Here is a 72,089-nt window from a genome sequence, read left to right on the forward strand (position 1 = left end):
CCTTGCACTGTTAAACTGTTTCCTGGGACTGGAGTCGTTGCCATTGTCACTAAGGGCAGGACTGCAGCCTCTTACCTTCCACACCCACAAGTCAAACAGCTTAGGTTATCTCTGAAGAGACAAAGAGCCTCCCACCCATAGCCCACATCAAGCTGTCATATTGTAAGAGGAGGGTAGCAGGAGGCAGGGACCCCTGACTTGGGGCTAAAGACTACTAAAAGCCTCTGCCTGGGTGGCATTTACCAAAAACATTTACAGGTAAGTGTGTTGACAACCCAGTTACCTGAGATAATGGATTACAGTTGAGGCAAACAATAGACTAAAAAACTTAAAAGAAAAGCTGAACTTAAGTTTATTTATTTCTTCCAGATTCAATACCTTCCAGACCAAAGTATTAGTTTATACAGTCACACAGGATTGCACATAGTTCCAGTGGTGCCAGACCCATCTTCCCTCAACCTCAACAGAATAGCCACAGAGTTTCACATTCTGTCTGGAAGGGAGTACTACCCCTCATCAGCAGGAAGCAGCTATACAAGAGTGACCACTGCCCTTTAGCTCGTCCTTAAGAATAAGTATGCAGACTTTCTAAGAGGGGAGTTGAAGCAGGTTAGCATCGGGAAAGAAGGAAGACTGAGTCTTTTGCTGGGACCCTGCCTGGAGACTCCCTGAGGGAATGCCACTACTAACTAAGAGCCTCTTCCAGTCTCTGTGCTCAAGACGAAGCCCTGGATAATTTCAAACATGCCTCCTCATTGATACCGGATACCTCCAAAAAAAATAAAGCCTCCTCACTGGTCCCATGAGAGCTAACAGGTGGGGGTCATAATGCAGCTAATCAGAACAGCCAACAGCTGGGGCCCCTCCCCAACATTAGGAAAGGGGGGAGGAAAGCTCTTAAAAAGGTCTAACCCGGGGCCCCACACACGTCTCACCCTGTAGCATATCTGCATCCATGCCTGGAGTATGTACTTTTTTTTCTTTTCCCTCATTTCTCAATAAACTCTTTACACCCTTGCCTATTCTTTAAAAAAAAAAAAGCTGAAAGTCAAGCAATGAGATACGTATAGGGGCTTAGAAAAGCTCTAATATAATACTTCTGGCAATCTAAATACTCTTTACACCCTTGCCTATTCTTTAAAAAAAAAAAAGCTGAAAGTCAAGCAATGAGATACGTATAGGGGCTTAGAAAAGCTCTAATATAATACTTCTGGCAATCTAAATAATCTTGCAAATGCATAGAACTTTGAGCATGCTAAGGGAAGACCTAAGTCCCTAAACTCTAAAATCTGGCTGACCTGGAGGCTCTACACAAGAAGGAAAAGAAAGCAAGGTTGAGTAAATAGCCTAGCTGACTATTGGAGGCATAAACCAGCGAAAAAACACAGAATCCCTCGGTAAAGACTGAAATTTTTTGGTTCCAAGCATCTAAAGACATTTCCATCTAATCATTAGCTTGTGATTATGCTACCCAAGTAGGGACTCCAGTGGCCACAGGAAACAAGGAATACAGAAAATATAAAACTGTCCAGATAAAACATTAAACAAAATAACAAACACAACATGCAATAAAAACAACAAACTCAGGAGGGGGAAAATATGACTTTCAGAGTTATCACATTACTTATTTAAAATGTCCAGTTTTCAACAAAAAAAAATAAGGCATGCAAATCAACAAAGAAAGTACAGCCCAAACATGGAGGGAAAATGCAGTCAATGAAAACTGCATCTGAGGAAGACTAGACATAAGACTTACTAAACATGTTCAAAGTGCTAAGGAAGCCATACTGAAAGAAGTGAAAAAAAAAAAATACAAGTATGAGAATGATAATTACCAAACAGAGAATATCAGCAAATAGAAATTTTAGAATTGAAAAATGAAGTAACTGGAATGAAAAATACACTAGAGGACTCAATAGCAGATTTGAGCAGCAGATACAAAATGTCAACAAAACTGAGATAGGTCTTGAAATTATCCAGTCTGAGGAATGCAAAGAAAAAGAACAAAGAAAAATGAACAGAACTTCAAAGACTTGTGGGATAGCATCAAGCATACCAACATACGATAATGGAAGTATGAGAGGGAGAGAAGGGAAAGAGGCAGAAAGTATATCTGAGAAATAATGAGACAATTTTTTATATACTCTAACTTGAACCTGATTTTTTAAACCACAAATTTCAAATGGTTTCTCCAACATAGAACAAAGTCCTATTAATATATATTTGCTAATTTTTTTCATTCTTTTTCTAATTCTCTAAGATAAGTTTCACACTTTCCTGTTTCAGTTTAAACCCACATTGTTCCTAGGTGATGACAGGGACTCATATTTCATTCAAAAACTAGTGCTGTCTTCTGATGACAACATACACAATTCTCTGCATCTGCACTCAAGCAGTCTGCTTTTCCATTTGCTTCAATTCCCCAGCTGCAAAAAGAAATACCATGCAATGGTTGGCTTAAACAATGAGAATTTACGGGCCCAAAGTTTAGAGCCTAGGAGAGGTCCAAAACTGAAGTATCAGCAAGATAATGCTCTCTCTCCAAAGGCCATGCATGGCATTCTGGGACTGGCTGCCGGCAGTCCTTGGTCCTTGGCTGTTCTGTCACATATCACTGCACAAGGCAGTGTCCTCTCCTTTCTCCTCAGGTTCCACAGACCGTCAGCTTCTGGCTGCTCCCTGTGGCTTCTTCCCTGTGGCCTTCTCTACAAGAGATCCACTAACAGGATTAAGATGCATACTCATTCCGATGTCCACTTACCTAGAAATATCTTTAAAAAGCCCTAATTTACAATGGGTTTGCAACCACAGGAAAGGACTAAGAGTATATTTTTTCTGGAGTACATAACTCCAAGTCACCATGGTCCACCCTCAAATCCCCAAGAAGGCACATTCATTCCATTCATTATATTATTATACAACACCCAAAAAGCTTTAAGTCTTTTTAGAACAATATCGTGTCCAAAGTCTCATCAAAATCATTTATGGGTGTGGTCCATGATGGGGTAAAATTCCTTTCTGATGAACCTATGAAACTTAGAAAGCAAGTTATCTGCTTCCAAAATACAGTGGTGGGATAGGCAAAGGATAAACATTCCCATTCCAAAAGTAGAAACTGGGAGGAAAAGAGGGCCCATGGTTCCCAAATAAGTCTGAAACTCAGCAGCGCAGACTATTAGATTTCAAGATCGGAGAGTCGTTGTGGCTCCTTTGTCTTGCAGGAGCTCCATCCCTTCTAAGAGCTTTCAGAGCAGCCATGCTCTCCCTCAATACTCCAAGCTTTGGGATGGGGTCAGGCTCTCTGTGAACCCCAGGGCACAGGTCTACCGTCTCTGAGCACTGGAATAGCAGACGGGCTCTCCACAAACACCAGAGCACAGACAACACCATCTCTGAGCTTTGAAGTGCCAGCACTATCCCTGAACAACAGGGCACAAGCCCTCTCCCTCCAAGAGCAGGGGGAGATCTGCCCTATCCACACATGGGGGTGGGTATGCACTCACAGCTCAAGAAAAAGCAGTCCAGACCTCACCTTCCATGGTTCTCGTCTTGGAGACATTCTTCCTTCAATGCATCCCTTCTCTGCCCTTTCAAGAATTGCTTCTGTTCATACTAATTTCACACAAAAAATTTGTTGGCTTTGCATGCAGTCCCAAGGGAGTCCAAATCATCAGACAACAGAACCTTCTGCAGCTCCTTCCAGCATTTCCAATCCTGACTTCCACTGAAATGGCTGATTTGATACATGTTCAAGCACACCGTCTTTAGCAAAGGGTTGTTTAGGTAAACACTCACATGGAGACGTGTCCTCTGGGGACTCACTTCCCAAAAACTGAGAGAAGTCCGTGACAGAACTACTTCTGACCCCAAGCTCAGATCACACTATTTGGATAGGCTCAGAATTTTCCAAAACATAAATTTGTTTTCCTTGTGCTTAAGAGTTCAGTTCCCAGCTTATCCCTTTCCTCTCACATTCTACAATAAACTGCAAGAAGCCAGGATGCACCTTCCACACTTCAGTTGAAAATCAACCTCAGCTAAATATCCATGTTCATCACATACGAGTTCCACTTTTAACCTGACGTGAGAAAACAATTTTATAAAGTTCTCTGCCGCTTTACAGAAAGGGCCATCCTTCTTCCAGTAACACATTCATCATACCTTTAACATCCAAATAGTCTCCTCAAAGCAATATAATCCTTTTTTTGTCAAGCATTTCATAATTCTTCCAGCCTCTGCCCATTTTACCATTCCAAAGCTGCTTCCACAATCTTTAGGTATTTGTCATAGCAGGATCCCTATTTCCAGTACAAAAACTATTTTTCGTTCCCATCTTCTAAATCAAATACCATGCAGTGGGTTAGCCTAACAAAAGGGATTTACTGGCTCGGGGTTCCAGGGGTAGGCCGGTTCCTCCCAGGGTAGGTGTCTTCTGGCTGGCAGGAAAGCTCTGGGGTCTCTTGGCTTTTCCATCAATGGCAGTGCACATGGAGGCATCTTCTCCCTTCTCTTCTGGGTTCCATTGACTTTCAGGTTCCAGCTTTTCCCCAAGTCTCCTTCCCTGTGGTCTTCTCTGCAAGGACTCCAATGAACAAGATTAACATCCTATCATGGAGTAATATCCAGACTTAGATGTCCACATGACTACTACATATATCATCTTCAGAAGGTCCTAATTAAAGTGGGTTCAGATTCACAGGAATGGACTAAGAGATCATTTTCTGGAGCACAAAACTCCAAGCCACCACACCATTCATCACAACCCAAGGCTTATTCCTGATCCTATCTCAGGCCAAATCTTTCGCTTCTGATTTGGACCATATCCCCTCTCACATGCACTAGTATCCTTAAGGACTGATTTTAACATTCGTAATATTAGGGTATGTGAGTATAATACTGATGATGAGCTCAAAATGAGAAAGATCTCCTAAGAGCTGTTTACACAGGTCTCTACTTCTTCCCTTCCATCTCCTTCTAGCCCATCCAAGAAGTCAGCTTTATCCACACATCTCCTTAAATACACTTAAAGGCACTGAGCCAGTTTGAAGCTCATATGGACCCCAGAAAATCTTGCTCTTAAGGCTAATCCATTCCTATGTTTGTAAACTTATTATTGGAAAGTACGGCCTGGATTCTCCTTGCAGCTTATAGTAAAAGGTGAGAGGAAGGAGATCAGCTGAGAATTGAACTTGAAGGCACAGAGAAACCAGATAGTGCTGGTTTGGGAAATTCTGAGCGCCTAGAAAACTAGTCCCCAGAAAATAGGGCCCGACATGAGGATTTAACTGCACATGGAACCAGCCAGTCTTTTCAGTGTAAGTCGGGATTGGAAATGCAGCTATGTGGAAAGGATCTGTGGAAAAACTTACTGCATAACAGCCTGGAACCCTATTTCCTCCATGCAGAACCAACAAGTTTTTTAGTGAAATATCTGTGTGAACAGAATGACTGCCAGTTTGGGCTAAATGGAATAGAAAAAGGAGAGACTGGAGGAAATATTACTTTAAATGCAGAACCACAGAAGCCAAGATCAGGATTAAAAACATGTGCGGCAAAGAGTGGGCCTGGCCTGCACCCATGTTTGGGGAAAGGGCGTTTGCCCCTGCACTTGAAATGGGCTGGCATTCCCGGTTTAGGGAAGAGTGCTGCTATCCAGGCTTCAGAGTGTGAAGCTCAATCCCCAGGGATCGGTCCCGAAAAGTTTGGCCACCACCCCATTTTGCTAAGAGGGTTGAGCCTGTGCCCCAGAGACTAGAGTCTCGCCCTAACCCTCATTTTCAGGGGGTGAGGCCTTGAGTTTGGTCACCCAGATGCTTATTAAGGGTGGAGCCAAGAACATGGCCTCTGGACATATTCCTGGCAAGGATGGGACTGCTGCTCCATCAGGCTCTGAGAAGAAACCATGGTTCTGAAGATGACTCTCAGGCTTTGAAATCTAATGGAGTATGCCCTATGGGTTTTTGGAACTGTTTGGGAACCTTGACCACTATTTTCCTTCCAATTTCTCCCTATGGCAATGTGAATGTTTACCCTGTGACTGTTCTTCCTTTTATACTGAAAGCAACTTATTTTATAAATTTCACAGATCCACAGCCCAAGGGAAAGGTTGGCCCAGGACAGACTACATGCCTATAACTGATTTTGATGCTTGAAATATTGTGATAAAGTATTTTGCACATGGAAAAAACACATATTTTAGGGGGGTTCAGAGGGAGAAGTATGGCAGTCTGAAACTTTTGTGGACCCTGGACAATCCTCTTATTAAAATTACCTTTTGATTAGATTCAGGGACTAGTTAAGGGAACTTCCTTTCGAAGATCACTTCCATCAGGCATGACTGTCTTAATCCTCTTATTGGAGTCCTTTATAAACAGATGAGTAAACAGCTGCAGACTCAGATAAAGCCACACAGAAAGGAACCCAGAAGTTGAGAGAGAAGGCCCTGCAAACCAGAAGCTGAGAGGAAACCAAATTAGGAAGAAGCTCAAAGCAACAAGGCCTGAAGAGAGGGGAGAAATGAGTCGGGAGAGATGAGCTGCCGCCGCCCTGTGCCTGATCGCCCAGAGCTGCAGCTCAGGGTACAGCATCTCTCCTGCCTTGATTTGGATACATTCACAGCCTCAGGACTGTAAGCTTTTAACCTAAAAACCTGCCATAATAAAAGCCAGCCAATTTCTGGCATTTTGCTCCCAGCAGCTTTCAGCAAACTAAAACAGGCACCAATGAAATCCTTTGTCAAGCACAATCCCTAATTCTCTATTCCTTTTTACATGGTCTTTCAGCACTATTTGCAGTGGCTGGATACTTCCTACTTGAGAGAGACTTTCTGATTTCTAGGCAGCACACACTCCTGATCATCCCCCAACCCCCAAAGACAATAGCAGCTTCTTTTCCACTTCCTTTGCTGGTTCCCTCTCTCCTGCTGTCTTACATATCATTGCATCCCAGTGTTAGATTCTTGGTTCCTCTTCTCATTCTCTTCCTATTGTCTACCGACCAGTGAATGCCACTGTTGAACCCTTGGTTCCTTACCTCTTCTCATTCTCTTCCTACCTGAACTCATCTGTGGTATGGATTTCATCTCAGCTGATCACACTGAGATTACCATTACTAAATTTGATAGCGCCATTTTATTCAGACTCACATCCAACTGCTTATTACATCTAACTGGCACATTCAAAATATTTATCTTGGGAGCTGGTAGCTCAGTGTTTAAGTGCTGGCTTCCCACATATGAGGTCCTGGGTTCAATCCCCAGGCCCATCATCCCTTCAGTGGAAACCCCAAATTTAGCTGTCCTCTTAATGCCTCTCCTTTCATCCTAACCCTTGTAACATCTAAATAAAAGCAATTCCCTTTGGATATATTTATAAAATATAAACAAAATCTAAACACTCCCCACAGAAGCTCCACTGTGTCACCCCAGTCCAAGCAACTGCTATCCTGTCAAAGTAAGTGTTCCTGACTGTTCACTCTATGTCCTTTCCTGCTCCCTATACTATACTCATGGTACCAGACGGATATTTCTAAAATTCTGGTTAAGACTCAGAAAGCTGCAAAAATCATTTTTTTTCCCTCTAACAATGAGGATTGGCTTGATAAACTAGTTAAAACCTAGAAAAATATTTTTTCCTATTTGCTTACTCCTAAATTCCAGGAAATAACCATGAATGAAAATATTTTATTAAAAGCATTTTATAAATTACATAAATTGACTTACATACAGCTACATAAATCAGCATGGGTCAATGTTCTGTACATAACATGGGATAAAAAACCATGAGGATTTTTGAAGATTCTAACCTCAAAACAGCAGAACCAAACAACTGTTTTTTACAGACTCATATTTCATAAAACTCTTTCAAAAAATCAAAGAAGTGATAAAATAGTTGCTACTAATAGGAGAGGTGAGATGGGCTCGATCAGGAAAGAACATGGGCTGATGTCCTTTTATGGCTAATATTCTAATTCTTAGGTTGGTTAATGGAGTGATTTTAAAAACCCCTTTTATTATTATGCTTTAAAACCTGAGTATGCTTAACACATTCTTTTTATATGTTAGTATTTCAGCCTGATAAGAGATGAAAGTCTTGACTATTGCTTTGGTGATGGGAATAGAAAGGATGAAGCTATGTATGAAAGAATGTATCCTTCTCCTTCAAAACTTGAGTTGTCCTCATTTGAATTCACAGCATGTTAAAGAAACCCAAGCAAACTTTCCCTATCTGAATCCCTACAACCAAATATGACCATGTTTTTCTCAAGTAAGGATCTTTTTGAAATGGTTCAGAGACCATATCATAAACAAACCAATTATCCTAAAGTCCACCTCTACCATCTGAAAATAATTTGCTTGATATCAAAGTTAAGTGATCTGCAGGAATTCCTTTGGCTGGGATCATCCCCATAAGCTTGAAATGGGACACTTAAAAGATCTTTTAATGTTTTGTACTTCAACCACAACTGGCTTGAACTACATCATTCACTCTTCCGTATCTTCTCCTCCCACATCACAGTATTAACAAGGGGCATCCCAGTCTTTCAAAGTTAAAGACCACTGAGACAAAAGCCAGAAAACAGGGTCCTTTCTAAAGATAAGAGTTCAAGACCTCCTGCAAATGCTATTCAAGGATGAAATTTTGTAAAGTAAGTCATTTACTTGTAGTATTAAATTTTTAATTCTTGTTTTGTTTTTATAAATATTTATTCACCTATGTTCTATACATGGCAAATGATAGCCTGGTTTCACTTGATGGCATTAATATGAAATTTACTTTAAAAAAGAAAGGTTTATGTAAGTAAAATGTGAATTGCTTTAGGTGAAAATAGAAATATTATGCAACTGGTCTTCAGAGATTTTTAAAATTGTGAATGCTGTTCAGAAAGGCTGAGCATTAAGAAAACTATTTCACCCAAAACTGTAGCACACCCACCCAAAGTTGATGTGGCATCAGAACTCCAATTTTGGGCAAGTTTCAACTCACATATACTTTTGAGACAGATGCAGAGATAGGCCCTGAAATTGAATGTGAAAACTAGAGAAGCAGATCTCTGACAATGTACTGGGATAGATCCAGTTCTCATGGTGGCTGCTCATCAAGATCACATGACAAGGGAGTAAAGCCTGGGGCCTGCCCTGGGCACACACCAAGGAATGAAGCCATGGCCCCTCCACTGCACTGCAGATTTTTCTCTTGCTTTGATTTCTACCTCTCCTTCAGGTCTTTCTCATTTTCCCCTCTATGCCCTCTATCTCCATATCCCAGTCTCCCCTTGGTTTTCTTAACATTCTCTAAAAGGCTCCCCTTAGGAGAAAAGAGAGTGACTAACAAGGTTCAGATTTCACCATGTTAATGCTGGGATCCTTGTGAACTTTACCCTTACCACAACCCTACCAGGTGGGCATTCCTGTTGTGACATCACCAATGAGTAAACTTAGGGTCAGAGAGGTGAGGTCACTGGCCTAGAAAACAGCTGGTCAGGATCATCCCTTTATAGGCTCACATCAATTATTCATCTCCAGTTCTCCAGGGGCCCTGTCTGAACCAGGAAAGGCCAATGTTTACACATCCTCTCTGGAAGGTCAGTCTCCTTCATTAACTCAAAAAGCACTCTTGTATTAGCTACAAGGTGCTGGGGCCAGCTATATAGATATTTGGGCAGGTCCAGGCCTGCTGGAGGGTGAGAGTGACCAACTTAGGCAAAGATTCAGGTAAATGATGCCCTGGAACACATTCAGGAACAGTTTGCAGCTTGCAATAGAAAAGACCTGTAGATGTATCTGATTTACAATGAAACTTCTCCTTCAGTCTACACATTCATAAAGTTATCACTTGTGTGTCTCTGGGTTTGACTTCTAGGTCTCAGTTTGCCCACATCCATTACATTACAGGGTTTCTCCTCTGTGATTCCTTGATGTTTCCTTAGATCTGACTTTTGAATGAAAGCTTTCCCACATTCATCACATTTATAGGGTTTCTCACCTTTATGAGCTCCCTGCTGTCCTCTGAAGATTGATTTGTAGGTGAAAGCGCTGCCACATTCATTACATTCATAGGGCTTCTCCTGTGTGAGTTCTCTGATGTGACCTTAGACCAGACTTCTCTATGAAAGCCTTCCCACATTCGCTACAGTTATATGGTTTCTCCCCAGTGTGAGTTCTCTGATGTACTAGTAGGCCTGACTTTGCAGTGAAAGCTTTCCCACATTTGTTACACTCGTAAGGCTTCTCGCCTGTGTGAGTTCTCTGATGTTTCCTCAGGCCTGACTTCTGACTGAAAGCTTTCCCACATTCATCACATCTATAGGGTTTCTCCCCAGTATGAGTTCTCTCGTGTATTGCCAGGCTTGACTTCTGGTTGAAAGCTTTCCCACATTCCTTACATTCATGGGGCTTCAGACCACTGTGAATTGTCTCATGTATTCTGAGGGTTGAATTCTGCGCAAAGCTTTTACCACATTTGTTACATTCATAAGGTTTCTCCCCTTTGTGAATTGTCTGATGTGTTCTGAGGGTTGAATTCTGGACAAATGTTTTCCCACATTCATTACATTTATATGGTTTCTCCCCTGTATGAGTTCTCAGATGAACTCTTAGGCCTGACTTCCAGCTGAAAGCTTTCCCACATTCAATGCACAAGTAAGGTTTCTCCCCTGTGTGACTTCTCTTATGTTTTCGTAGGCCAGACTTGAGGCTGAAAACTTTCCCACACTCGATACACTGATAAGGTTTCTCCCCTGTGTGAACTCTCTGATGCAGAGTGAGCTGTGACTTCTTACAGAAGGATTTTCCACATTCACTACATTCATAGGATTTTACTCTTAAATCACTCTTCTGATGTACACAGAAGGTTGAATGATAGCTGAAGGTTTCACTACACATGTTAAAACAAGAGGATTTCTCAGTTTTGTGAGTTGAATTAGAGCTGAAGTTTCTTCCACATTCAACATGTTTCACCTGTATGTGGCTTCTCTGGTTTTCTCTGAAGTGTGCCTTCTGGCTGACAATTCTCCCTCCTATGTCACTTTGCTGAAGATGAGTGAATAAAACTTTCCACAAATGTTTGTCTTGAATTTCCTGGTTCTTCCTTAGATTACCATGCTGGCAGTTTTCTAAAAATAAGAAAATTAAAAATACCTTATGAATCAAACACATTTTTTCATGGAATGGAGCCTAAATATATACAACCTATTATGTATTTGATTCTTTGGTTTCTACACCATACTCCAAAGAATAAAGTAATTGCTTTCGTTTGGGGAAAAAAATGTTGGTGAGAACAAAATGAAAGCAAACTGGCAATGTATATCCATATTTGGCATTTTAAAAATATGATTTTTAAAATAACAAAGATAAAGGGAAAAAAAAGGAACAGTTAACAACCAAGTGGGTGATTCTGGGAAATTATACAATTTAATAGGATGAATCCAATAAACGCTATAATGAACAGTAAGTAGAATGACAAGGAAAATCAGTGCGTAAGGGCTTTCAAGGAATATATAAGAAACACTGTTTGACTTGAAGGAAGATCAGGGTCCAGGTTCTTACACTGTCAAATGTTAGAGTCCAACAGTAGATTACTTATTAGTCTATATGTTTCTAGTTGGAGTTCCCTCTTTTCCATTTTACATGTCAATACCAAAATAAATTTATAATGGCACCATCCTTCTAAGTAAAGGAACTTTCTTATAGTCTACACTCAAATTCTTCTGGGTGCTATGCACAGGGATACAAATGTACAAAATGAAGTAAAAAACTGATGACAGGAAAAGTGATCTTCCAGTCTGGAATGAACTCACTGCTTTATGCTGGCTGTGGTGCCTTGGTTTATTATTCAATAGCAAACTACTCCTGACCATCAAATTTTATGGTTTCCTCTTTTAATCTATTTACTCATCATCCTGAAAGCAATCTTATCCCTAGTCAATCCTTGAGCCATCACTTCATCTACTTTCCAACATATATACTGCATGTTAGAACATTAAGGATCATATTTCAAAGCGTTTCCAGAAGTCTTTATGGATATCCTTTATGTTTATCACAAAAATTTTGAGATATGCTTTGGGTGCTATTACCACCCTGCTGCTACTCACATTCCATTCAACAATTTCAGGCATACACTAAAAATTTAAGATACTTCTGAACCCTATGTGCCAGTTCACAAAGAGTTGACAGTCCAGAAAACATTAGGTATTTAAGCTAATATTAAACAAGTCTATAATAATTTCTGGTGTAGGTTGTTCAGACTGTATGTCTCCCATTTTGCTCCACATTATTTCCCTAAGTTACCCTGCATTCTAGATTTTGCTCAGATCCTAGATATCCTGCAGGGCAAGGTTATTTTCCCAACTTAAAAAAAAAAGAGAGAAAGAAAAAGCCTTTAAATATCTACCAGAAAATTTAAGCATGGCTTACATTAAATCTGGCAGCCTATGCCATTCATTTTAACAAAGGTTACATGGACAGCATGCGTGTTTACTAACACACAGGATTTTTTTTTTAAAACAAATCACTACCACTAAGCAGTACCTAAAATAATGGTCTTTTCAATTAATGGCACCTCTGAGGCTATAAAATATATTTTATATAGCTTTGCTCTTTTTTATCCAAAACAGAATACTTACTATCATATTCTTTCCATCCTTCTGTGATACAGACTAAATCAGTGGTCCTAAAAAGTATTGTGTTCAGGGCTACTCAGACCTCTAACAGACACACTGGCTCAGACTCACTGCCAATGTATATCTGACAATTCACAAGTCACAGAAATTTGACGGAAAAATTTGTTTTCAATATGACATACCTTTCCCCTAACTAGCATTAGCATTAATCCACAAGTAATTACAAGATATTTGTTATAAATTACAATGGAGTAAAGAAGAGAGGGAAAAAATATATTCTTTTTGGTGGATTATGATACATTCATATGCACACATGCATACCCACACATGTGTATATATTTATATAAAATTTTTATTTTGTCTGAGAATTATTAATATGGCATTCTATATATAGGCTTTTACAATGAGCTTCTTCATTCAAGATTTTGTTTCTTAGATTCATCCACGTGGTGCACTGCAGATAGACCAATGTAAAAGTCCTTTGTATCCTGGCTTCTTTTTAAGTTCATCTGTAAATAAATATTCAGGTTAGTTCCACAATCGTGTTTTTACAAATCTCGATGCCATGGAAAGTCTTATTCATGTCTTCTCGTGAACACGTGCAGTCTTTCTAGAGTATAAACTTGCAAGTGGAAATGGTGAGCTATAGGGAATATGTGTATTGAACTTTATGGAGAAGGTCAAATTGTTTTTCCAGTAATTGCTCCAATTTACACTTCTGACTGCCTTGTAGACCTTTCCCTCATAATGTATCTTCAGTCTTGGTATTATTCGACTTCTCTATATTTGACAATACAGTAAGTCTAAAACATACTGTGCTGTTTTCTGAATTTGCATTTCCAAGATAACCAATAAGGGTAAAAAAGTTTTCATACGCTTATTAGCCATTTTTATTCTTTTTTTTTTTTTTTTTTAAAGATTTATTTATTTATTTAATTTCCCCCCCTCCCCTGGTTGTCTGTTCTTGGTGTCTATTTGCTGCGTCTTGTTTCTTTGTCCGCTTCTGTTGTCGTCAGCGGCACGGGAAGTGTGGGCGGCGCCATTCCTGGGCAGGCTGCTCTTTCTTTTCACGCTGGGTGGCTTTCCTCACGGGCGCACTCCTTGCGCGTGGGGCTCCCCCACGCGGGGGACACCCTTGCGTGGCATGGCACTCCTTGCGCGCATCAGCACTGCGCATGGCCAGCTCCACACGGGTCAAGGAGGCCCGGGGTTTGAACCGCGGACCTCCCATATGGTAGACGGACGCCCTAACCACTGGGCCAAAGTCCGTTTCCCCGTTTTTATTCTTTTTGCCCTTTCTTTCTAATGAATTGTTATTGTTTACCTTGATATTCAGAAATCTTAAAAGTTCAATATTCTAAGCCTATCTGATTATCAAACTATAAGCCAGGAGATGAGTCAGTGAATAAAAAATAAAAAACACCTGTTCTCAGAGAACATACAGGCCATTAGAAACAAACAATAAACAAAATAAAATATATAATTGATTCACAGTGTATTAAGTGATGAGTGCTTTGGAGAAAATAAAACAAAGGGTGTGGAGAGATGGACTGCCTGAGAGCAGCAGGGTCATGGACAACCAACAGAGGGCACTAAAGATCATTATTCTTTATCTACTATAGAATCAAACCCTTTTTGGAGTATATTTGCAGTAAATATAATCTCCCACTGATTGTCCATTTCTAGCTTCCAAAAACACAAAATTCTGTGATTTTAACAGCAGAAGTAAGTATCTTTGGCATCACTGCCCATGTCAATAAACAGCACATGACTGCATTAGAAAAACCCCAGGTAGTCTTTCTTGAGCAAAACTTTCCGCATGCTTACAAAAGATCCTGCGGCTTGTGAACCTCACAGCAATAGTTTTTTCACGTTTCATAAGAGTGTGAGACAAACTGCATGCATCCCTAGAAGTATTATATAGCTTGCTATAATCAGTTGTCTTACCTCTTTTGCTCTATACTGTTTTATAAGATTCACCCATTTTCACTTGTAGTTGTGAGCATTCTCTGTTGCATAACATTCCATTTTAAAAAATGCCAGAATTTGTTTCTACTTTCATCTGTTGACAGGCATATGGTTCGTTTACATTTATTATGCAATGCCACCATTTTCAGAGGAAATGGCACCAGTCTATAAGCAGTGGATGAATGTAGTGTCTCTGATGGTCCACAACACTCGATGTGGCCAGACTTCTTCACTTCTGTCCATGTCAGACATGCTTACTAATAGCAGGGTATGACTGTACTGTATTGGATCCTCTCCTAACTGGGAAAGTTAAATACTTCTTCCCAAGTTTATTGGGTAATTGGACTTACTTTTTGGGGAACATGCCGATGAAATCTTTTACCCAATTTTTTTATTGGGCTACCTGCCGTTTTCTTCATAGATTTGCAGATGTTTTTTATACTATCTTGATTCTAGTCTTATCTTGGTTCTAAGCATTGTAAATAGTTTCTATAACTCTGCAGCTTCTTCGTACTTTTTTTACAATCTTCTATTATACATTCTGAATTTTGATGTAGTCAAGGTTATCAAATTTTTCCTGTATGATTAGGTTTTGATCTTAAGTCTTTGCGTAGGTAATAAAATAATAAAACTAATATTATTTTCTAAACTCTTTTGTTGTGTCTTATAAAAGTGGCTTTAGACCACACCATACTGATTTTTGATGTAGGGAAACAATTAAATTTCCCTAGCTTTGTGCAGAAGTTAAATGTCGTTAAGGCATATATATCTGTTGCTAGGCTCTCTAGTGCATTTTACAGGTCCACTTAATTATTCCTACACATGTACAATATTGTATTGATTACAGAGCATCATAATATCTTTATACAAAGTAGTGAAAATCTCCCACCTTTTTACCTCTTAAAATGTATCTTAAGAGACTTCTGGGAAGATTGAGGATTGGAGACACAGGGCTCATTTCTCTCTCAGAAACATAGCTAAAGGACAGGCAGAAACTGACCAGAAAACTGATCTTGGGCTTAGGACAACAGGGGAAAACTGTCCAGAAGAGAGAGGGGCAAAGAAAAGGAGACTCAGCTGGGAAGATCTTAGAGTAAAGCTACAGGTGCAGTTGCCAGTACCCAATCCTCCATCCATGAAGCAGAAAGCAGTAAGACCTCCCGGCCCTGGCTGGCTATGGACTGGGAGGGTTGCATGGGTCCACATCCCCAGGAAAAGGCTGAGATTAAGCCTACAGCTGATCCAGCTTTGGACAGTGAGTTCGGAATGCTGTGTCCCATAGATGGTGTCCTTCCAGGCCAGGTGTTTCCCCACATTGTTTGTTGGGAGCCAGTGGTGAACTGACAATAACTTGTCTTTTCAAATACCCTCCCAACTGACCTGGACTGATGGCAGAGGGGAGTGGAGAGGAAATTAATTTCCTCCCTGAGAAAAGGGAGGATGCAGCATCTGAGCAACTTTGATTTGCAAGGCTTGGCTCTGAATAGCCTGCCAGAGTGGGGTTCCAGTAAGCATATTCCTCCCCAAGGTTTGAGCAGGAAGGTGTGAAAAGTGCCATCTGCTGGTGTACCAGGAAAATGGAAACACGTGGGGAAAAGGTAAATAAGTAAAACAGGATTTTCAGTACCTTTACTGTCCCCCTCCCTCAAGCCTCTGGAAACAGATCTGCACACCATCACTGGTCCATGGTCCTGATTTGAGCTTTAAACAGTGCAATTCTAAAGACACAGAACAAGTTGAACCAAGAATCAAAGAAAAGAGGTTAACACAAAGCCACACAACACTAAATCTCTAGGCAAGAGAAACTGACCATCAGAATAAATTCACCTCAAAATCAGATGCCTAGATATCAGTAAAAAATTACAAGCCACACTAAGAAAAAGGAAGATATGATGGTTCAGGCAAAGGAACAAATCCAAGCTCCAAATTAAGATACAGGATTTGAAACAACTAATCAATGATATTCATATAAATCTTCAAAATCAAATCAAGGAGTTGAAAGACAGTACAGCTAAAGAAAGAAAAAAAGAAAACACATTAAAAAGACAGGGTAGGCAAAAAGAATAATTTTAAAAAGTGAATAGAAAAAATCAGAGCTTATGTGAATGAAAAACACAATAGGTGAGATTAAAAATACAACAGAGGCATAAAACAGCAGATGTGAAATCATGGAAGAAAGGACCAGTGATGCAGAAGTCAGAACAGGTGGATTTGAAAAGAGGGAAGAACACAGAGAGGAAAGAATAGAAAAACTTGAGTAGGAGCTCAGGGAGTTGAATGATAGCACAATACACAACAATATATGTTTTATGGGAGTTCTAGAAGTAGAAGAGAAGGGAAAAGGGACATAAAAAGGACTTGAGGAAAGAATGGCCCCAAATTTCCAAACTCTCATTAAAGACATGAATATGTGTCCAAGAAGTATAGTGTATTCCAATCAGAATTAATCCAAATAGACCTATTCTAAGACAAATTATTCAGAATGTCAAATGTCAAAAATAAAGTTCTGAAAGCAGCAAGGAAGAAGCAAACCATCACATATAAGGGATACCCAGTAAGACTTAGTGTGGATTTCTCATCAGAAACCAGGGAAGCAAGAAGGCAATGGTTTGCTATAATTAAGATACTGAAAACTACCAACCAAGAATCTTTACCAGGTAAAATTGTCCTTCAAATATGAAGGTGTATTTAAAATACTCAAAGATAAACAGAAGCTAAGACAGTTTGTAAACAATAAGGATCTGCAGTAATCATGAAAGGGAGTTCTGCAACTCCAAAGGAAAAGACAGGAGAGAAAGTTTGGAAGAGAGTGCAGAAGTGAAGACTATCAGAAAAGGCAACAAAAAGGGTAAAATGACAGACAAAAATAAGATATGACATATGAAAAACAAAGGATAAAATGGCAAAGTAAAGCCTTTACAGTAATAACATCGAATCAAAAGATTTGATCAAATCTTCCCCAATCAAAAGATTTAGGCTGACAAAATGGATAAAAAAAAGAAGAAGAACAACCATCCATATGATGCCTGCAAGAAACTCACCTTAGACCCAAATATACAAACAGGCTGAAAATAAAAGATTGGAAAAAGGTAGTTCATGCAAACAGTAACCAAAAAGAGGGCAGGGATAGCTATACTGGTGTCAGTCAAAATAGACTTTAAATGCAAAACAGTGATGAGATGAAGAAGGCCAGTATATTTTAATAAAAAGCACAATCCACCAGGAAGGAGTAACAGTCATAAAAATCTATTCACCTAACTAGGATGCTCCAAAATACATGAGGCAAACTCTGGCAAAACTGAAAGGAGAAACAGACACCTCAACAATAAGAGCTGGAGACTTCAACATGCCATTCATATCAGTAGGTAGAACTAGACAGTGGATCAACAGGAAAATAGACAACTTGAACAATATGATAAACAAGCTGGACTTGACAAATCCAGAACACTGCATCCCAAATCAAAAGGGCATACATTCTCAAGTGCTCAAGGATCTTTCTTCAGGATAGAACAGATGTTATGTCACAAGGCAGGTGGGTCTCAAGAAACATAAAATGATTGAAGTTATATAAAGCACCTTCTGTGATCATAATGCAATGAAACTGGAAATCAATAATAGGAAGGAAAGGAGAAAACTTGCAAATATACGAAGGGTAAACAACACTTGCCGAAACAATCAATAGGTCAAAGAAGAAATTGCAAGAGAAATTAGCAAATATTTCAAGATGAAAATGAAAACAAAACATTGCAAACTTACAGTATACAGTGAAGGCAGTGCTGAGAGGGAAATTTATAGCCCTAAATGCCTATATTAAAAGAGAAGAAAGTGTTAAAATCAAAGACCTAACTAGATGTAGCAGTTTGGCATTATTTATGAATACCAGAAATAGATATTAGATTATGTTTGTGAACTGGTCTTTTCTTCTAGGCATTGGATTCAGAGGTTTCACTTTTACTTGATTAAATAATGATTAAGGCTTTGATTGGGCCTCATCAGTAGTGGTGGGCAGGGACTCACAGAGACTCACAGAGAAAACTACACTGCAGGGAAGGGAGTTGGAGTTTTTTGAGCTGCAGCCCAGGAAGTAAGCACACAGAGGAGCTAAGCAGGTGAGCCCAGAGATAAATGAGCCCTGGGGAGGGAGACAGAGCCAGCTGCCTGATAGTCTACAACTGGCCTTGTGGAACAAGCAGGGCAGCTGAGTGTGGAGAGAAACAAGCCCTGGGAGGAGAGGAACCCAGGAAGCAAGAACCCTGGCAGAGGGCAGCAGCCATCCTGCTCCAACATGTGGCAACAGACTTCAGAGAGGGAAGTAACTTATGCTTTATGACCTGGTAAGTGTAAGCTTCTACCCCAAATAAATACCCTTTATAAAATCCAACATATTTCTGGTATTTTGTATCCCTTTGTCTGACTAAGACATTAGGGAAAAAAAAGAAAAAAAGAACCAATCCCAAAATCCCAAAGCAAGCAGAAAGAAAGAAATAACAAAGACTAGACCAATAATAAGTGAAATTGAGAACAAAAAATAAAAGAAAATCAACAAAAAAAGCTCTTTCTTGAAGATCAATAAAGCAGACAAGCCTTTAGCGAGACAAAGAAAAAAAAAAAGAGAAGATGCAAATAAATAAAATCAGGAATGAAGGGGACATTACAAATGACCCCACAGAAATAAAAAAGGATAATAGAAGGACATTATGAGAAACCGTATGCCAGTAAACTAGAAAACCTAGATTAAATGGACAAATTCATAGAAATACCAAAAAATGCAGTGATTCTACATAAAATATAAGAACTCAACAAACCAATAATCGTAAGTGAAGAGAGAGAATTAGTCATCAAAAATCTCCCAATGTCCAGGAACAGAGGACTTCACAAGTGCATTCTATCATGCACATGAACAACTGATACCAATCCTACTTAAATTCTTCTGAAAAATAAAAGCAGGGAAAATTACCCAACTCATTTTATGAAGCCAACATCATCCTAATACCAAAGCCAGGTAAAGATACCACAAGAAAAGAAAATTACAGTTCTCTAATGAACATAGATGCAAAAATTCTCAAAATACTTTCAAATCTAACCCAACTGCATATTAAAAGAATTACAGGGGAGTGGATATAGCTCAGTGGTTAAGCACCTGCTTTCCATGTACAAAGTCCTGGGTTAAACCCCAGTACCTCCTAAAAAAATAAAATAGAGAAAAAAATTACACACCACACCATGATCAAGTCAGTTTTATTCCTGTTATGCAAAGGTGGTTCAACACAAGAAAATCCATTAAACACCACATTAACAAATCAAAGGGGGAAAAAACACATGATCATCTCAACTGACATAGAAAGGGCATTTTTTTATTACTATTTTTTTATTTTATTTTATTTTCTTTATTTTCTTTTAAATGTTACATTCAAAAAATCTGAGGTCCCCCATTCCACCCACGCCACCCCTCCCACATCAACAAACTCTTCCATCATTGTGGCACATCCACTGCACCCGGTGAATACATTCTGGAGCACCGCTGCAGCACATGGACAGTGGTCCCACATTTTAGTCCACACTCTACCCCAGTACAGCCAGTGGGCCACGACAGGACACACAACGTCCACATCGGTCCCTGCAGGACAACTCCAAATCCTGAAAATATCCCCATACCCTATCTCTTCTTCCCTCTCCCGACCATCAGCAGCCACCGTGGCCACCCTTTCCACATCACTACTACAATTTCTTCCCTTACTAATCACAATATTTCCCCAGCAGAACACCAGTATGTCCACTCTAACTCATACGCTACTCCTCCATCTTGTGGACCTGGGGTGGCGATGTCCAGTCCCCCTCTATATCAAGAGGGGGTTTAGATTCCACATAAATGCAGTATCTTTTCTTAATAAAAACACTTCAAAAGATAAGATTAGAAGGAAATTTCCTCAACATGATAAAAGGCATATATGAAAAACCCACAGTTAACATCATCCTCAATGGTGAAAGATGGAAAGCTTTCCCTCTAAGATCTGGAACAAGACGAGGATGCCCAATGTCACCACTGTTATTCGACATCGTGCTAGAAGGTATAGCTAGAGCAATTAAGCAAGAAAAAGAAATAAAAGGCATCCAAATTAGAAAACAGGAAGTAAACTCTCAGTATTCACAAATGATATTATCTAATACTAGAAAACCTTAAAATATCTATGACAAAAGTACTAGAGCTAATAAATGAGTTCAGCAGAGTGGGAGGATATAAGAGCAACACACAAAAATCAGTAATGTTTCTATACACTAGTAATGAACAATCTGAGGGGGCAATCTAGAAAAAAATCCAATTATAACAGAACAAAAAGATTATCTGGGAATTAATTTAACAAAGGATGAAAAGGGCCTTTATTCTACAAAACACTGCTAAAGGAATCAAAGACCTAATCAAATGGAAGGACATTCTGTGTGTATGGATTAGAAGACTACGTATCATGAAGATGTCAATTCTACCCAAATTGATTTATAGATTCAACACAGTTAGAATCAAAATTCTAACAGCTTATTTTACAGAAATAGAAAAGTCAATTACCAAATTTATTGGGAAGGGAAAGAGGCCCCATATAGCAAAAATATCCTAAAAAAGAAGAGTCAAGTCAGAGGACTCATGCTTCCTGACCTTGAAGTATATTACAAAGTTACAGTGGTCATTACAGCATGGTTTTGGCATTAGATAGACACATCAATCAATGGAATCAAATTGAGAATTCAGAAATAGACCCACATTTCTATGGTCAACAGATTTTGACAAGCCTATCTTCCTGGGACAGAACAGTCTCTTCAATGTCTACAATCAAAAGAATGAAAGAAGACCCCTATTTCCCATCCAGTACAAGAATCAACTCAAAATGGATCAGAGACCTAAACATAAAAACAAGGACCATAAAACTCCTAGAAGATAATGCAGGGAAACATTTTCAAGATCTTGTAGTAGGTGGGGGTCTCTTAAAACTTACACCCAAAGCATGAGCAACAAAAGAAAAAATAGATAAATGGGATGTTTTCAATATTAAACACTTTTGTTCCTCAAAGGATTTTGTCTAGAGGGTGAAAAATCAGCCTCATCAATGAGAGAAAATATTTGGAAATCATGTATCTGACAAAGGCTTAATATTCATAAGATAAAAAAGATCAACAACGCAACAATAAAAAGACAAATGACCATATTAAAAAATGGGCAAAAGACTTGAATAGATATTTGTCCAAAGAAGAAAAACAAATGGAAGAAACACGTGAAAAAATTTTCAACATCACTAGCTATAAAGGAAATGCAAATCAAAACTACAATATCATTTCATACCTATTAGAATGGTCACTATTAAACAGAAAACTACAAGTGCTGGAGTGGATGTGGAGAGAAAGGAATGCTTAGTCACTGTTGGTGGGAACTCAGAATGGTACAGCCACTGTGGGAAGTTTGTTTTGAGGTTCCTAAGGAAATGAAATATTGATCTTCCATAACACTACTAGGCATATACCCAGAAGAATTGAGAGCAGTGACATGAACAGACATCTGCACACTGATGTTCACAGTGGCATAATTCACAATTGCCAAAAGATGGAAAAAACCCAGGTGTCCAACAACTGATGAATGGGTAAATAGTAGCATATGTACATAATGGACTATAATTCAGCTATGAGAAGAAATGAAGTTGTGGAGCATGTGACAACACAGATGAACATGAAGGACATTATGTTACATGAAGCAAGTCATATAAAAAGACAAATATTATATGACTTTGCTATTACGAACTAAATATAATAAGAAAACCCATGGAGTAATAGCTAGAATATAGGTAGTCAGAAAAAGGAGACTAAAGAATAGAAAGCTGAGATTTAATCTGTGCAGAATTGGTAAAAAGATGGTTTTTAAATGTGTAGAAATGAACAGAAATGGTGAAAGCATATCACTGTATGTGTAATTAGCAGCACTAATATTTGGATATGATTGTGAGTGAAAGGGAAAGTTTAAGGTTGTGTATATCACATAAGGAAAACTAAACAATGAAACATAGAACTGTATGGCATAGTGAACCCTCTTGTAAAAAATGAGTATGGTTACAACTGCCTATGTAAGAATGCTTTTCCCTGAAACAGAACAAGTGTACATTAACGTTACAAGATGTAAATATCAGCGTGATATTTGGGCAAAAATACAACTGAAAAAGGAAGTGTGCCAAGTGAAAGCATCTAGACAAAAATACTACATATTATTTGACTCTATCTACACAAAATTTAAATACAAATAAAGTATAGAGATGGAAATAGATTAGCAGTTATATATGGCAAGAGAAGGATACACAGATTGAGAAGTGACTACTAAGGGTTAAAAGTTTTGTTCTTTTGTACATGTATGTAATGAAAATGCTTTAATATTGATTAAAGTAATGAACGCACAACTCTGATTATACCAAATGCCTTTGACTGTATACTCTAGATCGGTGGTTCTGAACAAGGAGTCCATGAGCTTGAATTGAAATTCAAAAACACATTATTCTTGTGGGGTGTGTTGGGGTGGGTGTGATATATTTATTAAATAATACACAGTATAGTGTGGAATTAATAAGAGGTATGTGGTTTTCACCTGACTTGCAAAGGGGTCCATGGAACAAAAAAAGTTTAGAACGACTATATGGTTTATCAATACTTTTCACAACAATTGGTTAGAAAAAATTTTTAAGTTATCATTGAGCCTTTTCATTGCTATGCAAACTGTCAAATCAGCTTGCCAAGCTTCACATATACACACACAAAAATAGGATTTTTGTTTGGTATTATACTCCGTTTATAAGTACCCTATCTAAATACATGGTATATCCCTCTAATGTTTATTTAAAGCCTCTCATAGTTTTTATACATTTCTATTTAGATATCTTGCATGTTTTTCATTAATTTCCAAGTGTTTATCCTACTCTATCATTATATATATCTGCAGTTATTTCTTAGTAGTGTCTCTCATTTTTCTAGTTTAGATTAGCTACAGCTTATTTATTTTAGTATAGTATCCCATTTATTTAGATCTTTTAAATTGCTAATATATTTTTTATTCTGAGAAAGTGGCTAATGATTATTTATACCACTGTAGTTTTCCAACTCATTAATTTCTACTTTCATCTTATTTTTTCTGCTTTCCTTAGTTGTCTTTTTAAACTTTTATTTTTAAGTAAGTGTACGAGAATACAAATTTTCCTCTAAGCACTGCTTTGCCTAAAGCACTAAGTAATAGTTTTTCATTTTCATAGTTTCCTTGATTTCTGCAAACTAGGATCCTCATGCCAATAGATTTTTAAAAATAGGTATTTATTTTTCATACCCTGATAGAGAAGTTTTCATTTTCTTTTATTGTTTGCAATTTCAAGGTTTACTGAAATCTGATATTTCTGTTTTTTTTAGAATTTAAAGATTTTTTTTAGCTGAAACTTCACATTTAGTAAATTGTGAATTTTAGTAAATTAAAAGTTTTACTCTTTGATTGTAGAGTCTGAAAGACATGTATAGTTATGTATAAATATGACTTTATAAAATGTGCTCTTTATACCTGCTAGACTACCAGTAATTTTCGAATGGTTCTGGTTTGATATCAGAGAGACATATCAAGGTGTACTACATTTTATGCGTCTCCATGTCTCTTGTATACAGGTCTTGTTTTATGAAAATTTACTTGGAGCAAATATTTAAAACTTTTATATCTCCTTTTTATATGGTCTCCTTTAACATTATTAAAATGGCATCTTCCTCATTTAACGTTTTATAACCTGAATTCAACCTTGACGAATATTTAAATAAATGATCCATGCAGAGTTTTTGTTATTCTTTACCAATTTACTATTTTTTTACTTCAAACATCCCAAATTATTATTTAGGTCTCTATCTATATCAGACAGTTTCTTCTCCCTCCCTTCCAATTCTTAATCCACAATGCCCTGACCCCAATAAAAATCTCAAAAGCAAGTCTGCAAGGCTCAAACTAATTTGAAGTAATTTATTAAATCCCAGAAAAATGTCCCCAAATATAAAGGAATACAACAAAATCTAGCACACAAAATTTAATAATGAATTCCTGAAACAATTTAAAAAAAGATAAATGCACACTTATACTTGGATGCAACACTTCTTTTTCAATATTTGTAAGTAAAAGCATAACAATACAGAATAACTTGAGGAATACTAACTGTTCATTTAAATTAACTTGCATCTTTAGAACACTAGATCCAAAAAACAAAATAAAATAGTCTTTTCATACATGTACTGAACATTCACCAGGATTTTACACTGGGCCCAACAAAAGTTTCAATAAATTATAAAGGACCGATCATGCAGGGTATGTTTTCCAAATAACCAATTACATAAAAAATCTGTTACAGTAAGAAATTGGGAAACACAATAGCATGTAAAAATTAATGAGGTAAGCCTAAGGATCAAAGAAGAAATCACAAAAGAAATAAGAAAATACCTTGAACTAAATGAAAATGAAAACACAACATAATAAAATCTGTGTGATGCAAATAAATCAGAGGTTATAGTCAAATATATAGATTTAAATAATGACCTAAGCTTCCACCAATAAAAAAAAAAAGTTGGAAGAAAAGGGCAAGTGAAACCGAAATTGAGTGGAAAGGAAAAAATAAATAAATTTAAAAGCCAGAAAAATAGAGAAATCAATACCCACATAACAACATATTTAACAGGTCTCTAGATAAACTAAGTAAAAAGACACAAATTAGTAATATCAAGAATAAAAGAGGGAGTATCACTATAAATACTCCATATAAGTAGGGAATATCATGAACATCTTCATACCAGCATCTTCAATCTCTTTGATAAAATATACACAGTGTTTTAAAGATATAAACTACCAAAGCTCATTCAAGGCAGCAGACTTGGCCCAGTGGTTAGGGCGTCCGTCTACCAAATGGGGGGTCCGCTGTTCAAACCCCAGGCCTCCTTGACCCATGTGGAGCTGACCCACGTGCAGTGCTGATGCACGCAAGGAGTGCCGTGTCACGCAGGGGTGTCCCTGCATAGGGGAGCCCCACGCGCAAGGAGTGCGCCCGTAAGGAGAGTTGCCCATAGCAAAAGAAAGTGCAGCCTGCCCAGGAATGGTGCCACACACACGGAGAGCTGACACAACAAGATGATGCAACAAAAAGAAACACAGATTCCCATGCCACTGACAACAGAAGGGGACAAAGAAGACACAGCAAACAGACACAGAGGACAGACAACTGGAGGGGTGGGGTGTGGAAGGGGAGAGAAAGAAAGAAAGAAATCTTAAAAAAAAAAATTAAACAGCTAACCTCTACAGCATTATATCTATTAAAAATAATTGAAGCTGTACTTTAAATCCTTCCCACACTGCCTGGGAATTGCCTCCTGGGAGCCTCCATGTTGGTTAAATGTGGCCTCCCTCTAAGCCAAATTTAGCATATAGGTGCACTGCCTCCCCCCCAGCAGGGGCATGGCTCCTGGGGGTGAGCCTCCCAGGCACTGAGGGATTACTACCAAGCACTAGCTGGTGATGCAACTGGAAAAAGACCTTGAATAAAAGGCGGAAAGGGTAAAGAAAAATGAGTTGGTACAGCTGGGAGACTTCAAAGTGAGTTAGGAAGTCATCAGAGAGGTAACGCTTCTGCAAGTCTCACCAGGATCTCATAGATAGCCAAAGTAGATTCTACCACAAATACTGGGGCTCCTGATGGCTCTGGAGACACCCAGGTCCTACGGTCATGGCAGATGGCTCTGGAGTTTGGTGCCTTGCCAGTGGATCCTACTTTAGAGTTTGTGCTCCTGTGTGTGAAAGTTGGACTCGGATGTGACTTCTCTGCACATGCCTCTTCTGTCCCTTTATTTGAACCTATGGTTGGTACTGGAGTTAGTAGGTGTACGTCCAAGAAACTTAAATCTCTGGGCTGTCCATGTGCCTGATGTGCCCTGAGCCTTGGCAGAGTTGGGGCAACTACTTTCCAGTTCGTTGGACTCTCTCAGGACAGCTGGCAAGGAGGTGAGGATGGACAACCACAACACCAAGAAACCAAGAGAGTCTACAACTGCAAACAAGAGAGTCCCAACCATCAGCCAAATGGGATCAAACTCCTCTCAATTAGAGGTAGAGTGGGCCTCACCATCCCAGAATCCTCAGGATTGGGGAATAAAATATGGACTAGAGTGGACTTATTGGTATTCTACTATAGACATACTGTGATTCTAGCAATGAAGAAATTGTATCATTGATGTGCAGACAGTGGCTACCGGAGGTGCTGAAGTAAAGGAAAGGGGAAAAAGAGGTGTAATATGGGGGTATTTTCAGGAGTTCGTGTTTCCCCAGTGTCACTGCAATGACAGATACAGGCCATTGTATATCCTGCCTTGGCCTACAGAACTGGGCAGGAGAGAGTGTAGACTACAATGTAAACTATGATCCATGCTTGGTAGCAGTGCTCCAGGATATGTTCACCAAGTACAATAAATGTGTCACAATAATGAAGGAGGTTGTTGATGTGGGGAAAAGCAGGAGGTGTGGGGAGTGGGGCATATGGGAATCCCTTATATTTTTTTATATAACATTTTATGTAATCTAAGTATCTTTTAGAAATAAATAAAAAATATATTTAAGAAAATAAAAATAAATCCTTCCCACAAGGAAAGACTGCTCCCAGATGAAACCTATCACACACCTAAGGAAGAAATAGTACTAAATCTATATAAACTCTTTTAGAATATTGTGAAAGAGATAACACCTTTTGATACATTTTAGGAAGCAAGCTTTACCATGCCAAAAGAACCAGGAAAAGATATAAGAAAATAAACAAACAAAAAGTCCTTCACAAACATAGGTGCAAAGTCCTTAAGAAAATGTTGACAAACCATATCCAACAATATATAAAAAGGAAACTATATGACCAAATTGTGCTAATCTGAGGAATGGAAGATAAGCATTCCTAAAGCAATGTTAATTCACATCTGAAAAAGAAAAATCATAAGATGGCAATAAGACAGAAAAAAAAAAAGTTTAAACTCCAACATCTATAAAAAAAGAATTTTAAAGGAATTTCCTTAACCTGATAAAGGTCACCTATTAAAAACCTACACTATATCATATTTAGTGGCAAATGATTAAGTATTTTCACTCTCAGGTCAAGAAGACAAAGACATCCCTTCTAACCACTTATATTCAATAAATATAACACTGGAACTTCTAAAAAGTTCGATAAAGAAAAAGAAAGACTGGAAAGGAAAAAGAAAAAGAAAAAATTTCTTTACTCACATATGACCTCGCTATCCATATAAAACTCATTAAGGTATCTATAAAACACCTACTACAAGTAGTAGGTGAGGTTAGCAAGGTCACAAGACACAGCTTTACTATTTACCATAAATAAATAACTGTATTCCAATATTCTTCCAACAATTAAAAAATGAATTTAAAGCAAACACCATTTAAAATAATATTGAGTTCAGGAAATGTAACTAACAAAGTAGGGCTTAAGACAAAAACTACAGAACACTGTAGAAGAAAATGTAAAGAGCTATATGAAAGGAATACACATTTTTCATAAATCACAAGGGCGCAATGTTGCTAGATTGTAAATTCTTGCCGAATTATCTACTGTGTAAGGGCAATACTGATCTCAATCTCAGCAGGATATTAAGGGAAAATGCCAAATGCTTCTAAGATTTATACGGAAAGGCAAAGAATGAGTAAGTGCCAAGATAATTTTATAGAAAGCAAAAGGGTTGGAATACTTATCCTTCCTGATTTCAAAGTTCCTACTCAGGTGTATTAACCAAAAGCACCAAGATTGGCAGACTAGAGTCCAGAAACAGTTCTTTATATAAATTTTCAACAAAGGTGCCAAAGCAAGTTAATGGAGAAAGAACAGTCTGTGCAGCAAGCTTGGCGTTATACACCATACATAGAATTAACTAGATCTCATCACAAAACCTAAACAAATAAAACTTCTAGGAAAAAGATAGGGAGAAAAATGTTAGTAACCTTGGGGTTAGGCAAAGATTTCTTAAATAGGGGGAAATAACACATGGAACATAAAAGAAAATAAAATATGACCTCATTGAGATGAACACCTTTGTCCCTTAAGACATTCTTTAGGAAATAAAAAGGGCAAGCCACAAATGGAAGAAAAGATGATGGAAAACAAATATCTTATAAAGTTCATCTACATTAGAAAAAAGAATTTTTAGCCCTATAAGAATAAAACCAAAAACCCAGCGAAAAGGAAAAAGGAACTAATAATTTGAAATGTCATAAAAGATATAAAAAAGGCCAAAAGGCACATGGAAAGAGCTTCATCATTATTCATCAAGAAAGTATAAATTGAAAGCCAGTAAAATACAATCTGATACCAAACTCAGCATTTCAAATCAGTTAGTAAGCTTTATAATACCAAGTACAGGTGACTAAGGTGTAGAGCCACTGGAATTCTCATGGGCATGAAAATGGTACAGACATGCTCGAAATTCTTGGCAGTTTCTTATAAGGTGACATACACACTTACCGTAAAGATCCAAGAAAACAGATCTGCATCTTTATGTAAGAGAAATGAAAGCATATATACATGTATAGACTTATCCTTGAATGTTTACAATAGCTTTATTGATGTAGTACCAAACTGGAAACAAATGATGTTATGTACGGATAATGGAATACTGTGTTTCAATAAAAAGAGACCACTACTACACCCCAAAACATGTATGAATCTCAAAATAATTAGTTTAAGAAAAAGAAGTGAGGAGAAAGAGCACATATTGTACAACATACACACTATATGATTCCATTTTTATGATATTTCAGAAAAGGTGAAACTAATACAACAAAAAGCCTATCAGTGGTTACCAAGGAGTGGGGTGGGGATGACTGCAAAAAGCTACAAAAAGACTTTTAAAAGTGATGGAAAACCAAAATTGCTCACCCACAGAGAGGAGGTGGCCGTAGTTCTCCAGCATCACCTCCCTGTACAGGGTCTTCTGCGCAGGGTCAGGAGCTGCCACTCCTCCAGGGTGAACTCCACAGCCACATCCTTGAATGACACTGAGGCCTGTAACAGCACATTCCTGGTCAACGTGAGGGTCCAGAAACAGGTGACACAGGAAATACCTTCGGGATCTAATTATTCATGTTTCCTAATGAGTTAAAGAGAAATCTCACAAAGAATGCCTACCATGACCGAACTCTGTCTTATTCTTGGGGGACACTCACACAATTAGTACAAACATTCTTCTCATGCCCTGATTTGTTTGCATTTATTTACAAGCTATATATAGGCACTATCTGTTAATTTGATACTAATGAAGCTTAGTGATTTTTTTAGAGGAAGTTATTAAAAACAGTTTACCTTATACACCCGTGCCTTGCCCTGAGCACTCTCTAGGGTAGACATAACCCACTCGGCATTATCTGCTATAGTAATGGGGAATCAATGCAGAGGCATGTGTAAGCTCTGTAGGTATTTCACCCACCCAGATCTGCATTTCAGAAGTAATGTCCTAGAAGCATGCAGAATATCTTCAACAGCCAATGTGAGAGGTGCTCACTTACATGAAGGCAAAGCTATAGGGATGAAGCATATGAATCTATGAATCTAATTCCATGAGACACTCATTGCTTGGTAGTGACCAACAGCCACTGCACAAGCAGTGGGCTAGCTGCTGAGCTTTTATCCTGAGCCTGGAAGGCCAGATGCAGAGCATGAGCGAGGCACATCCTGCTCATGTTGCACTCAAAATATCTGTGAACATACAGGTGGAATTACCCCCTGCACAGCTGGTTACATGACTTTGGAACCACAAGGGAGGTGGAAAGAGAAGTTGAGGCCTTAGGAGACATTACTCCTTAAGGTGGTATATTAGGTTAAGTGGAGACACAACCTCTGGCCCTCCAAAATTGATGTTCACCTGGAAGTTATTGTAAGCAGTCCTTGCAGATGTGATTAGTGCAGATGAGGTCACACTGGGTGAGGGTGGTCTCAAATAAAGCGTGACTGGCATCCTTCTAAGAGGGAAATTTGGACACAGGAACACAGATGTGGAGAAAGACAACCATGTGACAATGGCGGCAGATGCTGGAGTCATGCAGTCATAAGCCAAGGAGTCCCCAGGGTCCCAGCAGCTAGACGAGGTGACGGCTATTCCTCCAGTAGGTGAAAAGGGAGCAAGGCCCCTCAGTACCTAGACTTCAGACTTCTAGCCTCCCGAACTGAAAGACAGGACATTTCTGTAGTTTTAAAACCCTCAGTGTATGGCAAATTGTTACAGTGGACTTAGTACAACTAACACAAAGAGCAGTATCAGAGAATTCACCAGCTGAGAGAAAACATAAAAACTGAGGAGAGAAAGGTACCGAGGACAGAACCGAGAGAACAACGTACTTGGCAGAAAAGAAATAAGGCAAAAAGTCTTAGAAGAGTTTCCTGAGTGCTAGAAAGAGAACCTGGGCAGAATGGTGAGAATTAAGAGATGATTTCAAGGATAAAAGATTTTTCTAGTTCAAGATAATGAACTGAACACATGCATTTACATACCCTGCATCCTAAGTACACTCACACACTCAGGTAAAATATAAATTCTACACTAAACGTATAATTACAAGTGAATACAGGGAGGCTTGTCATCAAAGGCAAGGAAATTTGAGGAAATTCTGCAAGATGAAAAGTAGATGTTATAAGGTAAGAAAAACAAGGAATGTTGCCCACATTCTAACATAAACACAGAAGATGGAAAAGGAGCAGGTTTCTCAGGACAGCGCAGAAAAACGTCTAAGCCCCAACTCAAGGTGATTTAGAATCATAATGTACTGTGGAATGAACAAGTAGCAGAGTAATTCATTGAAGAACAGTCAGAAACCCTTGGGAGGAAATCTGCACATATTCAGCAGACATATGAAGAAAATGTTGATGAAAAGAGCTCTCTACACAAGGTGCAGGAAATTCTTCAGGAGTTCAGGTAGAGGTAAAACAGCTAACGGGAGAAACAGAGTTATTCTGGGTATTTGATGGTATGTGAGATTTCACTTTTTAAATTGCTTGTTGCTGGCAGAGAGATAAACTTATTTTTTTAAAAATATGGACCTTGTACCAACCACCTGGTTAACTACATTAATTCTAATATTTACTCTATATATGCATCTAGGTTTTCTACTTCTTTAATCATGTCACCTATAAATTTTTTTTTTAATCTTCCTTTCCAACACTTTCCATAGTACTTAGTCCTGATTTATTTTTTCCACATCAAGGACCACATTCCAAAATACAACATAAAATCTCTTTAAGTTTATTGTTTTTTTCCCCAAATCTGAATGTAAACTCCATAAGAACAGGGAGTCTGTCTATTGTGCTCATTGCTGCCTCCCCAGTGACCAGAACAGTGTCTGGTGCACAGCAGGTACTCAAACATGAAGTATGAATTACCAAAAACTATGAATCCTCAGGAATGGAAAATGTTCTACCCTCTATGGAGAGTAATTGCACCATATTTTCATATTTAACAAAATGAAAAAGTCATTAAACTCTGACCATGCATTCTCACGTCTACCATTTTACCCACAGTCTCACCTACATATCATTCCACATATATGGACTAATTTATTACACACAAATCTAGTGCCTTCAATAGGAGGCTGGTTTAACACCCTTTGGTGCTTTCAAAAACTGGAATACCACGCATCTGAAAAAACGACAATGCTTATGAAGAAAAGGACTCATATGGAAAAATGCCCAGAATATATTTTAAAAAACACGTATACAACAGGTGTATACAGTATTGCGTTGGTTAACAATGGAGAGGAAATTAGAACACACTCTGATTGTCTCTTTATAAATAAAACATGAAAGGCTGATACAAACCAATAAAAGGTGTAGAGGGCATATGGTAGGTAGGGAAAGAGATGTTAACAGGACTCCTTATGTATACCTTAGAACTGTATGTGCACATTATTTGTCAACAAATTTTGTTTGAAAAATAACAATGGGTGTGCCCAAGGAGGCACCAAAATGTTGCCTCTAGGTTCTACAACTTGCAGTATTTAGAGTATGCTACAGCACAGAAAGCAGAGCCCACACTCAGACCCAGAAATGTTAGATTTGGACATAACATGACTAAAATAACATCTCAGGAAACTGCTAAAAGGAGAGACATTACATATCCTGATGAAGATGTCTACCAACGCCCGGCAGTAAACATCCTAAGACACCGAAACTCGTGATTATTTTAACTAAAGATTAACATATTCCATTTTTTTTTCCATTTAATGTATGAACCCTATAAACTTCATAAATCCAAAATACAAAATGAAGAACTCACCTGAAACCTATTCATTTTCTGTGCTTCTTGGTAAAGTGTGGAGAACTTTGACAGTTTTCTGGGGGTAAAAAAGAGGACTGGTGTCATGAGTGCAGACCTACCCAATGCACCAAGATTTACCTGCTAACAATCTCAGCATCTCAGCTGGGGCGCAGCCTTCTGTGGGAATACAGGCCGTCCACCCTTGGAAAGGCACGGGATGGCCCACATACAAGTGGAACCTCTGTGCACACAAGACTCAAATGATTATGGACACTTAAGCCCGCAGGTTTTCACTGGGTGAACATAAACTTTTTTCGGTCGATTTAAGTGATTAACAGAAAAACTAACACCAACAAATGACTGAAGTATATGAAAAGATAAGGCACTGCTCTCTCATTTTAAAACTAACCTAGTAGACAAAGACAGGCTGTGCCCTTCATCCATTCACCTTCGCTTCTGGCTAGAGAATACACAGAAAGCCCAGGAAAAGGCATGGCCATGCTTTGGAGCAAGGAATTTCTAACTGATTTCTTTTCACCGGGTTGTAGTTTCACAGACCTCTTCCCAAGGTCCCTTCGATGTGAGAGGAGGAAGGGCCCTGTGCATCCGTCCTGGCTCTATCACAGCTGGGCGACCCTGGGCAAACCTCTGGCGCTGTCTGGCTCAGCATCACTTCAGGAACCTGAGACTCTGACTTGTGTGTTTTAAATGCAGTTGACGCCGACCTCAGGGGAATAAAGCCTGTGCTGGCACCTGTTCCTGGCACCTGGCTAACGCCTCGGGTGACAGCGCACCTACCTCTCCGCACAGCGTCGCGAAGTAGTCGCTGCCTGCCCCTCGTCTGCAGGGAAGTGCTGCTTCTTCCCACGCTGCTCCTCTCGCCCCTGGTTTGGCACCACTGCCGAGAATAAACGCACATTTCTTCCCCGCGAGGGGGCTTTCTCGGCCGCGCCCCCCGCAAGCTTCCGCCTGCGTGGGGGGCGCGGGCCCGGCGGCGACTTTGGGGTCCCGCCCCAGGGGTTCCGGGAACTCCCACCCTGCCCCGAGTACAAGCCCGACCTTCCCTGCAGGTCCCAAGCGCTCTCACCCAGGTGGACTCCGCGCACAAACCGTCTCCAAAACCGTTACTAGAAAGCGGAAGGAGGCGAGGCTTGCGTTTCTGCATGCGCACAGACGCCGGGGGACGCTTTCCCAGAGTGCTGCGTGGCAGCCTGCACCGGAAGGAACTACATTTCCCATCAACCTCCGCGTCCGCGCCTGGATGGGGCTCAGTGGCTTTTGTCTTAGAAGGCGGGAAAGTTGTACTTGATGTACTTGAACCTGTCAACATTCACGCGAAGCCCACAGGTATTATGAGTCAACCTTGAGATTTAACGCCAAGTACAATGCGTAGCCATTATCAAATGAAAAGAATTTAGATGCCAAACAAAGCTGAAGATAAGTTTGAGAATTGGAATACCGAGTGTGAATTAGAAATACTTAGGTACATGATTGTTGCTCTTGTTAAGTATGAAAATTATGTTGAGTTACGTAGGAAAATATACTCATTTTTTTTAATAAAAAGGAATGACTACTGAAGCATTGACTGAAATTATGAATTTGCAAGTTGATATTACCTTTTTTTTTGTCAAATGCACATAACAACCAAAAATATTTCAAGAATTGATGCTGATTTTGCTATATTCTGATTTTTCTGCGTGGAGAAGTAGTAGAAAAGATCAAGAGAAAAACAGGAAAAAAATAAAAAATGGTTCTTCACAACCACCATTATATAAATTAACCTCTCCTTGAAAAATGATTTAAAATTCAGGGGATTGTGAAGAGGTCACAGATCTGGCTAAATTTCAGACAAGCTAAGTAAGTAGGTAACTAATGGCAAATGGGAGCACGTGGCCGGCACATCGCTGCTGTTTACGACAGAGTCTGTTCTTAAACAATATTTGGTATAGAATAGGATACCTTTAAAGTTAAGGCTGGTCAAAGTAGTTTTCAGGGGTGGGCTGACCTTCACATTCTTAGATGTTCATTTCTTTATTTAAAGAGATCCATCTTTTTATTCTCTTTACATTCCCTTTTGTTTGTTTGGTCATGTTTTTGTTGTTTCTTGTTTTCCTCTATTATTTTCTTTATTTCTTTCACCTTCCTTAGACTTATTTTCTTGTAGTTTTTTAAATTTCTGAGTTGAATGCTTATCTCACTAATTTTAAATCTTTTTTAAAAAATAGTTAATAAATTTAAGCCTATAATTTCCCTCTAAACATCACTTCGTAACATCCTACATATTTTAATTTCAATGTTTTTGTTATGTGGTTCCAAAATTTCATAATTTCATGGAATTCTCTTTACCTACAAATTAATAAACATAATGAATTTTTTAGCAACTCAAACTTATCTTCTATTTTAAGTAACCATTGTGCACAAAGAATGAGATTCTTATGTAAAAAATTCTTCCATATTTGTTGAAACATCCCTTGAATAGAGTATATGGTTGTTCCTAATGTTCCATGATGACTAAAAATAATACACATTGTTTAATGGCTCATGGAAGACTAAGATGTTTAGATGAGGCTTGTTAATTATGTTGACTAATTTTCTCTAACTTTTACAAATCTATGTTCTATCAGTTTCTAAGAGATATATCTAAAATCTCCTACTTCAATGACATGTATTAATTTGTCCTTGGTATTTGTCTTTGGCTAAGTACATGTTGTATATATGTGGGTGAGAGTATATAAATTCTTCATTTTATATATTCCAGTTGAATCGGTTGTCGTTAAGCAAAGCAAATACTTTTCTGTAAACCTGTTTTTCTTTTACCAGTGTTTTTACCCCAGCTTTTTTTAAAATTTTATCTTTTATGCATTTTATGTCTTATGTTTTTATGTTTGTTTCTTTTAAAAGCAAATCCGCATTTTGAAATTCGTTGTAGCGTATACACTTTGGCAGTCACTCCCCATTCCACCAACATACCCCAGTACCTAGTCAACCATTAACCTATTTTTTTTGACCTACAGATAATGCATGTTGTAGACATTCTAGATATTTTGTCTACATGATTCTTTTTATTATTTTGCCAAATAATGCATACTATGGATATACCACATTTTAGATTAAATAATTAATTAATGGGTATTGGGTTTTTGGTTCTTGGTGTGTTTTTTGTTTTGTGTGTGTGTGTTTTTTGGGGTGTGGTTTTTTTTTGTCTATTAAAAATAATGTTGCTCCTCTGAAAATGAGTGTTCAAATATGTACTTTCAATTCTTTTGAGTATATACTTAGTAGCAGGATTGCTGGATCATATGGTAACTATTTTTTTTTAATTTTTTAATTTTTAAAGCAGCTTTAGCTTAATTAAATATATAAAAAATATAGGGGATTCATGCAGGACAATTCCATTTTTCTGAAAATGCCCCCATGTTACACTTTTCTTCCATCTCCCTCCTCTCAGAACTTCTGGTGGCCACTGCTTTTATATCAATGATACAAGTTCTTCCATTACTAGAATAATAATGTCTATAATAGAATAATAGTAAGTAATAAATTACTATAATAAATATAGTTATTCTATAGTTAGTTTCCTGAGGAATAGACAAACTCTTCCACAGCAGCTGCACCATTTTACATTCCCACTAGCAAGGAAAGTGTGGACCTTTTTCTCCACATCCTCTCCAACAATTGTAGTTTTCTATTTTCTTAATAGTAGCCATTCTAGTGAATGTGAAATGATATCTCAATGTGGTTTTGATTTGCATTTCCCTAATAGCTAGTGATGTTGGGCATCTTTTCATGTGCTTAAATAGCCATTTTTATAGGCTCTTTAGAGAAATGTCTTTTCACATTTTTGCATTGTCTAATTGAGTTGTTTGCCTTTTTATTGATGAGTTGTAGGATTTCTTTATATATTCTGATTTTTAGACCCTTTTTGGATATGTGGTTTCCAAAGATTTTCTTCCATTGAGAAGATTGTCTTTTCACTTTCCGGCCAAAGGCTTTTGTTGCAGAAGTTTTTTTTTTTTATTTTGAGGAGATCCCATTTATCTTTATTGTTTCTTTGTTGTGCTTTAGGTGTAAAGTCTAAGAAATCCATTGCCTGGCACAAGATCCTAAAGACACTTCCATACATTTTCTTAGAGGAGTTTTATGGACCTTATATTTAGGGCTTTGATCTATTTTGAGTTAATTTTTGCATGAGGGGTGAGATAGGAGTCCCCTTTCATTCTTTGGGGTATGGAAATCCAATTCTCCCAGCACTATTTCTTGAAGAGACTGTTCTGTTCCAATTGAGTGGACTTGGCTGTCGTCAAAATCAATAGCCCAGAAATGCGAGGGTCTGTTTCTGAATTCTCATTTGATTCCATTGGTCAGTATATCTATCTTTAGGCTAGTATCATGCTATTTGACAATTTTAGCTTTGTAATATGCTTTAAGTCAGGAAGTGAGAGTCCTCCAACTTTGTTCTTCTTTTTCAAGATGTTTTTGACTATGTGGGGCCCCTTACCCTTCCAAATAAATTTGATAATTGGCTTTTCTAGTTTTGCAAAGAAAGGCTGTTAGTTTTGATTGGAATCTTGTTCAATGTGAAAATCGTTTTGGGTTCATTGTCATCTTAACAATATTTAGACTTCTAATCCATAAACATGAAATGTTCTTCCATTTATTCAGGTCTTATTTAATATCTTTTAGAAATGTTTCATAATTTCTGTGTACAAATCCTTTATATCTGTGGTTAAATTTGTTGCTGGATATTTGATTCTTTTAGTTGCTTTTATAATAGGATTTTTTCCCTTGATTTCCTCCTCAAAATTGCTCATTACTAATGTATAGAAACACTACTGATTTTTCATATTGATCTAGTATCCTGCCATGTTTGTGAATTCAGTTAACTCTCCTAACTTTGTCATAGATATTTGTCAGGACTTTCTGTATATAGGATCATGTCATCTGCAAATAGTGAAAGTTTTACTTCTTCCTTTACAACTTGGATGCCTTTTTTTTTCCTTTTCTTGCCCAGCTGTTCTGGCTAGAACTTCTTCTACAATGTTTTATAGCAGTAGTGACAATGAGTATCCTTGTCTTTTCCCAGATCTTAGAGGGAAAGCTTTCAGCCTTTCACCAAGGAGGAAATTGCAGAAGAAAGCAGCAACTACTTCACCATTAACTGTGAGTTTTTTATATATGCCATTTATTATGTTGGGAAGTTTCCTTCTTTTCCTATTTTTCTGATTGTTTTTATGAAGAATGGATGTTGGATTTTGTAAAATGCCTTTTCTGCATCAATCAAGATAATTATATGGTTTTTCCCCTGTGTTTTCTTCATGTAGTTCATTTACATTAATTGATTTTTTTTTCATATTGTACCTCCCTTGCACACCTGGGATAAAACCCACTTGATCATGGTGTATAGTTCTTTTAATGTCCTGTTGGATTTCATATGCAAGTATTTTGTTGAGTATATTTGCAGATATATTCATAAGGGAAATTGGTCTCTAATTTTCTTGTAGTATCTTTATTTGGTTTTGGTATTAGGGTGATGTTGATCTTAGTGAATGAATTACATAGCGTTCCCTTCTGTTTAAGTTTTGGAAGATTTCGAGCAGGACTGTTATTAATTCTTCTTGGAATGATTGGTAGAATTCCCTTGTGAAGCCAGCTGGTCCTGAGGTTTTTTGATGACTTTACTTATAACTAGTATAAGTTATAACTTATAACTAGTCAGACTTTACTTATAACTAGTCAAACTTCTATTTTTTTCTGAAGTCAGTATTGGTTGATTATGTGTTTCTAGGAATTTATTTATTTAATCTATGTGGTCTAATTTTTTGAGATACAGTTGTTTATAGTATACTCCTATGATCCTTTTTATTTCTGTGGGATCATAGAAATGTCCCACTCTCTTTTCTGGTTATTTATTTGCATCTTCTCACTTTTTCTCTCTGTTGATCTAGTTAAGAATTTAGTAATTTTATTGATCTTTTCAGGGAATCAACTTTTGGTTTTGTTAATTCTATTATATTTTTATTCTCAATTTCTTTTGTTCTGCTCTAATCTTTGTAATTTCTTTCCTTCTGATTACTTTGAGATTAGTTTGCTAATCTCAAATAAGTAAATAAGTAAAATAAACACAAAAAAAAAAGAAGAAGAAAGAGCTATAAGAGCTGGGGTAGCTATGGTACACTATTGGCATGGAATATCTTTTTCTAGTCTTTTGTTTTCAACATATTGTTGTCTTTGGGTCTAAGATGAGTCTTTTGTAAATAACCTATATTTGCATCATGCTTTATTTATCATGGATTTATTCATTCTGCCCCTTTTTGTCTTTTGACTTGGAAGATTAATCCACTAATAGTCCGTGTTTTTACTGTATCAGCAGTACATACTTTTGCTATTTTGTCTTTTGGTTTTTCATTTCATATCTTTTTTTACCTCTCTTTTCCTTTATTATAATCTCCTTTCTATGTGGTTGATCTTTTTTGATGTATCTGACTGATTCTGTTCTCATTTCTCTTTCTGTTTATTTTTAAATACTTTCTTTGTGGTGATCCTGAGGTTTATATTACCCAACCTGTATCTACAATGTACTGACTTGAAAACATACCAACTTATCTTCTATAACTTGCATGTCTTTTCTTCCAGTGTCCTGTTTCCCCTCTTTATGTTTTTTTCCCCATTTACCACTTTATATTTTGCTTGTCCATTATCATTACATATGCTTTATTCTTGTTCATTTGCATTCCCTCATAAGAATTAAGAGTAGAGATGTATGTTGAGGATATAATACTATTGAGTTTTCCATTTACCCCTTTAGTTACCCTTACTGATAATTTTCTTTTCTTCATGCTACTCCAAGCAACTCTATCCTGTCTTTTTCTTTCCACCAGACTCCCTATAGGAATTTCTTATAGCACAGGTCTTTTGTTGATGAACTTTCTCAGTTTTTGTTATCTGTGAAGGACAAATTTGCTATATAAAGAATTGTTGGCTGATAATTTTTTTTTCTTTTAGTACCTTAAATAATACCACTTTCTTCTCACCTCCATTTCTGATGAGAAATCGGCACTTAGTCTTATTGAGATCCCTTGTATGTAACGAATCTCTTCTCGCTTGCTGCTTTCAGAATTCTCTCTTTATCTTGGCATTTGACATTCTGGTTAGTATTTATTAGTATTTATTCTGTTTGGAGTATATTGTGCTTCTTGGACATGTATAATTATGTCTGTCATAAGAGTTGGAAAATTTGGGGCCATTATTTCCTCAAATACCTTTTTCTACCTCTTTTCCCATTTCTTCTACTGTGAAACTCATAATGCATATATTTATGGGCTTCATGATGTCACTCATGTCCCTGAGACATCTGCTCAACTTTTCCTATTCTTCTGTCTCTTCTTCTGATTATATGAATACGATTGTCTTTTCTTTCACTGATTTTTTCTTCTGCCTGTCCATATCTGCTGTTGTATGCATCTAGTGTAGTTTTAATCTCTACTGTTGATTTAGGAAATTTGTTTGAATTTATTTGATTAGTTGTTACAAATTCTGTGTCTGTGCTCTAAAATTTTAATTTGTTTCCTTGATTGAGCAATATCTTCCTGCTTCTTAGTATTGCTTGTAATTTTTGCTGGTGTCTGATAAGTTAACACTGAAGGTTAGTTTCTCGCTCTTGCCCAGTGTCTTATTGTTGATTGGCTTTGTGTTAAGTCTCTTCTTTGATGCTTGGTCTACTTATTCTAGACGTTTAAAAGAGCCCATATTTGATGAACACATTTTCTCAGCTCTTCTTCAACTGATTCTTGCCCTCAACATACGGTACAAATTTTAAGATTGCAATTTGTTAGTAATTGTTTCCCTTCCAGTAGAAAACTTCCCTTCCTCTATTCCTCTCTAGGACTCTTCATCTGTTGTGCTTATTTTTGCACGGAATTTTCTCTCTAGTTCCTATGATTTGTTTAAATTTTCTCCCTCACTCAGGGCCCCATTTTCCTTACCTTTTTGGTTCTGGGAACCTCCTGTTTTACTGCAGTACAGTTACCACCCCCCCTCCTTTTTTCCCTCTGTGTGGCTTTTCTGCCTTTGGTTTATTTCCCATTAGGGCATCCTACCCAGGGGAGCCACATGGGGTTAATCCAGAAAGGTGGGTCACTCCAGAAAAATACATTTTGTGTTTGTATTGTCCAGCCAACAGAACCTGAATTGAATAAGTATAGCACCTGCCAGCCTCAGTTCCACAGCAGTCTCTTCGCTACCCACTGGGGGCCCTTTTGTATGTAGTACTTTTCAGTGGCATGTGTTCTGCCCTGGGTCTCTGCAGATTTAGGTCTCCATGCTTGAATATGTGTGGGGTTCTAACTTGCTGTGAATAGCTCTATAATCTCTTTCCCTGTTGAGAGGTAAGAGCAATTTGGGCCACTACCTTTGAGCAACTGCCAAGCTGCCCGGGACCAAGGGAGGGGGAAAGAAGTAGATCAGCAATCAGGGATGGAAGTTTCCTCTACCATATTTTTTTTTTCTTCCATTCAGAATTTGTAAAGTCCTCCCATCTTTACTACACTCCAGAATGATAAGCAGGTGATATTTGTCCTTTTATTTGCTGAATCTTTGGGGAGGTTTTTTCAGGGTATGTCTTACATCACCATGTTGATGTTGCCACCCCAAAATACCATTGATTTTTTTATACTGATCTTGTATGCTAGAAGATTGTTGAAATTGTTTATTAGCTCTAATAGAATTTTCTGTCTTAATTAGAATATCCTATGAAGAAAAGATCATGTCATCTGTAAATAGAAATAGTTTTTCCTCTTTGTTTCCAATTTGGATGACTTTTATCTTAAAAAAAAAAAAACTATTATGCCTAGAATCTCCAGTACAATATTGAATAAAAGTGGTTAGAACAGACATCCTTGTAATCTTCTAGAACTTAGAAGAAAAGCTTTTAGTTATTTTCCATTAAGAATGATAGTAGTTGTAGGAGTCTTGCATATTCACTTTAGCAGATTGAGAAATTCCCCTCTATTTCTAGTTTGGTGAATGAAAGAGTGATGGATTTTGTCAAATGCTTTTTCTACATATATTGATATGATCCTGCACCTTCTGTCTTTATTGTATTAATATTTTGTATTATATTGATTGATTTGCAGATGTTATCACAACCTTGCATCCCCTGGGTAAACCTCATTTGGTCATAAGATATAATTCTTTTTATATATTACTGGAATCTCTTTGCTGATATTTTGTTGAGGATTATTTCCTTCTATAATCATAAGAAATTTTTTAATGTCTTCATCTGGTTTTGATATCATAATACTGGCTTTGTGGAATAAGTTGAGAACTGTTCTCTCATCTTTTATTTTTGGAAGAGTTTGTCAAGTCTTCATGTAATCCTATAAATGTTGATTGAGTTGACCAGAGAGTCTTTACTTTTTGGGAAAAGTTTTAATTGCAAATTCAGTCTTTTTACTTGTTTTAAGTCTATTTTAGCTCTATTCAGATTTTCGGTTTTTTCCTTGAGTTAGTTGCATAGTTTGTATCTTTCTTGACATTTGTCCATTTACATCTCACTTATTTAATTTCCTGGAATACAGTTATTCATACTCTCATTTTTTAAATTCTGTAACATCAATAATGACATCCTCTCTTTCATTGATGCTTTTAGTAATGTAATCCTTCTCCCTTTTTTAATGGTTAGTCTAGTTAGAGATATGTCAACTTTATCTTTTCTTTAATCATTTATTTTTTAGCCTTTTTATTGATTTTCTTTATTTTTATTCTTTTCTTTATTTCTTCTAACATTTTATTTCCTTCCTTCACCTTTTTTTAAGTCTAGCATACTATTTCTAGTATTAAGTTGGAAGATTCTAACGTTGATTGAAAGATATTTTTTATTTTATAGCATACCTATTAATAGTTATATATCTCCCCCATGCATGATGATAGGTGCAGCCCATATTTTTTCATATGTTGTATTTTTGTTTTCATTCATCTCAAAAAATTTCCCAGTTTATCTTGTGTTTTCCTTTTCACCCATTGGTTATATAACCCTAAGTGTCATGTGGAATTGTAAAGGACTCAGGCTAGCCAAGTCAATTCTACTCTAAAAGAACAGTATAGGAGGACTCAAACTGCTCGATTTCAAAACTTATTGCAAAGAAATGGTAATATAAAGAGTGTGGTGTTGGTATACATATAAACAAATAGATCAATGAAATAGAATTTAGAGCCAGAAATAAAACAATGTGTCAGTGGTCATATGATTTTTTAAAGTTACAAGACCATTGAATGGGGAAAGAATAGTCTTCAACAAGTAGTGCTAGGGCCACTTCATAGGTAAATACAAATGAATGAAATTGGAACATTAACTCACACAATATAAAAAAATAGTATAAAAGGTACCAAGCATCTAAATGTAAGAGGTGAAACTCTAAAACATTTAGAAGAAGACACAGAACTTAACGTTCAATGATAATGGAATTGGTAACAAATTTTCAGAAAAAATCAAAATCATAACAAAAATAAATAAATTGGACTTCCTCAAAATTAAAATCTTTTGTTCTTCAGAGTACATCATTTTAAAAATGAAATGACAATTTAAAGAATGGGGTAAATATTTGAAAATCATATCTGATTAAGGACTTGTATCCACAATATATATAGAACATTATAACTCAATGGTAAAAAGACAAATAACCAAATTGAAAACCTGTCAGAGGACCTGAATAGACATTTCTCTAACAAGGATACAAAAGTAGCTAATAAGGGAAGCAGATGTGGCTGAAATTATTGAGCTTCTGCCTACCACATGGGAGGTCCCAGGTTCAGTTCCCAGTGCCTTCTAGAGAAGAGGAGCAAGACAGCAAGCCAGTGCTATAGGCTGGCACAGTGAGCTAATGCAGCAGGGTGATGCAATGAGAAGCAAAAAGGAAACACCTAAGAGAGACAACAAAGCAGGGAGCAGAAGTGGCTCAAGTGATTGAGTGCCTCTCTCCCACATGAGAGGTCCCAGGTTCAGTTCCCGGTGCTTCCTAAAGAGAAGACAAGCTGACACAGAGAGCATGCCGCTAATGGACAGAGAGAGCAGACAGTGAGTACAAACAATGAGGTGGGGGGATAAATAAATAATATAAATATTTTAAAATAAATAATAAGGACTTAAAAAGATGTTCAGCATCATTAGTTGTCAGGGAAATGCAAACCAAAAACAAAATGAAATGCCACTTCATATCAACATCAAGTGTTAGTGAAGATGTGGAGAAACTGAAACCACTGCTGATAGGAATGTAAACTGTTTTAGCCACTTAGGAAAATATGCATAGCACTCAACTGATAAAACAGAGTTAACATATGACCCAGCAATTCCACTCGTAGGTATGTACACAAGAGAAAGGAAAGCAGAGGTCCATATAAAAATTTGTATATTGGCAAACTGTATGATGTAGGATTTATAGCTCAATAAAACTGCTTTTTAAAAAAAGCATTCAAACAAACCAGTGGCATATTTGCCAGAAGTCAGCTAGCAAAAGTGTGAACTCTTTCATTTTCCCAACATGGGGCTTCTTCCAATGACCAGGGCCTGAACAGGGCAAGAAAAGCTTCTGAAATGCTAAGAGCAATAAGAGAAGACATAGTAAAGGTAGGAGACCCATATTTTTCTAAGACCAACAAAGAGAATAGGCATTCATAATATTTAGAGTTAGTATGCAGACCCAGGCCTAGTTTCTGAGAGTGGTCCCTGTAGCAGTTTGATATGGTTATGAATACCAAAAATAGATAATTGGATTATGTTTGTAATCTCGTCCATACCTGGCCATGCTTAAGTTATGATTAGGGCTTTGATTGGGCCACATCAGTAGGGCATTGAGTCCCTACCCCTTGGTTGGTGAGGACTCACAGATAAAAGGCATGGCAAGGGACAAAGTTGAAGGTTTTTGATGTTGGAGTTTGATGCTGAAGCCTTAAGCTGGATCCCTGGGAAGTAAGCTCACAGAGGAAAGAGAAGCAAGCCCCTGGAAGAAGAATGCCCCAGGAAGAAAGGAACCCTGAACTCAGAAAGAAGCAGGACCCTGGAAGGGAGGAACCCAGGAAGTCTGAACCCTCGTAGGTATCAGCATCCATCTTGCTCCAACACAGGAAAATAGACTTTGGCGAGGAAAGTAATTTATTCTTTATGGCGTGGTATCTGTAAGCTCCTACCCCAAATACCCTTTATAAAAACCAACCAATTTCTGGTATTTTACGTCAGCACCGCTTTGGCAGACTAATACAGAATTTGGTACCAAAGAGTGGGGAAGTGCTTTTGCAATTACCAAAATGCTGGAATGGCTTTATATATGGATAAGGGGTATTTTTTGGAGGAATTGTGAGATGCTTGATGAAAAAGAGGCCTACAGTGCTTTGAAGAGACTGTTGACAGCAATATGGATGCTAAAGAGACTTTTTATGATGGCTTAGAAGTAAATGATGAAACTATTATTGGAAACTGGAGGAAAGGCAATCCGTGTTTTAAAGTTGCAGAGAACTTAGCAAGATTAATTCCTGGTGTTTTAGGGAAGGAAGAATTTGAAAATGGTGAGCCTGGGCATTTAGCTGAAGAAATTTCCAAAGTAAACTCAGAGAATGAGGCTTGGCTTCTGCTTGCAGCTTATAGCAAAATGCTGTGGATACTGAGGACTGAACCATCAGGCACAAAGAAAACATAAACTGATTCTGGAAATTCCAACCTTCTGGAAATCAAGCTCCTGGATAAAAGTGCCCCATTGGAGGACTTAACTAAACTTGGAACTTGTAAATCAGGATTGAAGATGCAGTTATCTTGGAAAGACTTGTGGAAAGTCTTACTGTCTGATGACTTGGTCCCCTGCTTCTTGCATGCTAAACCAACAAGTTTTTTGAGAGAGCTGTATAAACAAGAGCAGTGTCATCTTGGACTAAAAGGGACATGGAAAGGAGAGATTGAAGAGAAACAGCTTTACGAGGAAAACCATGGAAGCTGAGATCTGGAATTAAGACAACACCTTGGGCCAAGAGAGGATCCCCACCCATGTGTGCAGAGAGGGTGAGTTTGCACCAGCAGTTGAAGAGGGTGGATGTTCCCACCCAGTGTTCTGAGAGAGTTTTGACATCCCAGGGTACAGAGAGGGTGCAGCAAATGCCCCAGTGATTATGGCGGTTAAGGTCAGCACCCCTCAGGTGTGAGAAGGGTGGACCTGTCCCCATGGATTACAGAAGGCCAGGTGGTCAACTCATTGCGCTGAGAGGGTTGAGCCTGTTTGCCAAAGAGTAGGGAGAATGTTGTCTTCACATCACTGTACCAGGGGGGTTAAGACTCTAGCCCAAAGATTGGGTAAGGTGTAGCAATCATCCCAACACTCTTGGAGGGAAAGATTTGGAGCTTGGTTGACACCCAGCTGCTTGGTGAGGGTGAAACCAAGAAAATGGCCACTTGGCAAGCCATTGGAAAGGGTGGGATCCCTTAAGGCACCAAGGAGAAGTAACCATCATCTCTAAGAATGACTCTTAGACTGAAATTGAATGGAGGTGCCCTGCAGGTTTACTGAACTGTAGAGGACCCATGACTCATGTTTCCCTCCCAATTTCTCCTTATTGTAATGAAAATGTTTATCCTTTGTCCATTTGTGTATTTGAAACATTTTGTTTTGTAAGTTTCAGAGGTCTATAGCAGACAGAACTTTGCTCCAAGACAAACTGTTTTTCTTTAAATTGACTGGGATATGATTTAGTACTTGCATGGTTACTGATTTAAGGTTTTTTTGAATATTGTAATGTCTTTTTGGAATTCAGAGGGTGGAGTATAGCAGTTTGATATGGTTATAAATTCCAAAAATAGGTAACTGGTTATGTTTATAATCTAGTCTGTACCTGGGCATGATTAAGTTAAGTTAGGACTTTGATTGGGCCACGTCATTAGGGTGTTTAGTCCTCAGCCCTTGGTGGGTAGGGACTCACAGATAAAAGGCATCACAAAGGGCAAAGTTGAGGGTTTTTGATGTTGGAGTTTGATGCTGAAGCCTTAAGCTGGAGCCCCAGGAAGTAAGCTCACAGAGGAAAGAGAAGCCAGCCCCAGGAAGAGAGGAACCCTGAGCCCAGGAAGAAGCAAGACCCTGGAAGGGAGGAACCTAGGAAACCTGAACCCTGGCAGATGTTAGCAGCAGTTGCTCCAATGCATGAAAATAGACTTTGGTGAGGGAAGTAATTTATGCTTTGTGGCCTAGTATCTGTAAGTTCCTACCACAAATAAATACCCTTTATAAAAATCTACGAATTTCTGTTATTTTTGTATCAGCACCCCTTTGGCTGACTAATACAGTCCCCATGGCAATTTAATTTTCATTGGCTTTCCCTTTTTACTTTTATCTTATTGGTTTACACACTGCTGCTGTCCCTCTCAGTGGATCCTACTGATAATTACCTGAGAGTGCAGAAGAGGTTTCCTAAGCTGAGTTACTTCTTGATGGGAGAGGGAGTCTCAGAACTGTAGGGACAAAGATGTTTCCTGGAACAGGCTCTCTGTTGTGGTAGAGTCCTGTGGTTGTTTGAGGCTTTTATGGATCCCAGAAAACCACATCGGTAAGCCTAATCCTTTCCTGTAGGTGTGAAGCTATTGTAGATGGGAACTTTTGATTAGGTTACTTCAGTAGAGCATAGTGCAGGGTGGGTCTTAATTCGCTTGCTGGAGTCCTTTAAAAACAAAATGAAGAGAGCCAGACAGAGAGAGAAACCCACCGCTGAGAGGTAATGCACGGAAGTGGAGTAGGATGCAGAGACCAGCAGACACTGCCATGTGTCTTGTCATGCAGCAGAGGAGTCCAGGATTGCCAGTAGCTGGTCTTTGGGGAGGAAGCATTGCCTCATGATGCCTTCATTTGGACACATTTCTCAGCCTTAGAACAGTAAGTTTGCAAGCCAATAAACCTCCTTGTAAAGTCCAGCCCATTTCTGAGTGGAGTGCTGGTATGTGGGAAAGGTTTTATGAATGGGTAAGGGGAAGATTCTGAAAAAATTCTGAGGTGCTTGATAGAAAAAGCCTAGATATCTTTGAGGAGACTATTAGTAGAAATATAAACACTAAAGGTCCTTCTGATGACCAGACGGTAACAAAGGTTACCAGGTTACTTAATAATATTAAGTACAAAAATCTCATCAAAATAAGTTACAGGTGTGGTCTGTCCTGAGGCACAATTACCCTTGTTTTAAAGTGTCAGATAATTTGTCAAAATTGAGTTTTGGAGTGGAATGGAAGCCATAATTTTAAAGTGATGAGCATAGATGTTTAACTGAGGAAATTTCCAAGCTGATTGTGGAAGATACAAACTGGCTTCTCCTTGCAGCTTTTAGTAAAATGCAAGAGGAAAGGACTAAACTGAGAATTGAATTCCTGGGCATAAAGACAGAAATTGGTGGATTGGAAAACTCTGAGCCTCTGGAAAGCAAATCCCCAGAGAATAGTGCTGCATTTGAGGATTTAACCATGCTTGGAATTAGGCAACCATTTCCTTGCAAGTTAAGAATCATAAGCAGTTTTCTTGGAAGGAATGTGGAAAGACATATCGTCTGATGTTTGGGACCCTTGTTCGCTGCTTGCAAAATAGACAGGTATTTTTGCAAGCTATGTATGAATGGAACCACTGCCAGTCTGGACAAAAAGGGACACAGAAACGACAGATTGAAGGAAAAATTACTTCAAAGTCAGAACCACAGAGGCTGAGATCTGGACTGATGACAACTTCTCAGGCCAGGAGATCAGACCCATCCACATGTGTGGATAGGGCGAGTACATCAAGGCACTTGAAGAGGGCAGGCCTTCCACCTCATTGTTCAGGAAGAGTACTGTTGCCCTGGGCTTCAGAGAGGGTGGAGCATATTCCCCAGGGATCAGGGAGAGTCTGGCCACCACCCCACTGTTCTAAAAGGTTGAGCCTGTGCCCCAAAGATTGAAGAGAAGCTTAGAGGATGGGGCCTAGAGCTCAGCCACCACCCAGATGCTTAATGCAGGTGGAGCCAAGGACATAGCCGCTGGGCAAGCCCTGAGAAGGGGTCTGACTGCCTCTCCATCAGGCCTCAAGGACAAGGTATCTTCCTAGAGATGACTCTTGGGTCATGAAATCTAATTTAGTGTGCACTGCAGGGTTTCAACACTGTTCGGGACTCATAGCCCCTGCTTTTCTTCCAGTTCCTACCTGAGTCAACTATAACATTTATCTTATGACTACTCATCCTTTGTATGTTGGAATCAGCTTGTTCTCAGTTTCACGGGTCCTAAGCCTTAGAGGAATTGTGCCTCAGGACAGACCACACCTGTAACTTATTTTGCTGAGACATTGTACTTTATTATTACTGAAATTGATTTAAGGCGTATGGCATATTGTGATGGAATGAATGTATTTCGCCTTGGGAAATAACATGTCTTTTTATGAGTCCAGAGGATAGAGTGTGGGATGTTGAGGCTTTGATGGATCCAAAAAAACCATACCTGTAGACCTAATCCTTTCCCATGGGTGTGAACCTATTGTAGGTGGGACCTTTTGATTAGGTTACTTCAGTAAAGCATAGTCCAGGGTGGGTCTTAATCCTCCTACTGGAGACCTTTATAAACAAAATGAATATGGATACAGAGAGAAACCCAAGAAGATGAGTGAGAATGCTGCAGAAGTGAAGGAGAAGGCAAAGACCCACAGACACCACCTTGTGCATTGTCATGCAGGAGAGGAGTCCAGGATCACCAGCAGCCAGTCTTTGGGGAAAGAGCATTGCCTGATGATGCCTTGATATGGACACTTTTCTTAACCTCATAATCATAATCTTGCAAGCCAATAAACCCCCATTGTAAAAGTCAACCCATTTCTATATGTTGCATTTTGGCAGTCTAGCTGTAGAACATCCCCCCTTGCCAGCAGTGTGGCTTTCTCTGGTCATGTATATTGCAGGGCTCCTATCAATTTTTCTGCAGGTATGAGTGGTGTCAGAGGGACAGGAGTGAGCATGGGTGTGGAAAAAGAATGACTCGGACTGCCATTTATTAGTAGAAGGGTGGTGGGAAATAATGAGCTGGACTTCCATCTGTGGACAGGTGGGTGGTGGGAAACAGTGAGTGACTCACCTACTTCTGTTGGGTTGTGGGAGGAAAGATTTGCTGCTTCTGTGTTATTCCTTCTGTCCTGGGATCTCACAAATTTGCCTTCCTCTTACCACCTTTCATAGTTCTTTAGTTGCCAGTCTTCCAGGGTTAATGGTTGTACTTAGCAGGCAAGAGCTGGAGAAGTGAGTCTACAACATCTTATCAGAACCCCTGTGGCTCAGGAATAAGGATCTTACAGTTCATTACTTGTAGCATCCAGCATATGCTGGAGCCTGAGTTAGTCATTTTTTTCTTTCAATTTTTTCCTCCCAACATACCTTGTTTCTATTTCCAGATTAGAGGCTGAGGCTCAGAAAGGTGACATGAGCTTTTTAGGGTCTCACATCCAGAAATTGAATGGCACAACTGGTTTTGAACTCTCTTCTTCCTGAGGTTCTGCTGTCCCTGAAATTCACGAATCCGGGCCACCTTGGGACATAACTGCCCCCTGTCCTCATCCCTCACAGGTTCAGGAATCCACAAGCAAACACACCTTACCAAACAGTTACCACACATATGCCTAAACAATATCTTCTGATTATAAATGACCACATTTCAGTCAATACTTTGCTGTCCACAGGAGAAAATGAGGCTAAATTTTCAGGTAGTCAGGGATGTTCACAGCATAATACACCTGGAGTGGTGGTGACTATGGGAATCATTTTTCTGTTCTTCATGCTAGTTCTTCTATGGAAATTTCCTTTTAAAATTGAGACCAAAGGAAAGAGTACCTCTAAGGGATTGGGCATGCTTCCTTCTCTCAGAGTTGGGAATATATTACCCATGTTTTATTTCCTTTGCTGAAGCCAGGGTGACCCCTGTAAGGATACCAGTCTCCAGATCAATGTATTTTCACTGGTCTTCAAAATGATTTCTCATTTCTATTTTAACTTGCTTGGACCATAATATATGGAACCTCTAATTCCCTAACTTAGAGATTTCTGGAAGCAAAGGAAAGAAACATCCTCCTGAGGCTAGCATTCTGGAAAGAGAATTCTGTATGTTTATTTATTTCTGACAATTTTGACTTTCTATGCCATTTCCATTGAAAGCAAAAATACAATTAAAGGAAAGTTTTAAGTTTACACATCATGGACGCACAGTAACATAAATATATTGAGTTGTGCAGAATGACTGCAATTATCATCCACATACACAAATATTCACTTAAATAATTGTGATGAAAGTTTAAATACAATTTTAATACCTACTCCATATTTTTTATTTAAAATGTATCATTCTTCTGTGATTCATAATATTAAAAAAATTTTCTTTATTCCAACAGGTTGATGTGTCATGAATTATGAAGTAACCTGCTGCTTCCCAGAGAAGAATAGGAGTTTTTAGTACTTGACCCCCATTTCTGATTTATATCCCTGGGATTTCCATGAACAAAAAGTTCTCAATTACAAAAGTTGATGTCCCAAGAAAGCTCTTTGGTTTCCATACACAGTGGTTACAATTCACAGTGTAAACATAATTTGTCCCTTTGTGACAGTCTCTTCAGAGACTCCCACCTCTCCATGTGTCAGGGCCAGCGCAGGTGACACGATAACCACATCCCAGTGTGAGATGAGCTCAGCACACTGGCTTTTATTAATATAACATATAACTTGGACTGAGCCATTGTCCCTAGACACGGCCTTCAACCTGTCCAGCCCACCCAAAAGGGGCAGGAGCTCAGGTGAGTCTGCTCTACCTCACCCCTAGTCTCAGGGAGCATTGGAACAAAGCCTTCCAAGAAACAACTCCCTTTCCTTATTTTTCCTAAAACTTTTTTTTTTTTTCCCCAGTTTCCTCCATTAGAAATATTTCTCTGGGTAAACCCTTTTTATTAATATCTAGGTGCTGTCCCCTTTTTCAACACTCTCCATCAGGTCTTTCCTTCACCTTTGATTCATTTCACCCTTTTCCTTAGTCTTTGTATCCTTCCTACTTCTCTTTCCTCACCTCTGTACCACCTCTTCTAAATTAAATGACAATTCCATTATTTTTCTATTGAATTCTTTCCTGTGTTGTCATCTTGCATTCAGTCTCTAAGGAAGTTCCCACTTTCATTCTTCTCCTCTAATTATTTAAATTTCCTCACATCTTGCTTCTCTCTGTGACATTAGAGTATAGTAGCTGTGAATACTCTCTCTGGAGCCAGACAGCTGGGGTTCAAACGCTGCTCTGCCAAATCCTTGCAATATCACTTGTCCAAGTTTCCTTCTTTCTCTATGCTTCTATGTGCATGGGTGAAGCATGGAAAATAGTACTTACCCTATGATGCTTTTATGAGGATTAATTCAACTCACACATCATTTTCTCAGAATCGTGAACTTTGCTCAGTCACCCCACAAAAGTGTTTGTTTTTACTTTTCTTTGTTCTACGTCTTGCACTTACTGCTCTGTGTCTGCTCCAGCCACTGCCCTCAGTCTGTCCTCATACTGTTTACCTTAGTGAGCTCATGCACTGATGTTTGTAAGATGCTTTAATCAAGGAGCTAGATTGTAGATTCTTCTGATTTACTTGCCTTTACATCCTTTCGCATGGTTAAGTGCCGCGGGAATGAAAGACAGACACACCAAAACTCATATGCAGGGAGGAATCCATCTGGTTTATTCTCTTGTTTATATATCATGTATTTTTCGATTTGGCCAAGGGCTGTGGTTAAAGTTAAATTTCCCAAGGATGTTTTGTCGTGGAATAAAAAACCTTGTCTCTAGACTCTCATCCTATCTAGTGGCAGAAAGGGCAGGAGGAAGCCATTTTCAAACTTCAAACGAAAAGAGATAGCTTGTACAGACATAAACAAGGGCAGCTCTTTTTGCTCTGAAGCAAGAACAGATGAGCTTTAATAAATTATTTAACCATGCCCTTACCGAGATGGTGAACTAATCCCCACATCTCCCCCCTTTCTTTTAAGGGCAGGTGGTTCTATTCAAGCAGCTGTACATATGGCAGCCGTGTACTCATAGCATTGTGTGGTATGTTGTCATGGTTGGAAGAAGCATCAGCATCCTATAAATATAACAGGACAGACAAATTAATCCTCCTATTGTTGCCCACCATTTAAAATTTAGATCGGAAGACCATGTTGGAGGGTTTAGCCATTAAACTGTTTGGCTAAGATTTTTAATATGGTTTGTTGAGTTTGATTTTTTAAGTTCCATAATTGCAGCTGTAATTGGAGATGGAGAGCCTCCACTTCATCTGACATATGAGTGGAGAAGGCATTTTGAAGGTGGTTTTTTTATTTGGTTCCAATTATGTTGGGTAATGGAGTGACAAAATGCTAGAATGCCTCCAGTCAATTTCATTTATTAGTGGCCCTGCAGGAAGAACCCAGTATCTTCCTGTATGTATTGAATTGTTTGAGGATAACAGGGGCTCAGGGTCCCACCAGGTGAAATTAAGTAGGGGTGGGTCTGTTATATGGGCCCAATAGATGTGATTAGCAGTGCAGGGTTAAAAGACATAAGGACGAGCAATATGTACATTTTCCATGTTCCCACCTCAGCAGAAGCAGTAGCGACTACTGCCAAATAAGCTAAAAAAGTATTTTTGGGTGTCTTAGGGCACCCAACTCGTGCCATAAGAGCTTGTGGTTGGTTCCTCAATTTTTAAAGACTTCCCCATGTAACTGGTTCAGCTCTTTTGGGTAGGGGGATGTTGGTTGATTGAGGTTGAGTGCTTCCAGGCTCAGTATTGGTTTGTGCTGCAGATTCCACCAGGCCTTGGTATGGTTCTACGCACTTTGCTGGAAGTCAAAGAGGCTCTCCTGGGGAGAGAATACATGCGTACTCTCTTGCCCATTAACATGGGTAAATTTACTGGACCATGCCAATTACCCTTAGCTTCATGTCCATCCAGGGATCTGTGTAACACTTTCATATAAATTTTTACAATTGGTATCTGAAAATGTCATTCTGCAGCTGTATAACCATCCTATTTAAAATTTTAAAAATTTAAAGTATATAGAGCTATTTGTATAACATCCTTTGAACTGGTTAGACCTAACACCCTATTTCCCCTTTTTTGTTTTGTAAGCATAGTTTTTAGGTGGAGTGTGATTATTTTGTAAAAAAAAATTATTTGTTAACATAGTATTATTAATATAATGAAATAGGGTTAAAACTACAGGTTTTTTATACAGTTAGATTTTGCTATTAGGCTAGGATAGATGCACACAGCTTTGGGAAAGCACTGTAAAGTTTACTGTTAGCTTGTTCAAATATGAATGCAGGCTGGTTCGACTTGTCTAAGGAGATATTAGAGAAAGCTTTAGCCAGTTTTAAAATAAAGTGATAGTGACATAAATGGATGTTAATTTTTGCAATAAACTAACAATATTTAAGGGTGCTGCACACAGCAGTGGTTTACTTTAATTTAAGATACCTTACTGTTATATATTACCCTGTGGCAGCTTTCAATGTGAATTGGACAAGTATGAGTTAAAGTATCTGCCTTGTGGCAGCTTTCAGTGTAAATCAGATGAGTATGAGTTAAAGCATTTGCTTTTTAGGTAGAGAGGTTGTTTTTATTATATACATTATTTTTAATAATAAAACTATGATTAACAAATTATTTTTTTATTTAATATTATGCCAGAATATTGTTAAATTTTCAGGAATTTTATATATTTTTAAAATATTCATATGAACTTTTTATTCATACCACTTTAACAGAGGGTTAAAGAATCCTTTTTAATGTTAGAACACTTTTAAATATTGTTTATTTAATGTATAACATATTAAATGAACTTAACTATTTTATTACTCCACTTCTTTTAAGGTAAAAGAATAAATCCTTTGCAACAGCCTGAAATAAAAGATACTCTCCAGGATTTGACTTTAAGAAAGCATGTTTGAATATTTAGTTTTTTTTAAAAGTGATAAGACTTGTTTTTTCTTAAACAGCCAGGGACATGAGATGGTTAAAGTACAAGAAGCTATTTTGATAAAACAGACTTTCTTTATATTCTGATTACTCATGAGAAAAACCCTTTATAAACTTTTACTAAAACAGATTAATTAATGACTTAAGAAACTTTGAGAAAGAACAAAGTTTAACTTTGTATTAGTATACTATTTGATACTAAAACTTTTAAAACTTAGACGCATCACATTTTATTTAACTTTAACCATAAAAATTTCTTTTCTACACAACTTTTGCACTTTCTATATTCATTCAGGTTTTGTCCTAAATTTTACTCTTCCTTAATAACTAGTCATTTTATCTTAGGACAAAGTTATTTTCTGTTGTTTTTTTTTAGTAATAAAAACATATTCTATACACCCTGCATACATAAGTTACTAAAATGGTTTTGGAAACTGTCTCCAAGCAAACTTCTTACAACATACAATTACCATCAACACTAAGCAAACTTGTCAAAATAATGATTCAATTTGGTTATATGCAAATATAAGTTTTCTTTATTTCAAATACTTAGTAGCATGCAATACTAGAAATAGTTTTTAGAGGCAAGTTGGGAGGGGAGGCTGGCTGCTAATAAGTTTTCCTGTTATGAAGTTATTTTTTGTTATTATCAATTCAGTTTCTGTTTAATAATGGCTTCTTGGAATTAGCTATTTAGACACTTTAATTCAAACAATGCTTTCACAAACTTCTTATAATTATTCATAACTACCTAGACTATAATTACTTTGTCTTAAGACAAATTTTACCTTCACAGAACACATTCCCTCACTGAATGCTACCACAATACTTTTTGTAACTTGCCATATACGTACAAGTTTTGTCCTACGTATTTCCATTTTGATTTTATGAAAACTAGCCATTTTATTTTAGGACAAAATACACCTTTTTGAACAAACATAAAATTTCAGTTAGCATTCTCACAAACTTTTTATCTTTTTTAATATTCACTTAAGTTTTATGAACAGGCAAAAACAATGATCACACACCAACAGAAAGTTTACAATTTGACTCACAATTCTAGGTCTAGAGTTTTCATAATTCAAAATCTAAGGTTCATCAGGGAAGTATGGACAAAAGGTCTGTACTGTTTGAAGCAATGTAATAATTTGTTTTTTCTCTTTACAGTTAGCTGCTTTCAATAGTTGTTTTAAAGTGTGGCGCTAGATCTCCTTTTGTTTTGGTCATGTATTTCCCATGTTATACTAGTGTCTGCGATCAGCTTACCTCTCTCAGGGCAGCTGATGTCCTGTCTGTGCAGGATGCATGGTCTGGACCAATCTCACTATGCAGACACGTTCCCATGACTGAACCCAGTGAGCAACTTGCCTCAAGGGCGGCTGGGATCGCTGGAAGTGACCAACGTCTGGACTGTAGTTAACTGGGCTGTTCCCCGGGGCCGTTCCGAAAAATTCCCCTCAGCTAGGGGAAAATAGCTGTCCCACATCGGGCACCAATTGCCATGGGAATGAAAGACTCACACACCAAAACACATATGCAGGGAGGGCCCCGTCTGGTTTATTTCTCTTGCTTATATATCGAGTATTTTGGATTCGGCCAAGGGCTGTGGTTAAAGTTAAATTTCCCAAGGATGTCTTGTCTTGGAACAAGAAACCTTGTCTCTAGATTCACATCCTATCTAGTGGCAGAAAGGGCAAGAGGAAGCCATTTTCAAACTTCAAGCGAAAAGAGATAGCTTGTGCAGAGATAGCAAGGGCAGAGCTATTTTTGCACTGAAGCAAGAACCGATGAGCTTTAATAAATCATTTAACCATGCCCCTGCCGAGATGGTGAACTAATCCCCACAGTTAGGGCATTGTGTAATTACCATTAATGTTTCTTCTTCTTACATTCTTCATTTTCCCATAATTTTGGTCCATTTTTTCTATACCTGAAATTTCTTGTTGTTGTTTTATTTTTTCTTAGGAGCTACTGGTGATTGAACCCAGTTCCTCCTTCATGTGAAGTGAGTGTTCAACAACTGAGCTACCACTCACTCCCAGTACTTGGAGTCTTTTGAGAACTTTTGTCTTTCCAGCTTCTTTTACCCACTGCTCTCAGTACATGCACACAACCACCCCCAAATTCCCCTTTTCTTTTCTTATTCACTCATTCATGTATTCTGTTTCCTTCATTTTCATTCACTGATTTGCTTATTTTTTTGCTTGCTATGTCTACTCTGCTGTTCTCCTTTGTTTCCAGTTTTATTCTTATTTTTCAGTATTCTGTCCAATCACATTCCTTTTACTAACATTTATTTTTTTATGATCAAGTCTCATTTAATATTGTTTTAGGACATATTATAATTTCCTTTATTTACATGCCTTTCTCATCTCTTGTCTTCTAGTATTTAAAAATCCTATATTCACCCTCATTTTCCTGGAATTAACCTTTTCTAATTTATAATTTAGTATTCCCCACTTCCTAATAATGTTCCATCTTCCTAAGTCATTGTCCCTATATCCATTTCTGTTCAAGCAGACTCATATGTTCCTCCTGCATTTTTCTTTTTCTTTCTGTTAACATACTTCACAAGTCTTTACCTTCCTCTCCTCTCTAGCTGATTCCTGCCCTTCACATTCCTCCTTTGCTGATTCTCCACTGTAATTTGCTTTTTCCTTCTCTCACTACTGCTCTTTAAACATATTTCCATTTACTTCTTATTTTATTTATTAATTTAAGAGACATATATTGAACACATCTTGTGTAATCATGTTAGATTAAAGGCTGAACTTTCTTTTAAATGGAAGGAACAGGAGTATGAATTGACCATTTAAATTTGATATTAAGTGCTTTTATGGATTCAGGCATGACGTATTAGGGAATCTAGAAAAGGCACAAGTTGAATATAGGGTTTTAGATTAGCTGTCAAATTTTTCTGTTCATATTATTTAATCTTTGATGCTTTTATACTATCTAAATTTTCTTTTAAAGCTATCTATTCATTATTTCCTTAACTTTACACAAAGTATTCAAATCTATAGGAAGACCTTTTTAGTATTGGACTACCAGATTTAGGTTAATCAGTTTCTCAATTTAAAAGTTAGTCTGTGTTCTCTAGAGATTATTTGTCCTAAGTAAATTAGTAATTTTCATTATACTGATATATTGACACATGCAAATTACATAATATATGTTTCTGAAATTCATCTGAAAGGATAACTCATTAAGAATATTTGATAAAAATCTTAAAAATAACATTTATGGGCATTTGGCTATCATAGGCTTAAGCATTTACTAAAGTTCAGTAAGAAATCAATAATATAAAGGAATAAATGCCTCAGAAAAGATCAGGACAAATAATGATTAGGCATTCACAGACTTACTAAGGCAAACATTTCTTCAAAATATGGGTAGAAAAATTGGCTTTGGATTTTTATAGAATTTGTGTTTGAGCCCACCCTCACTATTTCTACTGGGGCATAAAGTTTTATTTATGCATATATGATCCCTGTCATCTTCATTTTCCATTTCCATTTTTTCAGCATTCCTTAAGAATTTCTTGTTTAATTTACATGAATTTTTGTGTTCTGATATTTCATGTTATGAGTTTTGCATTTTTAATAAGTTTTTAAATTGAAATAATTTTAGATTTCTGAAAAAGGTGCAAAGACATTACAGAATTCCTATTTACCTTCTATTTATTGTCTCTAAAGTGAATATTATGTATTGTCATGACTCATTTATCTACTAAGAAGCTAACATTGGCACCATAGCTATTAATTTACATCCAGACATTATTCAGATTTCCCAGATTTTTCTACTAATGTCCTTTTTCTGTTCCAGGGTCCATTCAGGACACAACACTGCATTATGTCCTCATGCATTTTTAGTCTCTACTGGTCTGTGAAATTTTCTGTCTTTCCTGCTTTTTATTAACTTGACAATGTTGAATGAGTACTAATCAGATACTCTCTACAATACCCTCTATGTGCGTTTGTCAGAGTTTATCTAGTGGTTAGACTGGGTTATGTGTTCTGTGTGAAGAAGTGAAGTGTTATCATTGCATCATCATATGAAGGGGCTACATGCGAGCAGTAGAACTTATTAGTGCTGATGTAACCTCAAACACTCGGTGAAAGTAATGTTTGCCAATCCACCATGAAGTTGCTATTTTTACTTCTTTCCGCTAAAAGTGAATCATTAAATCCAGCCCACTCTCTAGAGGAGAGAAATCAAATTCCTGTGGAGACGGCTGGTATCTACAAATAGTGTTTGAAATTCACCTGAAATGGAGAGTTGTCTTGTTCCCCTATTTCTTTTTTTATGCAATCATTTATTTATAAGACAAAGACTCATAGATATTTATTTTAGTCTCTGTATTACAGTCCAATACAGTGTTTTTATTTGTTGCAAATTTGTTCTAGATTTGGCCTTTGGGAACATTTGCGGGTTGACTCCTGTGGCCTTTGATATAACTCATCCTTTTTTTTTTTTTTTTTGAGCCATTCCCTCCTTTCTGTCACTACAAGGTACTCCATGCACATCAGGTGTTTTCCTTGACCTAGTGCTAGATGCTGCCATTTTTTCTGGAAATGCTGATTACTTTTATTCAGGAACTGAATTAGAAATGAAGACCTGGGTACTGGGTTTTCTTATTGCTTCTCATATATCACTGGATCTAGGACCTTTCTATAGACAAAAGTAGAAACTATATGTATGTTTAATAATCCATCTGCTTTTATATTTATATATTACATATACATGTTATTAATACTTCATATATATATTACATATGTATGTATATGCACACACACAAGTTCATTCTGAACTATGTCTCTAATTCCCAAATCAAGATTCATTCTAGCCTTCTCTAGTTGTTTATTTGTAACTTCTTTTTCTAACAGCAAGAAAATTGGTTCCAACTACCTAAAATTATCAAGTTACCAGCTAGAGTATAGTGTTTATATATAGTGCTTTTTGTGACTAACCTTACACTTTATATAAAAATACTGTTTAATAAAGCACTTCACACATTTTTCTCCATACCCTTCAGTGAGGTGAGCCCATATATTTGTAATACAGCTGTATTCAGTTGTCACAGTCTGTATCCCATCTCAGTCTCTATGGACACTATGTTTGGCTTTGTAAAATTAGAATATTTTAGTTTTCTCTTCCTGATGTACAATTCATTGGGTTTTGACACATCCATGCAGTAATGGAGATAGAACACTTCCCTCATCCTAATAATTTGTCTGCATGGTCGTTTTGTACTCAAAAATTTCCTCCTCCCTCAAACCCAGGCAACCACTGAACTTTCTGTTACCACCTTGTAACCTTTTCTAGAATGTCACATAAATGGATACATCTTGTTTACTTTTGTTGTCTGTCTAGCTTCTTTTAAGTAGCATATGCATGAGGATAATTCCATTGTGGATTCAGCCATTATAATTAAGTATATAGTGATATCTCACTGTGGTTTTAATTTACATTACTTTAATGATAAATGATGAGCAACTTTCAATGTGCTAATTTGCCATTTTGATTTATTCTTTGAGGAAATATGATCATATTTTTCCCTAATTTTAGTCCTGTCCTTTGTTATTTTTTTATTATACTTTTTTAAAGATACATAGATCACACAAAAGTAACTTTCTGAAATAGTGGAAATTTAGAATTAATCACCATTGTAAAATTTAGGATAATGATTAAATTATAATTTATCCATATCTTGGAATATAAGGCAGTTATTAAAATAAGTATGTGTATTTAAAATACCTTAATGTATTTTGTCACCTATATTCTTTTAAATATTATACTTACTGTCAAATGTTTAATGTATAATATATAAAAATGCATAATAATAAAATGTATAGTATGATCATTTTAACATATATTTATGTGTGCATGTGTGCCACATGTATTTTTTAATTTATTGTAGTATATCACTCATACATAAACATACATAAACAATACGTGTATAATAGTTGTGATCTTACAAAACAAACATACATAACATACAGGACTCTCATAACTTACCCTACCACCAATAACTTGCATTGTTGTTAAACTTTAATGATTAAAGAGCATCGTCAAAATATTACTACTGACCAAAGTATTTTCCCCCAACCAGCCCTATTATTATTATCTATATATCATTTATTTATGAGCATACATAAACAATTATGTGTATGGTAAAAGTTGTGAACTACAAAACAAACAGGCATAACATCATACAGGGGTCCTATACATCAACCCTCCACTAATACCTTGTATTGTTGTGAGACATTTTTTACAGATTATGAAAGATTATTGTCAAAATCTTACTACTAATCATAGTCCTTATCTTATATTTGGTGTGTTTTTCCCCAACTTACCCTGTTATTGTTTTTTAAATATTTTTTTCAACAGAAGTTGTAAACTTATAAAACAATCATGCACATGCAGAATTCCTAAACGACACCTCTCCATCAACACAACACACTGTGGTGGAACATTTGCTACAGATAAGATACTATCATCTGATTGTTACCACATCCATAGTGGACATTTGACTCACATTTTCCGTACTGCCTAATTATCAACACAGTACATCTTTCACATAGATACAAGAATATTATGTTATGACTGCTAACCACAGTCCATCAGTCACTCCAGCTGTATTTTTCCCATGCTTCTTAACATTCCCAGCACCCTGCAGTAGTGATGTACATTTGCTCTAGCTCACAAAGGATACTCTTGCATCTGTACCATCAACCACAATTCTCATCCACCTCTTGGTTTACTGTACTATTCAGTTCCTAGATCATTCTCTAGCATTCTGTCAATTGGCATTTACATACCTAGATTACCATTTTCAGCCACATCCCCATTTATAAACAAGTTGTTATTCATTATGTGTTACCATCCACTCTATACATTTCCACACTTTTACAGTAAAGCTAATTAAAACTTCTACATACATTAGACATCAGTAGTCCATCTCAGTCCTCCTCTTATCTCCTTTAACAATCTCCCACTTACCACCAGGTCTTGAAGATATTTTCCTGCAATTTCTTCTAGAAGTTTTTTGGTTCTTTTATTTTTTGGTTTTTGATCCATTTTGAGTGAATTTTTGGATAAGATGTGAGATAGGGGTCCTCTTTCCTTTCACTTGACCACACATGTTTCTGAACCATAAATTTGGTTCCCTTGATCTATGTGTCTGTCTTTATGCCAGCACCATGCTGTTTTTACCATTATAGCTAGGTAATATTTGAAGTCTGGAGATGAGGGTTCACTTTTCATTTTTATGATGTTTCTGGCTATTCAGGACCCCTTACCCTTCCAAATAAATTAGATGATCATGTTTTCAATTTATTTTTAATGCTGGTGTAATTTTTTATCAGGATTGCATTAAATCCTTATGTAAATTTGAGTAGAATTGATATTTTAATGATATTTAGTCTTCCAATCCATGAGCATGGAATCTTCCAGTTATTTAGGGCTTTTTTAAATTTCTTTTAACATTGAGTTGCAGTTTTCTGTGTGTGAGTGCTCTTACATCATTCATTAAGTTTATTACTATTTGAGTTTTATCTGTCATATTTTGTTTTCACCTCTCTTTTGACACTTTTAGTTACTTTTATTGATATAATCTTCATTTCTGGACTCTTCCAGGTCTCTCTCTCCTGTCTTTTCTTTTCAGACTCTAGCACACCCTTGTATTTCCTAAAAATCTGGTCTCTTGCTTAGAATTTTCTGTTTCTGTTTATTTGTGAGTATTCTAATTTCACCCTCATTTTTGAAAGACAGTCTTGTTGGATATAAGGCTCTTGGCTGGAAGTTTTTCTCTTGTAATATCTTAAATATATCATACCACTGTCTTCTTGCCTCCATGGTGTCTGGTAATAAATCAGCACTTAATCTTATTAGGTATCCCTTATATGTTATGCATTGCTTTTCTCTTGCTGCTCTCAGAATTCTCTCCTTGTCTTTGGCATTTGACATTCTGATGAGTATGTGTCTTGGATTTGGTCTATTTGGATTTCTTTGGATGGGAGTAAATTGTGCTTCTTGGACATGGATATCTATGTCCTTCAGTAGGGTTGGGAAATTTTGTACCATTATTTCTTCAGATATTTCTTCTGCCCCTTTTCCTTCCTCTTCTCCTTCTGGGACACCCATCACAAATACTTGTTTACATACAAAAGGTTTGCATACCTTTTGCTGTCATTTAGTTCCCTGAGACCTTGTTCAATTTTTCCATTCTGTTCATCTTTTCTTTTGTATGTTCACTTTCAGAGGCCATTTCCTCAAGCTCACCAATCCTTTCTTCTGCCTCCTCAAATCTATTATATGACTCCAATGTTTTTTAAATTTCATTTATTTCACTTTTCATTCCCATAAGATCTGCTATTTTTCTATGTATGCTTCCACATTCTTCTTTGTGCTCATCCAGTGTCATAATATCCATAATGTCTTCAGTCAGTGCATTGAATTTATTAAGGAGAATTGTTTGAACATAAATGATTAGTTGTCTCAATTCCTTTATGTCATTTGGAGGCTTATCTTGTTCCTTTAACTGGGCCATAGCTTCCTGTTTCTTGGTGTGGATTGTAATTTTTGTTGGTGTCTTGGCATCTGAATTACTAGAGTATTTATTCTGGGTGCAGTTTTTCTCTTTAGTTTAGGCTTCCTGCCCTTTCTCCCTTGCTGGTTGTGCAGTAGGAGCCAAGGTTGTAATTGGTTCTATAGGCTGTGGAAGCTTAAGCTGCTCTCATTGTGCCACGGACCAATGAAACTTCTCCCAATTTTTTCCATTGGCAGTGATCGGGACAGAGTCACAGCTGTGTGGAATAATCCAAGTCATGCAGGCCTAGACTATAGTTGCCCAGAGAGACTAATGAAGCTTCACGCCTCTTTCTCCCCTGCCTGGGGTGGGAATGGAGCTCCAGGTGTGGGCAGTAATCTATGTAGTGCGAGTACAAGATGACCAGGTTGCCTTGATAGACTTCCCATTCTGTCCAGCCAAAGGTACCTGCCTACCTCAGTAGGCTGGTACAGGGCCCACCAGCTGCCTCCCTGCCAGAGGCAGGGCTGAAAACTAGTCTAGGGCTACAGGCCAATCTGGGTGAAAGAAACTGGTTCCTACCATCACTGTGATTTTCCATCCTGGCTTGCCCTCAGACTGGGGGTGGAGTCAAAATGGCAGCCACTGACCTCTTTCCAACTTGGGTGGATTCACACCCTAGCTGTTCCCAGGGTTATATCTTAGCCAGGTGAGTCTACCAATCAGTAGCCAAAATCAGCAGCCAACTATATCCTCCTCTGATTTGGGGAAATGGAGCTCCTAATTCCAGCCACAAAGTAGCTCCTGGGGTGGCTCATGCTGCCAGAGTAGGATAATCACTGTAGTAATTTCCCAGGGAGGCTGACGCAGATCCCACAGCTTCTCCCTGCTGAAAGTGGCACTGAGGCCTTGGGTAGAGCTGCAATCTGATCTGGATGGGAAGAAGCCAGTCCCCACCAGCACTGGGGTTTTCAGTCCACCCCACTTTCCTCATGCAGACATGGAGTTAAGATGGCAGCTACCAGTCTCTTTCTGACTTGAACAGTCTCAAACTTTAGCTGTTTTCAGAATTATACTTTAGCCCGCTGAATTTACTCATCAGTAGCCCAACCATCTCTTCCTCCCCCATTTTGGGGAACTGGAGCTTTCAATTCCAGCCATGGAACAGCTCCTGATATGGCTTATGCCTCCCATGGACGATGGGCACCAGCCTCAGGGGTGTGAAGTGCTCTACTTATGAGTCTTCTCTGCAGATGGGCAGTCTCCTGCTTCCATTCTCTCAGTATGTTGCAGGATGCTCTTCTTGCCTCCTGGAGCCCCCAACAGGTGCTTCAGGTAGCTCCAGATAGCTCTGGATGATTACTAACTGCCCTGTAGCAGGAGCTGACTCTAGGAGCTCCTTACTTCACTGCCATTTTTCCAGTCAAATTTTGTATTTCATATTTAAATACTCATTTGAAAGCAAATATCATACCAGTTTTCTCTTCAATTTTCTGTTTTCTAGGTTTTTAAATTTTATATTTAAATTTAGGTTCTATGTTCTATTTTCAGATAATTTTAGTGTAAAATGTCAAGTATGCATATACCCATTATGCATTGTCCCCATTCTCCCTGTTCCCCCACCCATGGATCTTCTAGTCTGCTTTATGTCCCTATAAGATTGAATATTCTCTAAAATTTTTCTTGTCATTATCATGGTACTGAAATTTAATATCCTAAATCTTTAACATTCTCATTTGCTTTGATACCAGCTTAACTTCAGTGGTATACACAGATTATGTTTCCATACCTGTCTGCCCACCTCCTGTATAGATTTCTTGTCACAAATAATTTGTCTGTACCTAATGAGTGCAGAGCCATTGGTTTATCATTATAGTTTGTCCATCTTTGTTTTATATCCTGTGGGAAAGAAAAACGAGTTATGAACAAAAAATATAATAGAACTGGAATTACACTTATTTAAGCTCTCTTCCTTTATGTGGCTTCAATCTATTAGCTATTGTCTTTTTCCTTTCAACTTACAGCACTCTCTTTAGCATCCTTTGTAGGGCCTGTCTAGCGATGATGAACTCCCTGAGCTTTTGTTTGCTGTGGAATGTCTTCATTTCTCCCTATTCTTGAAAGGCAATTTTACCAGATAAGGAATTTTTGTCACTTTTTTTTTCCTTTCAACAGTTTAAATATATCCCCTTACACCTTCTTGCTTCCATGGTTTCTGATGAGAAAACAGCACTTGATTTTATTGAGGCTCCTTGTAGTTTACATACTGGTTCTCTCTTTTGATTTTTAGAATTCTTCCTAATTTTTAGGATTTGTCATTTTGACCATAATATGTTTAAATGTTGATCTATTTGTTAATCCTGCTTTGCCTTCATTGAGCACCTTTGATGAGTATATTAATGTAATTCCTGTCCATTAATGTTGGAAGTTCTCGGCCATATTTTCTTTGAGTATTCTCTCTGCCCCTTTTGGTTTTCTACTCCTATGTCTCCCACAGGATGGTGTCACAGATTCCTCAGGCTGTGAATGCTTTCTTCATACTAGTTTATATTTGTTTACTTAACTTGCCTTGTATTTCTAGGATGAATACCCAATGATGGCTTTGTATTATTTTCTTTATAATTTGCTGACAAGGCTCTGATTGATATGCTGAGGAATATTTTCATCTACAGTGATGAATGAGGTTGGAATAGATGTCTATTTTTATAAATTAATGGCCTGTCTGATTAGGTGACTTCGAGCAATAATGTTATCATAAAATTAGTTCAGAAATGTTTGTGACTCTTCTATCTGGAAAACATAATTTCTTCCTTAAGTAGATATCATACATCTGGGAAGCTAGTAAAAAAATATATATATATATACCCTCACATTTCCTTCTTTGGAAGGCTTGTAACTACAAGTTTGACTCCTTGTATAGACATGGGGGTATCCAGGTTTTCTATTTTTCTGAGTTTTGGCTTTTTGTCTCTTTTAAGGAATGGGTCTATTTCATCTCTGTTAACAAATGTATGAAAATAGAGTTATTTGTGTTATTCCATTTTTATCCTTTTACTGTGTCTGGCATCATTAGTGATGCCTCTTTTTTGTTATTGGTATTAGTAGTTTATGTTTTCTTCTATTCTTGGTTAGATTGGATAGTGGTTTATAAATTTATTTATGTTTTGAAATGGCCAGTTTTAATTTCATAGTTTCCTCTATCAGTAATTTGTGTATTCTCTCTTTTTCTTCATTAGCTTAAGAAGAGCATTTTTAGTTTTATGTAATTCTCAAAGCAAAAGCTTTTGGTGTCATTGAATTTCTCTATTTTCCTCCTGTATTTAATTCATAATTTATGTTCTAATCTTTACTATTTCTTCCTTTCTCTTGTTTTAAGTTGAATTTGCTCTTATTAATCTAATTTGTTCAGGTGGAAGAATAGGTTATTGTCTTTTGTGTTAGCTTCTCAGCTGCTGAAACAAATACCATAAAAGGTGTTGGCTTAGCTGATGGTTTTGAGAGTAGGAGAAATCCAAAACTGAAGAGTCAGCAAAATGATGCATTTTCCTTGATATCTGTGGCATTCTGGTCTGGCTGCCATCCCTTACTGGTTCTGCATGTTCTGCCACATGTCATACCTTTGTCATTGTTTTCTCCTTTATGCTTTGGATTCAGTTGAGGTTTGATTTATTCCCCTGCAGTCTTCTATCATATTTCCATGTCCTTTGTTTAATAGGAGTTTCATCGTCTTGGATTAATACAGGTAGTCATTTGACTGGGCACACCTTTACTAATAAAACCTTCAAAGTATCCTATTTATAATTGGGCACAAATTCACAGGACCATGGTTTGGGAACTGAACATGACTTTTGTGGTGGACATGATTTAATCCCCAACAACTTTATAAATTTATTCTTTATATCATTTGCAATTCATACTATAAATTCCTTCTCTATTAGTAATTTAGGTGTTCTATTATCTTTTTCATTTAGTTAAGCAGAATTTTACTTTTTCATTGAGAATTCCTCTCTGATCCCTGGATTTATTTAACAGTGGCCCGATTAATTGTGTAATATTAAAGGGAATTTCAAGATTTTTTAAATGTTTTGTGAATATTTATCTCTAATCTTATCCCTATCTCCACCTCTCTTCCTGTAACTGAATTGATACTGGTAGTGAGAGAATAATATATGCAATCTCCACTACACACAGCATACCAAATAAATGTCGGATGGATCTGGGCAAATGTAAATATAGACCACACTAATATTATTGTCTCAGTTTTCTTTATTGTGGACATCTTTTTACATTGAAATTACTAGAAGAAATGACAGTAAATAATTTTGGTGCTTAAAATTAGATTCTATAAAAATTTTAAAATATTGGTATTCATATTCATTTATCTTATAATTAGAAAAGTTGTAGTAACATGAAAAAGTAGGAAAAATGAGAAAACACATTAAAATAATAAAATTTTTATATATACTTTAGGACAATTCAGTAGATCCTCGTTGTATTTTCTACTTTACTTATTATTTTTTTCAGTTATTTTTGGACATTGTATGTATAGTTAACAGGACAGAAAAAGTAAATGTAAAAGGAATGCATTTTAAAAGTTCTACCTAACTCAGAATTAGATGCATGCAAGTTACAACAGAAAAAGTTGTACATCGAATATAATGACAAAAATGTAAGCATTGATCATTTTCAATGCTGGTGAAATACATGGTAGCTTGGACTCTCAAATATTTAATATAGGAGGATTATTTTGGTATAACTTCTTTGGAAAAAATTGACAGTTATTAATAGATGATAAAAGCTTTATACAACTTAATTAGAGCAGCATTGATTGTAAAAAAATGATAAAATAACTTCAAGAAAAGAAGATGCTCTTATAAATGTTACAAAATTGGCTTAGCAAATATTTTTTGAAATTGAAATTATGTTTACAATAAACCTCTGCATTAGAAAATACCTTAGTTATAATGTAGACTGAAAATGTATGATACAAAATTTTATGTGCAGTATAATTTTCTATATAAAGAAGAATACATAAAAATATAAGGGTATGGCATTTTCTTTGTGTTTTTTTTTAATTTTGAAAGCAATTTTTTTAGATGCACATGCCATACAGCCCATCCAAAGTGTATATTCAGTGCGCTTTAGTGTATTCACAGAGTTGTACATTCATCACCACAGTTTTAGAACATATGCATTACTCCAAAAAGAACTCCCCCCATACCTTAGCAGTCATCTCTCACTCCCTCTATCTTTTCCCAGCCATGGGTATCTACTAATCTAATTATGTTTCTGTAAATTTATTTTATAATTACATTTTACATAAATTGAGTCAAACAATACAGAGTATATTCTGTCTGATTTCTTACACTTAGTATAATGTTGTTTTGTACCTGATAGATGTAAGTTAATATGTTACTATTTCACTATAGTTCATATTTTGCTTTAGGTGTATTTTATCCGTATAAAACCCTATTATTAACACCTTGTGCATATTACCAATGCAGCTTTATGATATGCCTTAAAGTCAGTAACATACATTTGTTCCAAATTATGAGAAAACATTGAGATTCTTATTATTGAGCATACTCATCATCCACAACAGGGTTCACTATGTTATACACTCCCATTTCATCCTCTAGCTTCTTTCTAGTGGCATAGAGAACCCTAAACTTTGCCTTTCAACCACAATCACACCCACATATCAGCTCTTCGTAAATAAATGTTTACTTACTAAAATATGCTACCATCATATTTTATTAAATATGCTACCATCAGCTCTATCCATTTCCAAACATTCACAGTCAACATTATTATACAAATATACACAAATTTAACATCAGCTCTTTTTTCTCTACCCTCATTCTATCCTCTGGTGGCCTGTATTCTAGATATTAAATCCATGTATTTGCTTATTATACGTAGTTCATAATAGTGAGATCACAAATTATTTGTCATTTTGTGTCTGTCTTATTTCACTGAACATAATGTCCTCAAGATTCATCCAAGTTGTCAGATACATTAAGACCTCATTTCTTCTAACAGCTGAATAGTATTCTATTGTATGTCTTGCTATATTTTGTTTAACTGTTAATTCGTTGATGGACACTTGGATTGGTTTCTTCTTTTGGCAATTGTGAATAAGGCTCCTATGAACATCGTTCTATTCATGTTCCTGTTTTCAGTTCTTCTGAGAATATATCTAGAACCAAGATTTCAGGATCATATGGCAGTTCTATATTTAGCTTCCTGAGCAACTGCCAAACTCTCTTCTGTAGTGGAGTGTCATTTTACATTCCCACCAAATTGAAGATAAGATTGTTATACAATTGACATTTGCTAACCTTGTTACTATAACCTCTAGGGGATTTCCAGAATCTGTGTTCTTATTTGGAATTAGACATACTCTGAATGATGGTGGGTGTAAGGAGGTGATGTACATTTACTGTGTCACCTGGAGGAACTCCATTTGTACAACCTGTCTCTTGAGCATAATCCAAGCCATCGTCATCAGTCCCAACAATAGCAGATGGCCATGGCTCAGATTCAGAGCTACCAATTTCATTCATTCTTTCTCTTCCTTGTTTTGGGCCCTCAACATGTTAATACATGTTAATGTCATTCCTGGGACTATAGCAACAAAAAATGACACTTCCAGTAAACGTCAATTTTCTATGAAGTATTGTTCCTCAACAGACATACATTTGGATTTTATATTTCATATGGTTATTCAGGATGTTTTTATTCTCTTCTTCCTGATATTGGCCAGTGTCTACAGAGTTATTCTCTGTGCAAGCGCCAGAAGAAATAACAGGAAATGCTTAAGAGCAAGTATATCCAGAAATATTCTCCAGAAACAAGAGCCACACAAACAGTCCTTTGTTTGGTGATATGTTTTGTTTCCTTTTATTGGATTAATTATTTCTTTACTGTCCACATAGCTTTTATAAATCAGAAAGATAATAATCTACAGTGTTCAGTGTTCTTTCCTCATTCTGTTACCCAATTCTGTGCCCTTTCTTGTTGATCCACACTGGTAGCAGAATTTCCAAAGCGCTCACTGATCTCAGAAGAGTTCATAAATCCTCAGCTCCAAAAGCTGTTAATGATGATGTCACTCCCAGTCCTTGTGTTGTACCCAAGAATTCCTTGAAGTCATTCACATGAGTAGAAAAGATCATACTCCAAGAATTTTAATAAAAACAGTCACTCTCCAGCATCTCCCTTATTCAATTCCAGTCGAGCTATGGTTTTTTGAGAATAATTGAAAAAAAATCAGCACAGAACCAATGTTAAATTTTCAAAAAGGCAGACTAAATATTATCTTGAAGATATTCTTTATGGCTGTAAAAAAAGTAAACAAAGGTGCTTTTATTTCTCTTCATTGAATATATTCATAGATGAATTGGTATCTTAAATCTTGAGTTTTCTATATTAAGGCATCAGGAATTTGTTCCTTAATCTTAGAAAAAAGAGATATATAGATTAGTAGATGAAAACATTAACTGCATTCTCAAAATTATCCTAATAAATTTAATTAGTTAGACCTTAGATGATAGGATAACATTATGTAGTGCAAATAGTCATAGGTATAGGTCAGTATTTTAGTATGCTTTCCTTTAAGAGTACAAGAAAATGAAAATATTCCTAATGTTAATAAAGAAGTAGAAATGACATCTCAGTATAGCTTTTCAAATGCATTTCGTGATTTCATTTTGCCTAACAATTGCTTCCTTTTGTTCCAGGGGATACAGCATAGTCAGATCTCTAATTTTGTAGTGTTTCCTTATAAATAGTATCTGGTCTGAATGCCTTCTTTCCAGCCATGACAAACAGGACCAGGAAGCTGGAGATCTTAAATCTATAAAAATATGAAAAGGAAACAAAAAAGTATAATTTGCTTTAGGGTGTTTGTTTTGCTATGCTTACATAGGGCACTTAATAAAATGAGGTTAATTAATTAAAACATTTCCCACGTCTAATATTAACTTAATTTGTGGGGGTAAAGTCACTGTATTATTATTGAGTCTGATCATTTGACCTTGTTTTGGTCCTGTGGAGATTTTTCTTTTGTTTTGATTTTTTGGTTTTCGCTGAATAGTCTGCACCTCTAAACACTGAGTATATCAAGGCTTTATGTTTTATCCACTGGAAAGAAGGGTGGGAAGTAGGGAGAGAGGGAGGGTAGGAGGGAAGGAGGAAGGAAGGAAGGAAGGAATTGTATCAATTGGGATACTTCCCTCAAAACAAATATTCAACATGTATACTGTATTTCTTCACTAAATTTATTATCTTTTTAATAATATTTGTAGCTTCTTTAACATTTTCCTTCTCCTTAAAAAGAACCCAGGTCTTGTTCTTTGAATGTACACATGATCTCCACCTAGGATATGTGGTTCAAATTTAAGATGCCTAACTTTGGTTAAGTAACAGATCAGCTCTGATAATGAATTACATCATCATTTTAGTATTGCCCATCCCAGAAATTGACTTTAATTTAGGCCTTTGTGGTCTCCCCCATATATATACTGGAAATACATTTTTTGGGGGGTTAATGTTGCGAGCTATTTTGGACAGTGCTTGATTATTCTGAAAATCTTGCCTCTTATACATATGAGTCTACTGATGCTTTTATTATACAAGAAAAT

At 37.2% G+C, this 72,089-nt stretch overlaps 1 protein-coding gene across 1 annotated transcript; it reads right to left on the bottom strand.

The window, feature by feature from the left end:
- Positions 1 to 9,716: 9,716 nt before the first annotated feature.
- Positions 9,717 to 34,045, bottom strand: LOC101441077 (zinc finger protein 782-like). The gene is given in 6 exon segments (XM_071216564.1): positions 9,717 to 10,063; positions 10,065 to 11,112; positions 29,544 to 29,669; positions 32,929 to 32,986; positions 33,709 to 33,808; positions 33,970 to 34,045. Coding segments are annotated over 3 exon segments (1,335 nt in total). The 5' UTR covers positions 29,578 to 29,669; positions 32,929 to 32,986; positions 33,709 to 33,808; positions 33,970 to 34,045; the 3' UTR covers positions 9,717 to 9,810.
- Between the last annotated feature and the right edge of the window lie 38,044 nt (positions 34,046 to 72,089).

Source organism: Dasypus novemcinctus, chromosome 8 (assembly GCF_030445035.2).
Source record: "Dasypus novemcinctus isolate mDasNov1 chromosome 8, mDasNov1.1.hap2, whole genome shotgun sequence".
In the NCBI taxonomy this organism is placed as follows: domain Eukaryota; kingdom Metazoa; phylum Chordata; class Mammalia; order Cingulata; family Dasypodidae; genus Dasypus; species Dasypus novemcinctus.